The 72,089-nt window shown below is 34.5% G+C and overlaps 2 protein-coding genes across 2 annotated transcripts; both read left to right on the forward strand.

Annotated features, from left to right (window-relative positions):
- Positions 1–22,249: 22,249 nt before the first annotated feature.
- LOC127809186 (uncharacterized) lies at positions 22,250–23,838 on the forward strand. The gene is made up of 2 exons (XM_052347937.1): positions 22,250–22,433; positions 23,578–23,838. Exons 1-2 carry the CDS (start codon positions 22,329–22,331, stop codon positions 23,665–23,667), a joined length of 195 nt encoding a protein of 64 aa, XP_052203897.1. The 5' UTR covers positions 22,250–22,328; the 3' UTR covers positions 23,668–23,838.
- A 6,295-nt stretch (positions 23,839–30,133) lies between these two features.
- LOC127810122 (protein JINGUBANG-like) lies at positions 30,134–32,145 on the forward strand. The gene is made up of 2 exons (XM_052349394.1): positions 30,134–30,825; positions 31,234–32,145. The coding sequence occupies exons 1-2, from the start codon at positions 30,244–30,246 to the stop codon at positions 31,939–31,941; spliced, it is 1,290 nt and encodes a 429-aa protein (XP_052205354.1). The 5' UTR covers positions 30,134–30,243; the 3' UTR covers positions 31,942–32,145.
- The last annotated feature ends 39,944 nt before the right edge of the window (positions 32,146–72,089 follow it).

Here is a 72,089-nt window from a genome sequence, read left to right on the forward strand (position 1 = left end):
GGTCAAAAAAGTCACCGAAATAGCCCCAAACGGGCAGTTGTAGGTCTCACCTCCGGCGAGGCCTGATTTTTCGGCTAACTCCCCAAACCCCTTGAAACCTATACCAAATGCTCCCAAATTCTCTAGAAACACTCCCTAGTACTCGAGGAACAAAAGCCCCTTATTCCCAAGGCTTGATTCTTGCTAGAATATGGCCAATCTACTTCGATTTATTTTGAAACCCTCGACCATTCGAAGCCTCTTTATACCCGATTTTGACTGGTTCTTCGACCAATCAAAAGCTTTCCTACCTCCTAAGCCTCGAATATGATCATTACAAGCCTTGAAATTAAGCTAAATGGCGACCAAATTGCTTTGAGATTTTCGGCCAAATTTTGATTTCCTTTAAAAATTAATTCCCGCCGTTACACCGTTGATCTCGGCCAATGGCTTGGTTTATTCGAACCATCATAGCCTAGAGCACATCCTGGTGCCCTTTGGTAGTTCCGACGACGGCCGCCGCAAAGTTGGCCTGTGGTTTACAGATTTCACACCTAACTTTCAATAATTGCACTTCTACCCCCCAATTTTTGGTATTTCTCGATTCTACCCCTATCTCTCATGCCCTAGACTTTTCACTTATTCCATTAGACCCCACAGGTTTAGAATGTATCAATACACCCTTGAAAGTCTAGAAAAATCCTTGTTTTGACCACCCTCCGTTAATTTTTAGATTTTGTACTTTGGCCCGGATGCCCTTAATCGCGTAATTTTGACCCAAAACCTTTGTAAATTTCTTATTCTTGGCATCTAATGTCTCTTTGAACATTTTTTTTACCCTCAAAGTTTCGTCTTAGTTTGGTTGTTTGTCTTTTCATTCAAGTTTTGAATATTACACATTGGCCCAAAACTTTGATAAATTTCATTTTGACCCCATAATTCCAAAAATACCTTTGATATTAAATACTGGGTATTACATTCTCCCCCTATAAAAAGGAATTTTGTCCTCAAAATCACTCATTCTCGCAATTAAACAAATGTGGATAAGAAGTTTTCATTTCTTCCTCGCGTTCCCAGGTGGCTTCTTCTTCGTCATGGTTTCTCCATAGCACTTTTACCAACGGAATAACCTTGTTTCTTAAGACCTGATCCTTTTGATCTAAGATTTGGACTGGCTCTTTGGGATAAGTTATATCTTTTTTTATCTCTATGGTCTCGTTTCAAAGAACCTACGTAGGATCTGTCTCGTGTTTTCGCGATTGGGATACGTGGAACACGTTGTGGATATTTGCTAGTGCTACTGGAAAGGTTACTCTGTAGGCTACTGGTCTAATTTTCTCCAAAATTTCATATAGACGGATATATCTTGGGCTTAGTTTTCCTTTCTTTTTCCCTCAGATCACTGTTTTGAATGGGGAGACTTTCAAATATACCTTATCACCGATTAGAAATTCCAAATTTCATCTTCGATGGTCAGCGTACGACTTCTGACAACTTTGACTTGTTCTCATTCTTTCCTGAATTCTTTTAATCTTCTCAGTAGTGGTCTTCACTATCTTGGGTCCAATCAGTCCTATTTCCCTTGTTTATACCCAACAAATTGGAGTTTTGCATTTTTGCCCGTACAACACCTCGTAAGGGGCCATTCCAATACTACTATGGTGCCCGTTGTTGTAAGAAAATTCCACCAGTGGTAGTTGCTTCTCCCAACTTCTTGGGATATCTAAAATGCATGCCATTAACATGTCCTCAAGCATTTGAATTGTTCGCTCAGACTGTCCGTCAGTCTGAGGATGATAAGCCGTGCTAAGCTTCAACTGTGTTCCCATACACTTATGGAAATTTTCTCAAAATCTTGACGTAAATCGTGGGTCTAGATTTGACACTATGCGTGCGGGGATTCCATACAATCAAATTATTTCTTCAATATACAGTTGAGCTAAGGCATGAATCGATTGCCTTATCTTAATAGGCAAGAAATGTGCTGACTTTGTTAGTCAATCTATTATTACCCAGATAACATCATTTCCTTTGGGATTTCGGGGTAAATTGGTCACAAAGTCCATGGTGACGTGATCCCATTTCCACTCAGGAATGTCCAGAGGTTGTAACATTCCTCCTGGCCACTGATGTTCAATTTTGATGCGCTGACAAGTATCGCATTGCGTCACGTACCGTGCCACATCCTTTTTCATTCCAGGCCACCAATAACTTTCCCTAAGATCCTTATACATCTTTGTGGACCCTGGGTGGATGGTGTACTTAGCTCAATGAGCTTCTCCTAAAATAATTTATCTCAAGTTTTGACCTTTCGGCACATAGGTCCTTCCTTGGAATAGAAGTATACCATTGTGGTAACTGAATTCAGGTGCCCTCGCTTGATCATTTTCATTTATCCATTGACTTCTTCTTGCGTCTGTCTGAAGAGCTAACCTGATTTGGTTTACCACATCTGATTGGATGGTTAAATTTTCCAAATACCCTTTGGTTGGTTTCGGCTTGACACTTACTGTCAAGTGATAGAATTCCTCAATCATTCTCCATTCTTTAACCATCATGCTCGCCAAAATTTCTGAACTCCTTCGGCTAAGAGCATTTGCGACTACATTTGCCTTCCCTGGATGATAGGAGATGATACAATCATAGTCTTTCAAGTACTCCATCCGTCTTCTTTGTCACATGTTCAATTCTTTCTGGGAGAATATGTACTTTAGGCTCTTGTGGTTTGTGAAAATCTCGAACTGTTCTTCGTATAGGTAGTGTCTCCACAATTTCAAGGCATAGATTATGGCTGCTAATTCCAAATCGTGGGTTGGGTAGTTTTGCTTGTGCCTCCTTAGTTGTCGAGATCCGAAAGCAATTACCTTCTCGTCTTGCATTAGAACACATCCTAAGCCTGTTCCAGAAGCATCACTATACATCACATATTTTTCTGATTCCGTCGGCATTATTAGAATCAGTGCCTTGATTAATCGTGCCTTAAGCTCTTGAAAACCTTGCTCACACTTTTCATCCCATTCAAATTTAACTTCCTTCTGCATTAATCGAGTAAGTGGAGCAGATATCTTCGAGAATCCTTCCACGAATCTTCTGTAGTATCTAGCTAATCCAAGAAAACTCCGAATTTCCCCAATGGTCTTAGGTGCTTGCCAATTTTGAATTGCTTCAATATTTGCTAGATCAATGGCTATACCTTTCGCTGAAATTATATGTCCAAGAAATGCTACATGCGTAAGCCAAAACTCACACTTTGAGAATTTGGCATACAACTTGTGGTCTTTTAAGCTTTGGATTACTATCCTCAGATGATCCTCGTGCTCACTTTCACTTGTAGAGTATATTAGGATATTATTTATGAACACTATCATGAACTTGTCCAAAAAGGGTCTAAAAGTTCGGTTTATTAGATCCATGAATGCAGCAGGTGCATTTGTCAGTTCGAATGGCATCACTAGATATTCATAGTGCCTATACCGAGATCAGAAAGCGGTCTTAGGTACATCTTTTGGCTTGATCTTCATTTGGTAGTACCCTGACCAGAGGTCTATTTTTGAAAATACCCTAGCTCCTTGAAGTTGGTCAAATAGTTCCTCAATTCTAGGTAGTGGGTACTTATTCTTTATGGTCACCTTGTTCAATTGCCGGTAATCAGTACACATCCGCAAGGTACCATCTTTCTTCTTTATGAATAGTATCGGGGCTCCCTAAGATGATACACTTGGTCTAATGAATCATTTGTCAATCAAATCCTGTAATTGCTCTTTCAATTCTCTCATCTCAGCTGGGGCCATCTTGTACGAAGGTATAGATATAGGCTGCGTACCTGATACAAGGTCTATTGAGAATTCAATCTCTCTATAGGGAGGTAATCCTGGTAAGTCTTTGGGAAAAACCTCAGGATATTTGTTCACGACCCTCACTGATTCCAACTTGAGACTTTTCTTACTTGGTTTGAGTTTGACTAATTGCAATGCTTGCAAAGTTATGCCTTGCTTCTTCTTACTTTTGATATTCTAGCCTTGAAATATAATCCATTCTCCGCTAGGTTTGAGTAAGCTCACTGTCTTATTCTTACAATCTACCTTAGCCTCATGTACCAATAGGAAATCCATTCCTATGATCATGTCAAAATCTTGAATATCCAGTATCGTTAAGTCTATCTTCAGACTTTCCCCTCCCATATTTAAAATATATCCTTGGCATCCTACCGCAGTTTCTAGGTTTGAACCCGTAGGAGTAGCTATTACCATTTGATAACCCAATTCTCTAAGTTCTAGCTTTAGACTGTCTACTGATGCATGCGAAACAAATGAATGCGTAGCACCCGAATCTATTAATGTATGAATTGGAATATTCGAAAAGAATAGTGTACCTTCAATAACTGCAGGATTGGCCTTAGCGTCCTCATAAGTCAGATTGTACACTCGGCCTAGACGAACATTCTGGGCTCTTTCTCCCGGTTGCTCCATCTTCGGGCATTCTCGTGAGATGTGCCCTAATTGCCTACAATTGTAGCACACAATCTTTCCCTGGTACCCAACTTGGGGCGTTCCTTTTCTCCTCGGGCAATTCCTCCCGATGTGACCTTCTTCGCCGCATCCATAGCATCTTACAATGCATCTCTTCCTAGGGTGTTTCTTCTTACATCGAGGGCATTTCCCCTCATCCTTAGGTTGAGTCATTGCACTTCCAGGCTTACCACCCTTGCTCCCTTCCTCAGATTTGATTATTTTTACCCGCGTCAAGTTTCTCTCAATGGTTAGGGCTCGGTGCAATGCTTCTTTGTAGGAATCAATGTCCCACCCACTCAGAACTTGTTGGAGATTCACTCGCAACCCTAAAACGAATTTATGTGCCTTCTAACACTCATCAGTCTCGTACATGGGCAGATACTTGATCAGTTGAGTGAATCAATTATCATATTGGTTCACAGACATTTCATCAGTCTGCTTGAGCTTCATGAACTCCCAGATCCTTTCCTCCTTCCAGCTCTTAGGGAAGTACTTGTCGTTAAACTCCTTGAATCTTGCCCAAGTGTAGACTGGTGCATCCTCATCTTCATCCTTGCACTCTTGATGGGATCTTAGTATAAAACGCTCGGTAGATTGCCACCATTATCCCGCCTCTTCCCAACGTGTAGACTACACACCTTAGTTTTTCCTCCTTGCTACACTGGAGGTGTTGAAGTAATTTCTCCGTTTGCTCGAGCCAGTACTCGACTAAGCTTGGATCATCGCAAGTTCTACCCTTGAACACAAGGGGCCTTAGATGTTCGGTATCATTCCAGTGTTGTGGTTGTACGCCGAGTAGGTTCCTCCCTACTCACGTAAGTTAACATGTTCTCCAAAAATCCTTCTATTGGCCTAAATCGATCTTCACCAACGCTTGATTCCCTGACATATCTCCTATTTCCTCCCAGATGACTTCTACGGTCACCCTGACTCTCAAGATTATCTTCCTCTCTTCTCCCACAATCATTGTTGACTGCATCTCGTGGTCGTCGTGCATTCACCATCTGAAGTGAGCCACGGATATAAGTTATACTCAAGACAAGCTCGTTTCTCAAAAGAGGGACAGTCTTATTTCTTAAAAGAAAAACACGAAACACAACATCCTAACATAGCATGATAGAAAAAAAAAAAAAAAAAAAAAAAAACGTAACATCTTATTATATTATTATATATATTTTTTTCCTCCAGCTGATCCTTCGGCTTTTTTCAACTAATCATTCGGCCTCCAGATCAATGGATCTTTTGTACTGATGTCCTCGTCTGACTCGGCCGATGGTCTTTCTTTATCCTCATGGGACTCCTCGTCAGTACTGAAGTCAAAGACGTCCTCTTCTTCTTCAAGTTCCTCAGCAACAGCATCTTCCTCAGCTTCCTCCTCCATAGCTTCTTCGTATAGGTCCGCATACTGATCTTGCATCCATGTGTAGAATTTGTGTAAGGATTCAAATACCCAATCCTTCCATAACCACTGAGCAAAAGTCTTCCACTCCCCTACCAATTGGTTGATTGTTGATAAGAAAGTCGATCTGGTACTCCGCCAAATCTTCTAATTGTCAGTAGCTTGGGGGTACATCATTGATGATTTTCTCTATTGCATTTAAAAATACAACCACGTCTTTCTCTTGAGGGTTTCCTCGAGCTTCAATCCTATGCGCCCAGTGAGTCAACAACACTTGATCTACCATTATTGCTAATAACACATAAAGTTTTACTCAGAAACCTCGAACGTATGTGTCCTAGAGCTTCCATTTAAGTTTAAGTGTTTTCTTAGGATCCATAACCCTACCCTAAGTTTTCGTCCAATAGTTCTAACCAAGCTAAGTTTAACAACTTAACTAACCTAGGGCTCTGATACTAATTGTAACACCCCGCTCACCGAGCGTGCCACTATAAGGGAATTCTCGGGGATTTTTTTTTCCTGATTATCACGCGCTGTGCAGCAAGAACAACTTTCAACATGCCTGACACATACAACGGTCCAATGAACAATCTCACATGCTTACATAGGTCGACATTCGCGGTGGTTTCGAGAACAATCTTCACATGCAGATGAAATGCCGGAAACCCCAGTCTTGCCCATTTAGCTAACAAGATGCATAGTCTCAAACTAAATGAGTCATAACATACGCAACGAAAAATAATATCATAACATCAAATACCGTGGCCTATCACGAGGTTCATACATAGCAAGATACGTATTACAATGCTACAAAATGATAATAACGCTATCATGCGCCCATTCATACATATATAAAAATAAATAATAATGACCCAAAACGATACATCAGCTATCACACTAAACTCCATTAGCCCTAACTGGCCACATCCTTGCCCTTACAGTAGTCACTGGCTGGAACGTTGAATGTTCCAGGGGCATAACCCAGATTAGATGATAAAACATCTAAGTGATGGCATGATACAGTTTACTGAATGCATGAATAACTCATGAACATGACATATATAGACAAATACCACGTGGAAAACGTCTAACCTGAGAAATCTCCCTGGCATACTCAACCTCTCGTGGAAAATCCATTCCACACACCTTTGGGATTGACCTTGCTGTGACATACTTAATCCCCTAGTGCTCTACCATGTCACCCGATCACTTGGATTAACCTTGCCCTATTCTCAAGAAGACCCCACCCCGATAACAACAACACAAAATTAAGACCTCGATGATATGAGAAAAACGTGTACCATGCATCGACTTTTCATAAATAAAATAGTTGATGCAATATTCCACATAAACAATATGCATATGATGCCATAAGTACATAAGTAAAACGCTTATATGATATATCTCAAGTTCTGGAGAGTATAACTGCTCATCGGAACTGGTCCAAGCACTGCAAAAAAATCGACATTTAGCGGCGGTTTTTAAACACCGCTAAGTAATTTAGCGACGGTTTCCGTTAAGTCAGCCGTTGCAGAGCGTTTAGCGACGGTTTTCAGCAACCGCTGGAATAACCACCGCTAATTTTAAATTTTGCGGCGATTTTTGAAATCGCCGCTAAATAAGTGATTTAGCGGTGGTTTCTATAATATTTAGCAGTGGTTTTGAAATCGCCGCTAAAAATTTAAACAAAATTAAATTTTAAATTTTAGCGGCAGTTTCGAAACCGCCGCTAAAATTAATAAAAAAATAAAATTTTAATTTTAGCGGCGGTTTCAAAATCGCCTAAAAAATTAATAAAAAAATTTCGCTAAAATTAAAAATTTAATTTTTTTATTGCCATCACAGGCCAACTCGGCCCGCGCTCGGCCATCATGCCCGCCCAACCCTTGCGCGCCACATGGCGATGTTGGAAATTAAATCTTAGCGTGCTTTCCCCTCCCCAAGTTTTGAACCCAGGACCCTTTGTGCGCGCGCGCGCGCGAACTGCTTGATCTGCGAAAAACCACTTAAAATATATGCACATATCTATATTATATACTAATCTAACAACTAATTTTTAGAATTATATTATATATTTTTTAATATATATTAAAAACATTTATTAATTGATTTTTTTAAAAGAATAATAGAATAAATTAAAAATAAATTAATTGAGTTAAATTAAAAATAAATTAATTGATTAAAAATAAAAAAGAAGATTTTATATATTTTTTAAAAATTATTAAAATTTTGTTAAATTTATTTTATTTTTTAAAATTAGATTTTTAATGAATTTTTCTATTAATTTAAATGTAATTTTAAATTTATTTTTAAGATTTTATTTTTATTTTTATTAATTTAATTTTTAATTATTTTCTTAAGCAAAATTTAATTTTTTTAATGAAAATAATGAATTTTAATATTTAAGATTTTTATTTAATTTTAATTTAATTTTTTTTTGAATTTAGCGACGATTTTAAAAAACCGCCGCTAAATTTAATTTTTTAATGAATTTTGCGGCGATTTTTGAAAACTGTCGCAAATATTATTTTATTTTTAATTTTGAATTATTTAATTTTTTGAATTTAGCGACGATTTTTTAAAAACCGTAGCTAAATTTAATTTTTTTATGAATTTTGCGGCAGTTTGCAAAACCATCACAAATGTTAATTTAACTTTAATTTTAAATTATTTTTTTTAAATTTAGCGGCAGTTTTTGAAAAGCCGCCGCTAAATTTAATCTTTTTTTTGAATTTTGCAATGGTTTTCAAAACTGACGCAAATGTTAATTTAATTTTAATTTTAAATTATTTAATTTTTTTAAATTTAGTGGTAATTTTTCAAAAACCGTCGCTAAATTTTATTTTATTTTTGAATTTTTCAACGGTTTTTGAAAATAGCCATAAATGTTAATATAATTTTAATTTTAAATTATTTTTTTTGAATTTAGCGGCGATTTCTCAAAAATCGTGGCGAAATAGAATTTAATTTTTTTATTATTTAATTATTTTTTAAATTTAGTAACGGTTTTTTGGAAACCGCCGCAAAAAAACATGTTTTACTGAATTTTACGATGGTTTTATGAAGCCGCTGCAAAATTTTAAAAAAACCTGCTGCAAAAATCATATTTTGTGACAGTTTTGAAACTGCCACAAAACACCATTTTTTGTGGCGGTTTTTAGAATCGCTGCAAAAAAATCGTCGCAAAAAATTAATTTTTTTGTAGTGAAGCACATGTAATGCTACGCTTGGGGGGGTATAACCGCTCACCTGAACTCACTACACACACATCAAGACACTTTCAAAATAACAGTAAGACTAGAATCGAACCACTCATCTTAATTCAGAAAAAGTTAATTTTGCCTCAAAAAGCGTGCTATATCTCGAAAATCGTGTAATCCTTCATTGTAATAGTCAAATCGTCTCCTGATTGCCATTATGACTATAGAAATTAATATTTCTATTTTCCCGACAATTTTCTCAATTTTTCTTATTTTTCTAAACATTTCTTTCCTTCGAGAATTTATAATAAATACCTAACACCAAATTTCACCAAATATTTTTGCATGAAAATTCCTAAAATATTTTTCTAAAAATTACAAAAATAATTTTGAAGGCAAAAGGTACCTCATACGCCCTAATGCGCCACCTCCAGCCTTGGCGAGTGAAGCCTACGCGCAGTTATCTTCTCCAGCGACAGCGATTGTGTCCTTGCTCCGATGCTTGATCTAATCCTACCCGCTTGTAGCTCTCCTCAATTCAGTCCTAGGGGTACGCTTTGATGGCCAAAAACGTCACCAAAAAAGCTCCAAACAAGCGGTGGCAGGTCTTGGCTTTGGCGAGGCCCGATTTTCTGGCCAACTCCCAAAACCCCTTAAAACCTATACCAAATGCTCCCAAATTCTCTAGAAACACTCCCTAGCACTCGAGGAACAAAATCCCATTATTCCCAAGGCTCGATTCTTGCTAAAACACGGCCTATCTACTTCGATATGTTTTGAAAACCTCGACCATTCGAACCCTATTTATACCCGATTTCGACTGGTTCTTTGACCAATTAGAAGCTTTCCTACCTCCTAAGCGTCGAATATGATAATTACAAGCCTCAAAATCAAGCTAAATGGCGACCCAATTGCTTTGAAATTTCTAGCCAAATTTCGATTTCCTTTAAAAATTAATTCCCGTCGTTACACCGTTGATCTTGGCCAATGGCTTGGTTTATTCGAACCATCATTGCCTGGAGCACATCCTGGGGCCCTTTGGTAGTTCCGGTGACGGCCACCACAAAGTTGGCTGATGGTTTGCAAATTTCACACCTAACTTCTGATAATTGCACTTCCACCCCCTATTTTTTGGTATTTCTCGATTTTGTCCCTATCTCTCAAACCCTAGAACTTTCACTTACTCCATTAAACCCCACAAGTTTATAATGTATCAATACACCCTTGAAAGTCTAGAAAAACCCTCATTTTGACCACCTTCCGTTAATTTTTAGATTATGCACTTTGGCCCGGATGCCCATAATTGCGTAATTTTGACCCAAAACCTTTGTAAATTTCTTGTTCTTGGCATCCCATGTCTCTTTAAACATTTTTTTTACCCTCCAAGTTTCGTCTTGGTTTGGTCGCTTGCCTTTTCGTTCAAGTTTTGAATATTACACATTGACCTGAAACTTTGATAAATTTCATTTTGACCTTATAATTTGAAAAATACCTTTGATATTAAATACTAGGTATTACAGACTCAGTATTGAAGATGACAACAGAAAGGGAGATGAAATATCTCACAAGTTTGAAGCTAGAGCCAATATTGCTGAGGCTCCAGCTCCAAGGTCCCAACCCAAAAAGCAACAAGCTAAGAAGAAGAGTGGGCACCTGGGTCCTAAAAATAATGCTGCTAACAAACATATCCAAGGCAGCTATTGGGTGTGTGGCAAGACGGGTCATAGAGCTATTAACTATCGTCACAAGAAATGACAGAGCTCTGGTAACAACCAGCGCAAAACTAAGCCTAGTTAGGCCAATGTGATGGAAGATAACAATCTTGTTGCAATCGCTTATGATTTTTGCATGGTTACTGATAACAAAGGCTGGTGGATTAACATAAGGGCCAAGAGGCACATTTGTGGTGACAAATCTCTGTTCACCACTTATGAAAAATTAGACTGCATTGAGAAGCTGTATATAGGGAATGCTTCAGCTTCTACTGTGGAAGGAAAAGGCAAGGTCATGCTGAAATGGACCTCTGGCAAAATACTTACCCTCTCTGATGTCTGGCATGTGCCTAAAATTTGAAATAATTTAGTTTCTGGAACTATGTTAAACAAATATGGGTATAGGCTTGAATTTGAGTTAGACAAATTTACTCTGACTAAGGGGGGTTTGTATGTGGGAAAGGGCTATTTGCATAATGGCATGTTTAAACTCAATGTATTAGCCCAAGTTCCCAAGAATAAGAATAAGAATAACTCTTCTGTTTATATTGTTGAGTTGTGTGATGTTTGGCATTCAAGGTTAAGGTATGCCAATTATCATTCTTTACAGAGAATGATAACTTTAGGACTATTGCCTAACTTTAAGATTGATAAAAGACATAAATGTGAAGTTTGTGTTGAATCAAAGTTTACAAGAAAGCCATTTCCACCAGTGGAAAGAAATAGTGAATTACTTGATTTAATTCACAGTGATGTTTGTGACATGAAAAGTACTTCTACTAGAGGTGGTAAAAAATATTTTGTCACATTTATTGATGACTATAGTAAATATTGGTATGTATATTTATTACATAGTAAAGATGAGACTTTAGATGTTTTTATAATATATAAGGCAGAAGTTGAAAATCAACTTGGAAAGAAATTAAAGGTGCTAAGATCAGATAGAGGTGGTGACTATGAATCATCGTTTCTTTCTGAGTTCTGTGAAGTTCATGGTATAATCCATCAAATCACAACACCTTATACACCATAACAAAATGGTGTAGCTGAAACAAAAAATCGAACATTAAAAGACATGGTTAATTGCATGCTAAATAGTTCGGGATTACCCCATAATTTGTGGGGGGAAGCTTTGCTTAATGTAAATTTAATATTGAATAGAATTCCACATTATGAAGTGTGGAATGGGAAGCAACCCTCTTACAAAATCCTGAAAGTATGGAGGTGTTTAGCAAAGGTACAATTGCCTTTACCAAAAGGACTAAACTTGGACCTAAAACTATTGATTGTGTCTTTATAGGCTATGCTTTGCATAGTGCAGCCTCTAGATTCCTAGTTATTAAATCAGAAATTCCTAATATTAATAACAACACAATTATGGAATCTATTGAAATTGAATTCTTTGAGAATATATTTCCTTTTAAAGAAGAAAGACACAATGATAGTGGTACCAAAAGGTATTATGAGGCAAGTTCTTTGAAAGGTCAAGATGATTAGGAAACTGAATTTGAACCTAGAAGAAGCAAAAGAGTCAAGAAAACTAGCTCTTTTGGACTAGATTTTGTAACCTACATGTTACAAGATGAGCCTCAAACCTTGGATGAAGCTATGTCTTCATCTAACGCTCCATATTGGAAAGAAGTTATCAATAGTGAAATAGAATCCATTATGCAAAATAACATGTGGGTATTGGTGAACTTACCTCCGGGAAGTAAACCAATTGGATGCAAATGGATCTTCAAAAGAAAATTGAAGGCTGATGGCATTATTTATAAATATAAGGCTCGCTTAGTAGCCAAAGATATAGTCAAAAAGAGGGGTTAGATTTCTTTAATACCTACTCCCCGGTGACGAGAATCACGTCTATAAGGATGTTGATTGCTGTTGCAGCTTTACATAATTTAGAAATTCACCAAATGGATGTAAAGACTGTATTCTTAAATGGAGACTTAGAATAAGAAATCTATCTAGAACAACCTAAAGGGTTTGTTGTAAAGGGACATGAAAAGAAAGTTTATAAACTGCTAAAGTCTCTTTATGAGCTGAAACAAGCACCCAAACAATGGCATGAGAAATTTGATCACACGATGTTATCAAATGGGTTTAAGATAAATGAGTGTGATAAATGTGTTTATGTTAAAAATTTAAATCACGAATGTGTCATTGTGTGCTTGTATGTAGATGATATGTTGATAGTGGGTACTAATAGAAATATCATAGAATTTACAAAGAAGATGTTGAATTCTAATTTTGACATGAAAGACCTTGGTCTTGTCGATGTCATTCCTAGAATTCAAATAATCAGAAATTCTGAAGGATATGTGCTTTCTCAGACACACTATATAGAAAAAGTATTAAGAAAATATGGTCATTATGAGAGTAAGCCAACAGTTACTCAATTTGATCCAAATTCTAAGTTGAAGAAGAATAATGATGAAGGTGCATCTCTTCTAGAATACTCAAGAGTCATTGGAAGTCTAATGTACATAATAAATTGTACAAGACCTGATATTGCCTACTCAGTAGGTAGATTAGCAAGATACACGAGCAATCCTGGACATGATTATTGGGTTGCACTAGTCAGGGTATTCAGATATTTAAAGTACACACTTGACTTTGGATTATTCTATACAAGGTACCCACCTGTACTGGAAGGATTTAGTGATGCTAATTGGATATATGATAGCTCAGAGACTAAATCAACCAGTGGGTATGTCTTTACCTTAGGTGGTGTTGCTGTGTCATGAAAGTCTTCAAAACAGACGTGTATAGCACGATCTACAATGGAATCAGAGTTTATAACTCTTGATAAAGCAGGTGAAGAAGCAAAATGGCTTCGACATTTCCTTGAAGACATTCCATTGTGGCCAAAGCTTGTAAATGCTATATGTATATATTGTGACATTAGCTGCTTCGATGAGAGCTAAGAATATTGTCTACAATGGAAAGTCAAGACATATAAGGCATAAGCAAAATACAATAAGGCAACTGCTCAACACTTATAACAACAAAGCATAGGATGTGAATAATGAAGAATGGGTTTCCTTTTGCCCACCCACCCATTAGTGATGAGCAAGTATCAAAATATTTTTCTTGCTTGATAAAAGATATGTAATGACTTTGATGACAAAAGTTGGCTAAGAGAATTCTCTCTATTTGAAGCAAAGGTTGTTAGTTCGAGAGGTATGTAGCTACTTTTCCTTTTTTTTTTTTTTTTGTTTATAATTTTCATATTCCATTCATTTAAAATCCTCATTGCCTTGCTTAAAACATAACTTTTGCCTCATTTTATAGGTTCTGACTGATGTTTTACATTTGATATAATTTTGATGATGAAAAACAATTGTATTTTGATGATGAAATAAAGTTATGAGATTTCAATGTTAAAGAATTTTATGATTCAAAATATTCTTTTTCATGTTATCATTTATCGTTTCAGTTTTTATAAAAAGAATAGTCGACTATGTGTTTATGTTCTGTTGACTATGTTTGTGGATAGTCGACTATGCGGTTTAGTGCTGTCGACTATGTCTGAAAATAGTCGATTATGCTGATTTGATCTGTCGATTATTTAAGGCTTCTGTCGACTATTTTTGCATCTGTCGACTATCAAGTAAGGATAGTCGACTATGGCTTTTTATCTGTCGACTATTTTTGTTCATAAAATTTAAAATTTTCTTCACATTTTTGCAATAGTCGACTGTGCATATGTATCTGTCGACTATGGGATTTTTGTGTTATAAGATAGTCGACTATGCGTTTTTGTCTGTCGACTATGTTCTGTTTTATTTGTAAAAATAGTTAACTATGCATTTTTTTTTGTCGACTATATCTTTTACAAAAAGCTTCCAACGACTAGTTTTTCAACTCCAACGGTCACAAACGGCTACATTTCTCTTCAATCTTTTGGGAAGCCTATAAATACAAGTCATGGATGATCAAGAGAAGCCTAATGGATGGAAAGGAAATTATTTGAGCTTACATCGTATACACATTTGTATTTATATTGACTGTGCTTTAATTTTCTCTCTTCAAGGCTTTGATCTTCACTTGTATTATTTCATTCAAGCCTTGTATCATTTTCAAGAGACATTGTAACTAAGAGATTCATCTCTTAGATTCTCTCCAATTGTATACTTCTTGTTTTTCCTAGCTTGTGTAGCTAGAGGGCCTACTTGGTTTAAGTAAGAGGTTGTATTTCCTAGCTTGTGTAGCTAGAAGGCATACTTGTGTAAGTATGAGGTTTTAGTGAATTGGTTTAAAATCCTTAGTGGGAGCTAAGGTAGTGGATTAGGCTTGGTTTAAGCCGAACCACTACAAATCCTTTGTCTCATCTATTCTTCTTACTTTACATTTGTCATTTTATACGTTCTATGTTTTAAATCACTAAAACCTCAATTGGGTCAAAAAGTTTTCAAGTTCTATCAAGATTTTTAAAATATCCAATTCATCCCCTCTCTTGGTGTGTGCCATAGCACCTCCCGTTCTAACAATTAGTATCAGAGCCTTGTTCCCACTATTTTTCATTGGTTTAACAACCTAGGGAAAAAGATCTTGTCAAATGGCACATATTTTTGGCTCATCAATAGTTGAGGGTCAAAGTACCACTCGTCCACCTTTCTTTAATGGTACTAACTTTACTTTTTGGAAAACAAAAATGCTCATCTATCTTATGTAGGATACAAGCCTTGTGCAAGTGATTAAGAAAGGGGTTACGTTGGCCAATATGGAAAATATGGAGACTTGGACAGTAAAGGAAAGAAGAGATATGGAGATAAATGCAAGAGCCATGAACACTTTGTTTTGTGCTCTTTGTGTCGAAGAGTTTAACGGAGTCTCAGCATGCAAAACGGCCAAGGAGATTTGGGACAAATTAGAGGTCACTCATGAAGGCACCAGTCAAGTCAAGGAATCAAAGGTAAATCTACTAATTCATGAGTATGAACTTTTTTCTATGAAATCTTGGGAACCTATTAATGAGATGTTTACTAGGTTTAATAATATTGTCACAAATTTAGAGGCCTTAGGTAAAACATTTACAAATGGAGAAAGAGTTAGAAAAATTCTAAGAAGTTTACCTAGATCGTGGGAATCCAAAGTCATTGCCATAACAGAAGCTAAAGACTTAGATAACTTATCTTTTGATGATTTGCTTGGATCTCTCATGACTCACGAGATCATGTTGAAGAGAGATAATGATGGGATAAATAGAGATAAGAATCTTCTGTTCAAAGTTTCACACTCATCTAGTGATGATGATGATGATGAAGATGAAGATGATGATGATGGTGATTTGATGATAATTACTAGGAAATTCAAAAAGTTTCTTAGTAGAAAAATGTTGAAAGAATTGGAAAGAAGAAACCTAAGGAAGAAGAAAGATAAGCTTGAGGGGGAGAAATATAGAAATGCAATTAAATGTTATGGATGTCAAAAGTATGGGCATATCATATCCGAGTGTCCATCATTTAAGAGGTATGGAAAGAAGTTCAAGAAGAAAACATATGATTCATCCTCTAGTGGCAAATCTCAAGTGGAGGAAGTGGTCAACCTATGTCTTATGACCAACATAGAAGAGAATCCTTCCCATTCTAGTGATTTAATTTTAAGTTTTACTCTTGATGAATTGCATGATGCATTCAATGATTTGATGAATGAATTTGAAAATATCAGTATGAAAAACAATGTCTTAAAGAAGAAATTAAAAACTTTAGATAAAGAATTAAGCTTATTGAAAGAAGAAAAAAATTCTTGGAATAATGAGAAGAAAATGTTGAAAGCTCAAAATGATGAACTTCAAGAGAAACATAAATATTTAAAATTATCTCTTGAAAAAGCCGACAAAGAGAAAAAGGAATTGAAAAATGCTCTTGAGATTCAAAGAAAATATTTTCATAAAAGAAGAAAAAGGCAAAGTGGCTTTGTGAAAAGAAAACAAAATTTTGCCTCACATTCTAAAATCACTTGTCATTATTGTGGTCAATGTGGGCATTATGTAAACAAATACTTTATAAGAAACCATCCTACAAGATATAAACAAATATGGGTTCCAAAAGGAATTTTCAATGCTAACTATGGTGACCCCAAAGTGGTTTGGGCACCAAAAGCTTGTGGATGATTTATCTTTGCAGGTTACTTGTCATTCAAATGAAATTCAAGGAAAAATCTTTATGAATGAATCAAGCATGAAGAAAAGAGGAAGTGAACAAGAAGATCATTCCTCATTCTACCAACCAAGAGTAAGAGAGTTTGCTAAATTTAATCTTAGTGGTATATTTTCTATCCCTAAACTCTCTGTGTTTATAAGTTTTGATGATCTTGAGTTATAAGTGTGGCTTTATGATTTTGTTGAAAACTTATATTGGTTTCTAAAATTAAGGAGGAGAATAAATCTTTTTGATATGTGTTATTAAGGGGGAGTTTGTAAAAATTTATCTTTTCTCACATGTCTCTTACCCCATTGATGTTTTGCCCAATCCTCTCTTAATCTTGTGTTAAAATTCTTTCAAATATATTCTTTTTGATTTATGACAAAAAGGGGGAGACTTTTGGGTATTTCATAAAATGTTTTGTCATCATCAAAAAGGGGGAGATTGATGTTTTACATTTGATATAATTTTGATGATGAAAAACAATTGTTTTTTGATGATGAAATAAAGTTATGAGATTTCAATGTTAAAGAATTTTATGATTCAAAATATTCTTTTTCATGTTATCATTTATCGTTTCAGTTTTTATAAAAAGAATAGTCGACTATGTGTTTATGTTCTGTTGACTATGTTTGTGGATAGTCGACTATGTGGTTTAGTGCTGTCGACTATGTCTGAAAATAGTCGACTATGCTGATTTGATCTGTCGATTATTTAAGGCTTCTGTTGACTATTTTTGCATCTGTCGACTATCAAGTAAGGATAGTCGACTATGGCTTTTTATCTGTCGACTATTTTTATTTATAAAATTCAAAATTTTCTTCACGTTTTTGCAATAGTCGACTGTGCATATGTATCTGTCGACTATGGGATTTTTGTGTTATAAGATAGTCGACTATGCGTTTTTGTCTGTCGACTATGTTTTGTTTTATTTGTAAAAATAGTCAACTATGCATTTTCTTTTGTCGACTATATCTTTTACAGAAAGCTTCCAACGGCTAGTTTTTCAACTCCAACGGTCACAAACGGCTACATTTCTCTTCAATCTTTTGGGAAGCCTATAAATACAAGTCATGGATGATCAAGAGAAGCCTAATGGATGGAAAGGAAATTATTTGAGTTTACATCGTATACACATTTGTATTTATATTGACTGTGCTTTAATTTTCTCTCTTCAAGGCTTTGATCTTCACTTGTGTTATTTCATTCAAGCCTTGCATCATTTTCGAGAGACATTGTAACTAAGAGATTCATCTCTTAGATTCTCTCCAATTGTATACTTCTTGTTTTTCCTAGCTTGTGTAGCTAGAGAGCCTACTTGGTTTAAGTAGGAGGTTGTATTTCTTAGCTTGTGTAGCTAGAAGGCCTACTTGTGTAAGTATGAGATTTTAGTGAATTGGTTTAAAATCCTTAGTGGGAGTTAAGGTAGTGGATTAGGCTTGGTTTAAGCCGAACCACTATAAATCCTTTGTCTCATTTATTCTTCTTCCTTTACATTTGTCATTTTATATGTTCTATGTTTTAAATCACTAAAACCTCAATTGGGTCAAAAAATTTTCAAGTTCTATCAAAATTTTTAAAATATCCAATTCACCCCCCTCTTAGTGTGTGCCATAGCACCTCCCGTTCTAACAATGACTATATCACACTTACATTTTCCCTATTGTCTTTCCTTTCCTTTAATTCTTTCAAAAAGGATCGACCCCCTAAGAATTCATTCCATTAAACTAATAAACACAATTTCATACTTAGAGATTGAAATTTCTACTTGACCCACAGAGGACAAACTAAAGAAGCTTCACATTCAAAACAAATGAAAGACTTAAGACAAAAAGAAACAACTTCCCTGAGATTAGAAGCCAATACAAAATACACATCTTCTTCCTCAAAGCATACTAGTGCCCAATTGAAGCACAACTCAAGTGAAATTATGGACCATTTTGAGGAAAACAACACAAAAGCTAAAACAACCAAGAAAATCAAAAGAATTGACAAAAGCTTCAAAACCACTTCCTTTGTCAATGTCCATTTTTTAATGAAAAGAAATATTATGAACACTACAAGAAGTCCAATTGAAACAACAGAATTGATCCTTGGGGATCCACTTTTCCGCGAAGAAGGAACCATCATTAAAGCTAGTCCTAGTGTCTTTCTCCCGAATGTCTAAATTCTCCTAAAGTCGATGCCTGCTTAATCAAAATTTCTTGGTGAAACTATTGTGGTTGCACAAATATCGAGAAAGAAACCAAGAAGCAACCATCCGAAAAACAACTCTTTAATAGAAAAAGGATTAAAACTTAACCACCCTATCATTATCTACCATCAACCACCACTAGTTTTCCCTTCAAAAGAAAACCCTACTATTGTTGCGTGGGAATTCGTTGTTATGATATGCTTACTTCTTTTCCCCACCATGTAAATTCAATGTCTTCCTTGTTTTATAAATTTATCATAGTTTGCAAATATAATATTTGCTAAGCTACCGAGGTCAATCAAGGTTTGCTTGATATTAAAATTGGCAATGATAACAATAGCAACAATCGCATCTGTATGTAGTAAACTTTTACCTTCCAAATCTTGATTAGAGAATGCAATAGCTGAAATGGACTCATAATGAGATTTTTTCGTTGAAATTTGGTAAAGCTCTCCTCCTGCTATATCATTATGCCTACTCGTGTGAAAGTTAGGCCTAAAGTCGCTTAAAATCGTATTGATCGTTGCAGTCAAACCTTGTTGATTCGGTTTTCCCCTTATAAAAGAAAAGGAAGCCACATTTTTTTTTCTAATTTTTCTAAATCAAAATCATTCAATCAATCAGCGTGCTTTTGATTTGGATTATAAGGCTTGTAATCCAATAGTTGATGATCCTTCATGTCGTAATCTTCTAGTTATACCTCAAGGCTCCTGAATTATAAGGTTGTTTATTTTCTAGCGCATATCGCATTCTCTACCAATTGATGAATTTCCCTATTTAAATCTATGTAGTTTTCTATGATATGGCTTGTTCTTTTATGAAACTTATAGTGGAGTTGTGGGTTCATTGATTTCTTTCTCCATTCTCTCATTTCTTCAACTATTTGAATCTCAAGTAAGTCGCATGTTCTTTGATTGTCAAATCTTTGAATCAGTTTAAATTTTTGAAAATCAGGGCATCTCCTTACAACATTCTCTTTTTCATACTTCAACGAAGGATTTTGCATATTTTCTCTCCTTATGATTTCTCTCTATTTTTCTTCTCCATAAACTAATCCTTCACATCTATGTATCCTTGTATCTTGGAGTACAATTCCAGAAGGCTCTTTGGAGCTTTTTGCAAAAGGTTGGGAAGGAGCCTCAAATTTAGAATTCCATCCATCAAGGAAGCTATAGCTACATTTTCATCCACATTGTTAACTTCTATCATAGTCTTTTAAACCCATTTAACATAAGAACGAAACGACTCACCATTTTCTTGCTTCACACAGAGCAAACTGGTATACAATCTTTTCATCCTCCAATGACTCCAAACCTTCCTATAAACTTCTCGGCTTATTATTTAAAGTGTGACATACTTCCCAATTTCAAATTGTTAAACCAGTATTTAGCATTTTCACTCAAAGTTTGAGGAAATCCTTTGTAGAAGACTGCCTTCATTGACCTTTGATAATTCATTGTCAATTAGTAATATGAGCTACTAGATCATCTAACCCAAAAGAGGAAAATTGAAACTAAAGGGAAGTTGACCTCTCAAAATATTGTTAGAAAAAGACTATCATAAAATAAGAACAAAGATCTTTTGATTCCTCTTGAAACTTTTCTCCCATAGTTTTAGTCAACCTATGCAATCGCTCTTGATCAATAACAATGTCTAAATGCCTCACTTTTCCTTCCTCAAATATTTTTTTCTTCTTGATAGGATGCTTCTCTTCATTGGTGTTGAAGTTCCTTGTCAATACAATCTTTGCGACAATGATGATGTCTTTTTCAATCACAATCATCTCTAGACTTACTTCTATGTCAACACTTTTCTTTCTCTGAATCTTGTTGATGTTGCTAATTTCTCATTTTTTTGAGATTCTTCCATTAGAATCTCTTTATCTATATGGTTTCTATTTCAATCAAAGTGTCTTATTCCTTTCCTAATCTAAATTTTTAGCTTTGCTTTCTCATTGTAATATCTTAGATCAACAAGCAATTCATCTTGCATCTTCTTCATAAACTTTAGAGATATGCATTTTTGAGACTCGCTCTTGTAATGTGAGTCTCCATTGAAAGAACTAATTCTTTTTCCAACTTGTTTTTTAATTTTCTTCTTTCTTCCAATTTATCCATCATTCTCTCAATTTTGCTTGGTAACACCTAGAAAACTTAATTTCTACATTTCATTTTTAGAATTCCCCATTATTCAAGTGTTAAATTAATGGAGTATAAAATATTGAGACTCTCTTTAGAGCGAGATGGTGACAGATAAGTTGGTGACCTTTTCTCTTTATGGAGTATAAAATATTGAGACTCTCTTTAGAGCGAGATCGTGACAGATAAGTTGGTGACCTTTTCTCTTTTTACCGGTGAGTATTTAATCTTTGCATAATTTCACTATTATCCTCTACCACTTTTTTATGTGTTAGCCTAATGCTACCTTCTTCTCCTTTCCCACATCATACTTAAAATTTTATGTGTGTCAAAATTAAATATTAAAAGTTAGTGCACAAATAGTATTATTAATAAAAAAATTAAACGATAATACTAGGCTAATACTTGTTTTGGCACTCACGAAATTAACAGTACTTTTTCAAAGAATTAACAACATTTCTTCACAAATTACCAATTACTTTTTAAAAATTATAAATACTTTTGCATAATAAAAAAGGTTTTTAAAAAAATTATAAATATGTTTTACACATAGTAAAATTATTTTTAATTTTTAAAAAATAGTTAATAATTTAAAAAAAGTATTGTTAATTTCTTAAAAAATATTATTAATTAATTTTTTTTCATAAATTATTAACTACCTTTTAAAAATTATAAACACGTTTATATAATAAAAATTGTTTATTTTTTAAAATTATAAGTATTTTTTACACATAGAAAAAGATATTTTTAATTTTTTAAAAATAGTTAATAACTTAAAAAGAAGTATTGTTAAATTTTTAAATTTTTTTATTAATTTATGAATATAAAAAAAGTAAGTGAAATTTAAAACAACCTGAAAATAGCAAAAAATTATTACACACAATGATTCTAAGTAGGGAACTCACGCAAAACGTCGTCGTTCTGACCCCCTCAGCCCCTCTTTATTCGATTCAGGGGATCGAAGATCGATCGATATGTGAAGTGGTCTGTTCACGGTTGGGAATTTAGGGCAGAGTCGAGAGCTTTTCTGAAGGAGAGGAGGGAAGATGGTGAAAGTGTCAACTTTCTTCGCTATGTCGCTGGGCGCTTTCCTCTTCTGGCAGTCCATGGACAAGCTCCATGTCTGGATTGCTCTTCGCCAGGATGAAAAGGTCTCTCTCTCTCTCTCTCTCTCTCTCTCTCTCTCTCTCTATTATTATCCATAAATGCACTGTTAATGATGATGCAAATCAGATTTAGATTGTAGTGTTCGGCTGATTGGTTCATTTTGATTTCACGGATGATCGATCTGATTGCTTCTATTGACGTTTGACGACTGGACGCCCCGAAAAGCGATTGCTCAATGGTTCTCCAAATTCTGATTCACTTTGGTTTAGATATGTGTTGAGAGAGATCTCCACCATTGGAATATTGTGGTCTATGTTTGGAGCTGGGATACTTGGAAGGAACAAGGACGGCAAAGCAAAAAAAAAAAAAAAGGAAAATAAAGAAGCACGGTTTGGAAGAAAATTTTGCCCTCTTTCCATCTTGATTCCTTGATTCCTAACATGGGGATCTCTCTTACTCTCTCTCCATAAGCCAAAGGGAAATTACATTTTTTCTCTTCATTTTTCCTTTCCTTATTTTTTTCAACAAGTTTCAAACTTCCAAGGCCAAATCTATTTGCTTTTTCTGGTTGTGTCTAGAAAGATAGACGAAACAACTAGATGTTTGTCAAAAGAGACTTCACTTTAAGTTTCATTATCCATGAAAAGAGCATACATAATTGGCTATGTTTTGAACTTGGATCTGATTGATGGAAAAGGATAGCAATTTTGAAGCAAATTCAATGTCAGTTCATTTATCTTTTTAGTTGACTTAGAAAATGAGTGGATATTTCTAAGCAAATCATCATTTGGTGTAATTTCCATTAAAAAGTCACATGTAAGTTTTTGTTTTTTCTTTTTATTATACTTTCCCTTGGAGGAAGCCTAGTCCAAAAATTGGCATTAATATAGTGAGTCGGATGTCTGCATAGTATTTTGCGGTGTTAAGAACTATCATGCATGAAATTGAGCCATGTGCTCCTTTTGAGCTGACTTAGCAGTGGAATTCTGTTATCAATTGGTAAAATGATTTTACTTTATGTTTTTTTCTTTCTACTTTTTATTTAACCTTGATGCTATTTATTACTGAAGAATCAATAATCTCACACTTTTGGCCTGTTAACTTCTGAAATATACAATGAACATTTTAAGGATGCAAGGACAAGTGTTGCAAGAGTGGTGAGTGGTTTCTTATTTTGAATGTTTGCAGCAAGAAAGAATGGAAAGAGAGGCCGAGATACGGAGGGTTAGAGGAGAACTGTTGCAGCAACAAGCAAAGCAAGAAGATTCTCTAGCATAAAATTCATGTCACAATGCGAGTAGCATTTTCCTGTGAACTTTCATTATCATTGCTGTTTCTTCTTGCATTGTTTTTGTCAAGTTGACAGAGTTTTCATAACATATGACCTGTGTATTAAACTGATGAATTTGTAATATCACGGGCAAAAATCTGCATTGTTCTTCCTTTCTACGTTACTTTTCTCTGGAGACGGCAAATGGGACATGCCTTTGTGTCTAAAATACAACTTATGCATCTTGGTTGATCTCTGTCTGCGTGCGTGTGTGCACCTATTTATGCACGGAGGCATGCAGGGGCATCCACTAATTGTAGGGTTAATAGGTGTAGTTAATAGCATCAATTATAAACTGAAACTGAAAGCTTTACTTTGAACTTGCTAAATCTGATGTCAGTTTTACATACCTAGATTATTTTTGGAAATTCATTAACTCTTTTATTTGTTAGGATGGACGTGTGAGCTTTAGTGTAAAAAAAAAAAAAAAGGATAGACATATGAACACATTTAATCGCTAGTTGGTTTCATTGATTTAAAGCTGTGGAATGAGCTTGGATTTGCAAAATAGAATGAGCTTATGACCCTTCCTTGACCCCTTCAGGCATGAATTGCCAAGCCACTTTGTTTCCTTGTACTTTCTTAGTTGTATGACTGTCTAACTATTGTTGGGAGTATGTTACATTGGCCTTTTCTTGATCTTCAACATGTTCATTTTGCGTGTACTAAAAATTACACCATCTTCTTTGTATTTCTTTTCTGAATTGGGAATGTTCAGTTTTTTGTTCCTCTGGATCACCATGCCTCAGTTGGGAGTATGGTAGACAAGTCATTTTCCAGACCGTAAGTTGCTAATTTCATCTAGTTGTTTTCTTTGGCATTACCTGGTTGAGGAAAAAGAAAGATAAGAAATGTGTTGTAGGACCTCTCAAGGATGTGGAAAACATTCTATTAGATCGAAGACTAAGATTTCTATCCTTTTTGTATAATTTATAATTGGTTCTTGTGGGGCCTTGAGTTATCACTGAACTGTTGTAGAGATTTTGGGTAATCATAAGGAGGGATATGGTTTAAGACCCCCAAATCCCTCCCCCCGGCGGATGGGTGCTCTACTTAACCATTTAGTATGTAAAATGTGTTTGCACGTACTAACAACAATATATCAAGCTTTAATTTGATTATGTAGAGTTGGTAACATGAATTTTGGCTTGCCATTCGGCAATCATTTTGGTATTTTAACTTTTTGATGCTAGATTTATGTCTCGAGGTTAGCTTAGCTCCTTTTCTTGAATTTTAGGCAAAGGAAAAACTTCAAATCATGGCCTGAAAGTGGTTCTGGGAGTTAATTGGCGTGACAGGACAGGGCTGCTTATGGGTCCAGATGGGCTTGGGAATTGATTCAAGCCAATATAATCGAGTCAGTTTGCTTTTCCTTCTTCTTCTTCTTCCCCCCTTTTTAATGTGGTTTGATCCCGGTTTTAGTTTCTGGACTTGGGGTTAGGGTTAGACTTCCAAGTTTATGAACCCAATTCAACCCAAGTTATATAAGTAATATTACAACGCGACAATTTATTGACATATGCTTGAGTGATCCTTGGTTTTGCTTGTGCTTGCTGTTCTTTTTCAAGATTTATCTCAAAACGAGTTTTATAAATTCTAATGCTTCGATGTGTCACGGGTTTTGGATTATAAAATTGTGATATGATCGTCTAGATTTTGAAATGAAAATTGAATTTAATCACCCGACTTTAATTGGGGTATGTTGATTTGTGATTGAATCGATATTGAACTAAAATTTTAGGCTTGATAATGATTAACTTGTCTTTGAATTTATATAAAAACCAAAATCTATTTGCCAAGAACTCAATGATGCACTACACTGCAAGGACGAGTTTTTATTATGTGCAGCGAGTTTGCTACCCCTCTTGCCATATTCCCCCCACTTGACATTTTCAATTGGATTACAGATTAAGACAAAAATAACCTAAAACGGTAAACACATTGTTCATCTTCGATTAAAGCTACGGACATCCTCTTGCTTTCTTCATGTGTTCTGTTGAGAATGAATCTTCTGTTTTGATCTTACTGTTATTACTTGCTTATGTCTGCTGGAACTCCATCTTTTGTCTGTATCCTTTCGCCATTGCTTGCTTCATGGCTGTTCAATTTCTCTGCTTAAATAAATCCAACAATATCTATCTTGTAGACTTAACAATAGTTTTAAGTTGGTTCTGATATTATTTATGATATTACAAATCTTCAATCAAAAATATTAATTCACAGATTTAAGATTTTTTGAGTAGGCTGATAGCATAGGATTTGCCATACCATAGTTGCAAAAAATTAATTACATCCTTATCTAAAGGGTAATGCAAATTAGTATGTGACATATTAAGATTTTAGAGTTATTTTAGCGTATCTTAATATATATTAAAATAGCAAAGTTTATGCTCACAGTTTCTCGTCAAAAACTTGCTTCTAAAATTTACATTAAATTTGCATGGGTTTTTTAATGCTATTAATTAATTAAAGATAAATATTTTCTGTTATATCTTTTCATTAATTAATCTTTTAATTAATCAAAAATAAATATTATTTTTGAGAAATATGAATAGATAACTTAAATTATTAATTAAGTCACAAAAAATCGTTTATTTGTATAAAATCTTATCTTTTCTTTATATATAATATAATAAATGATTTTACTTTAATAATTAATTAATCACTACATTTAATTTAATGTAAATATTTAATGATTTGTTGTTTCAATGTAATAGCTTTTTGTGTATAAATAAGAAATTTATGTAAATATTTTTCATTTTATATAATGTTGTGCAATTTAGTAAAAATATTTTTAAAGTAATTTTTTAAAATATGAACGTTAAAGGTTTAAGTCGTGAGACTTTGAGAGATTTCATGCTTTGAAGATAAGTCAAAAACTTATAACATTGTCATTGATATGATTTTCATGGATGGATATGTTTTTTTTTCTTATAAATTTATTGTTAATTATTTATATAGATTTTGCCATCAAATTTATAAGGTGGAAGGATTCACGTAACAATCAAGCATTAGTTGGTTTGGTTTTTCAAAATATTGATTTGTTAATGACTATTATATTTTATGTCTAATTTTATACTTATATATAACAAAATAAAATATAAGACTACAAGTCACAAGTATAAGTTAAATTTAATATTAAATACTACTGTTGTAGATGCTATGGATGAAAATTTTCTAATACAAAATTTTATCTTTAAGTCATTTGTTAATATTTTGAGTGTAGTTGAACTTGACGAATAGGAATTATTTGGTAAGTATAAAGTTAATTATGAAATTATTTATGCCTTTATAACTAATATTTTTTTTTTTAATTTTATTAAAGATATAATTGAAGAGGTCATTGGCAAAAACAATGCTAAATGCCAAGAATCTTGTGGAAGGACGAGCGAGAAAATGTGACAACTTACTTAATATGTTAATTATTTTTTAGCATGTTAAATGGCGGCACATTGAATTAAAGGTGTTCTTTATTAGCATATTGAAAAAAATTATATTTATCGATTATGCTATTATTTAAAATAATGAATTTAATTTTTTATTTTAAATTTTTAAATCTATTTTAATTACACATTTCGTACATTGCACGGGTTTAACGCTAGTATATAAAAAGAATAATTGACTACTATTTGTCACAATTTAAGAATTAATTGTGTTTAGTTCATTATATTGTTTTTAGAGAAGTACTAAAAAATCTAGGAATTTTTTATAACATATTTTTTGAGGTAGTGTTCGATAAAATGAGTAAGGTAAACTTGTATAAAATTAGAATGTTTTCAGGATCAAGATATGGAATGATTAAAATAAGGTTGAAAAATATTTTAATTTTTTTATTAAATTATTTATTAAATTTTTTGAAATATATATATTAGAGAATATATGTGCCATTTTTTTTTTTATCTGTAAAATTCAACATATGCTTATGGAGAGGGAAAGAGATAAGTATATTTAGAAAATACTAGATTCAAATTTACATGATTTTTTTAAATTTATTAAATAAATTTAACAAATACATTGAAAATAAGAAATTTGAAATGCCTTTCCTACCTTACCTTTTTCAATTTATATATCTTGGTTAACAATCATTACTTTATAAAAAAAAATTTGAGAAATGCATTGTCTAGTTAGGGTTTAGTAAATTTTAGTTATGTTGTAGTAAATTTTAATATTTAGTAGTTAATTTTTTATTTTTAATATTTAATATTTATTAGATTAATTAAATGTAGCACTTAAATTGTCAAGTTGTTCCTAATTTAAGGGTGTTCAAGACTAGACTGGATTGACCCTAATTTAAAGTGGATCAAAATTGGAATTGATAAAAGTTTTAGACGGAGGAAGACCGAACCGAGTGATAGCGGTTTTAGATAGGACCAAACCAAGCCCTACTAAATCTATATGTATATACAACATGCTGTATTGTTGTATGATGTATGCAAATACAATACTATATGCTATTGCAACATATTATTTTTACAATGTACAACAATACATATTGTTATATTTATACATATTGCTGCATTTTTATGTACTGCATTTGTATAGATATAACAGTATATATCATTGAGTAGTAATGCTAGATGTATACAGTGATGAATTCAATTTTCAGTTTAAGGCAAGAACTAAATCAAATTTTTAAGGCATAATCTGATAGTCCTAACGAGTCTGCTCCGTCATTATCAGAGTGTTATTTTGTTATCAAAACTTAGGACCATCAAATATCTCGATTTAACTCCTTCATCGTATTCTGGAGTTAGTAGGTGTCGACGTTCAGAATTAGTTGACCGTGATTCGTAAGTCCACTGTGAGAAAATTAGCACATAAATGTCAAGAGGAGGAACAAATGCAAAGACAAAATGACAAATAAGATAATACGCATGTGAGTTTTTACGTGGTTCAGTCAGAACGATACCTACTCCATGACTGTTCTCTGGTTATTCTGACAGAGTAATAGTATTGTATTTCTTCTCTCCCCCTCCAATGATATTTTGGCTTTCTATTTATAGTGAGGGGTGTTTACCATTATATAAAATTCGTGAAATGGAAGAATAATAACAAGAGGGACAAAGGGTTCTCATCAATCCTATAAAAATGGGAGTGGGGCTTCGTGTTATTGGGAATTTGGTTTGCTTTAGATAAATTTGATGGGTCCCAGCCTTCGATTATTCTGTGATTTTGTTGTTATGCGAGTTGAAGGGTTATGCAAGCGAGTTGGAAGTATCGCTGGGAGCTCTTGATTTCGTGGTTTGAGATTGTGTTTTAGCGAGGTATGATTTTACTCTAGTGAATTTGACCTTGAGCCTATTGGGTTTTGAGCGATTGAGCCGGTCTGTTCGGTCATGTCTAGCCTATAAAAAGTAATGCGAGAAATATTCATAACAATATGTGAGAGTACTTGTGATGGGACGTTACTTAAAAAAAAAAAAATTAATTTTTTCAAACTGGAGTTATACAATCTTAAATCACATCAGATTTTTCGATCTGTAATCTAATTTTGTAATCTAAATTAAAATTTAAACACCTTTACTTGCGCGTTTAACAATGAGGTGACTTTTCCAAGGTGACATTTACCATAGTGTGTATATGGTGTGCAAAAATAATAGAATAATATTATAATTGAACACATATGATATGCTAATGAAACTTTTTAATTATTTAATTTATAGATTTTTTTGGGGAAGAACAACCACTACTTGAATCTTATTATGCCCACGTGGCTTCGCTCTAAAACGAGGATGTCCAGAAATGAAGCTAATAAAATTAGAATAACCATAATATATAATTATATCTTAATGATATATAATTTTGACGATGCTGTTTTCACAAGAAAATCTAAAGAGTTTGGGATCGGACTGAACTTTGTTCATATTATTATTTTATTTGAAAAGGGTGATTATCCTTCTTCACCCAGTTAAATGAGGCCATATCCCTAATTTTTCACCTAAAATGATGAAATGAGTGATGCTTAATTAGTACGTTGAAATATCATATTATTTGTATTGAATAAAATAATTTTTTCTCAATACAGATAAATTAAAAAGGGATATGAATTCTTTTCGTATTAGATAAGATAACGTTTGCTCGATATAGATAAACTCAAAGGGGGGCCTGAATCTTCCTCCCTCACTCTTATATGTTTGAGTCGGACACGGATAACAAATCATCTCTATAATTAATATATGTATATTTAATTTTATTTTTTAATTAATATCTATAGATAATATATTTTCTCTCAAAAAGATTATTTGTAAGAAAGACAAGTTATCGTACAAATTAACTTGTAATTGTAATTTAAAAATAAAAAGAATATAAAAAAGTAATTTACAATCATAATTTATACAAGCATTATTATAATTTTATATGAACATTAAAAAAAAAAAAATCATTTTCTCATTGCTAGCTAGTCACTATATTCTCTTTCTCGTCCTCTTGTAACCTCAAAGCGCCTCTATCTCTCTCCCTCTGGCATCGAAACTTCTGCCGTCTGGACATAAGTTTCATATTCTCCTTACTTGCCGGGCCGGGAAATGAAGGTCCCGTCGTGGCTGTCAACGTGCTCCGCCACCATCTGCGTCTCTACAGCCGACACAGCCACCCCACCACCACTGGGAACTCCGCCGCCGAAACACCTCTTTTCCGATACGAGCAGCGGCTCAGATTTCCCGCCCAGCTCGGGAGACACCAGCTACAGCAGCCTACAAAGCAACCTCTCCCTCCAAACACTCCCTTCCGTCCCTTCCCTCCAAAAAGTCTCGCCCGAAACCTTCACCTCAGCAATCCACCGCCGCCTCGCCGCCCTCAAGCCCCGCCCTCTCCCGGTCGGCTGTCTCGCCGTCCACAACCTCCTCCTTTATGCGGCCTCCGGCAACGAAATCAACGTCTTCGATACAAACAACTATACGTTGCTCGATTCGTTTAACGGCAAGGATTCTTCTTCTGGGTCCGTCAAGTCGATCAGTTTCTGTAAAGGAAGAGTATTCACTGCGCATCAGGACTGTAAAATCCGGGTCTGGGAAAAAACAGCTGCTAAAAGGCACAAACTCGTCGCTACTCTTCCCACGGCGGCCGACATTCTCCGACGCTTTATTTTTCCGAAGAACTATGTTCAGGTAATGTAACATAACTCCTTATTATTATTTTTTTAAATTTCTACATTAATTAACTCCTTAAATTTATATTTGATCGATATAAACCTTTTAAATAAAATCCAATTTAATTGTAAATAGGGGAAATGATTCCATTAGACTTGTAGTCAAATATATAGACACCCTGATTGAGTTGTTTCAAGACACAGACGATTTTCAATTTTGCCCATGTAAAAACTGTTTAGTTAGTAGGAAGTGTTTGTAGTTTTTAAGGTATAAAATTATGAATTTTATGGATTATTTTCTTGTATGAGATGCCAAATAGCATCAACATCAAACCATGTTAAATTTTCATATTCTATTTTGGTTTAGTTTTTGTGCATGATTTGTGTGATTTTATGCCAACGAGGGGTATAAGAATTACCTTTACAGGTAAGACGACACAAAAAACAGCTTTGGATCGAACACCAAGACACTGTTTCTGGGCTCGCCGTGAATGACAATTTGGTTTGTTCAATTTCATGGGACAAGAGCTTGAAGATCTGGAAAGTGTCCGACTTTCATTGTACACAGTCGCTAAAAGCTCATGACGATGCGATAAATGCGGTTGTTGTGTCGGCCGACGGGACAATCTACACAGGCTCGGCAGATCGTCGGATTAAAATCTGGGGACTAAACAGCGACGGAAAGCACGGGTTGATAGCTACGTTGGAGAAGCATAAATCCGCCGTTAATGCTCTGGCGCTAAACAACGACGGATCTATTTTGTTTTCCGGTGCTTGCGATCGGTCCATACTGGTGTGGGAGAGAGAGGACAGTGCGGCTTACATGGCAGTCGCCGGCGCCCTGAGGGGCCACTCCAAGGCTATACTCTGCTTAATCAACGTCTCCGACTTGTTATTCAGTGGGTCGGCGGACCGGACGGTCAGGATTTGGCAGCGAAGCCTTGACGGACGGTATAGTTGTTTGAGTGTTCTAGACGGACACGAAAACCCAGTGAAGTCCTTAGCGGCGATTGGTGAATCCGCCCGTGAAGGTTTGAAGGTGTTCAGTGGAAGCTTTGATGGCGAGATTAAAGCGTGGCAGATCGTTCTTTCGAATCTCAATAGCCCATTATGTTCTAGTCTACAATTGGATTAATGAACCAAGAACAAATTAAGAGCAAAATTTTGTATTATATTTATACACACATATATCTTCTTTTTTTTTTTCGTTGGAAGCATGAACAAAGAAGAGAAGAAGCCTCACAGATTTGTTTTTTGGTTACAGATTTATACTAATTATTGTGTTCTTTTTTCTGAACTTAATATATATAGCCACTGGATTTTTGTGATTCAAATTTACTTAGAAAGCCTTTGTTGATGGTATAGTAGTGTTGCTTTGTAGTAGTTAATGATAAATAATGTTGGTAAATCTTAAATATCTAATTTAATTCTTGTGTAAGCCTCAATGACTCCTCCAATAGATCTCGTGTAATCTTATCTTATGGAAAAAAAAGATATACTATTCTATCAACATTTTTTTCATCTACTTTCTAATTTTACAACCAACCTTTGTTGAAAGGGCGTGTCTTCTCTTTTTAAATAACATTTGTTAAAATAAGTAAGATAAGATTGTATTAAAATATTTTATCCATAAGGTCTAAAATAATATATCTAAAGAGGGAGAGATAAATTTATTTGAAGAATTTAAAATAAGAAGTCACATAATTTTTTTTAAGATAAATTTAATAAATACAATAGAAAGTACTTTTGTTCGTAATACTTTCTATATCTCACTTTTTTCGATCTATATATTAATTAACAAACACTATCTTAATACAAAAAGAGTTAAAAAGAACAAATTTCTAGAGACATTTGTATGCTGAAAGGGTATGCCAAGTCTCCTTGTTGGCTCGGTAAAGTTAGTAGCTAGTGGCAACATTATTAACTTTTATTACCTTTAAACCAAACTTAGTTTTGAATGAATATTTTCTTATTAAGGGTGACAATATCATTAGTCTTTTACCTCTACATTCAGAATAATCTTGTGACAAATAATCAACTGAACCCTAAACTCAAAGAAAAATTGGTCACATGAAATTCGAACACAAGAACTATCTATCCCCAATTGGCACTTAAAATTTAATGCCACATAAGTCAGCACCCTGAGGATAGATTGAGTCCCCTTTTACAAATTAATTAGGTCTTGTGTGATCAGATACAACTTGCACAATGCCAGTGGTAAACTGGGTCGCTGTTTCAGCTGGAGTTATCGATCGGGCCATGTGCTCGATAGTCAATTCCAAGACGACTCGAAAAAAGAAAGAAATTAAAGAAAGGAATCATGGACGAAAACATCGAATCCGGCCGGCAACCAAATTATCTATAAAATTAAAATAGGTGGCGAATGAGCCCCTAACTTGTCCCTTTTTGAAGACACAATTACTAGACTGAAACTATAACCTGCTATTAGTTAATATCATTAATTTACTGCCATTCCTTTTAACTTGTACTCCTATTAAGAGTTTAATATTGATTAATTAATGTCAACCCAATCAGAAACAAAGATCAACAGATAATTAATTACCATATATAGTTGTTCCTTTCTTTTGCTTTTGAAAGTTCTAAAAATCAATGATATAAATACATAAGACCCAAGGGCATGAAGACAAAGAAAAGCTTTATCTATATCTATCCCCTCAGATTGGCTCGTAATTAATCCGCTTTTCAGTTTAAGTTAAATATTCTAATTAAACCATATCTTGCGCCAGTGTAAATTTTGTAATAATCAACGTACAGACAAATATTGTTCATCGTATATTAAGCCAGGATTACAGATATCCCTTTGAATTTATCATTCAAGCGAAAGCAATGGCGGGCACACTTTCCCTTCGTCTAAATGACAAGGGCAAACTAGCAAAGCAGTGATTGAATTAATTTATATTATTTAATCCAGCTATATCTGAAAGAGAACCACCTAAACCTTGATATCCGGCCTCTTTAATTAAGTCTCATGAGCATGAGGGAAAGCTTTCCAACAGGCAACAGCTTTGTGATTCATGTGTAGGAAAATTATATTCCAAAAGCATGAACCGGGGCTAGTGATGACTGATGATGAGTTGGTTTGTTTCTTTTGAAAGAAAAAAACAAAAGCAGAATGAATATTATTACACAGATAAGGTGTGAGAAGACAGCAAGGAGGATAGAACTTGGAAAAGGCACAAACTCTGAGGTCCTCCACCCTTATCTGAGACAGGAGGAGAACACTTTTTGGAAGCAACTTGGCAAGTAGTTCCCCTTGAAAAGGAAAGAAAATGAAAATTTATATATATTTATAATAAGAATGTTGGGCCAGGTGAGGAAGATAATGTAATTTTAATCAGCAGTTGCAGCCACAGCTTATGCAACAAATCGGCCAACTGCTCTCCATCTCTTCCAATTCCACAATGACTTGTCATAATTGATGATAAAAGAGAGGGTTACTTATTCTTACTTAGTCAGGCTCTTCTTAAGATGTTGATTTGCTTTTGAATCGACGTGTTATTATGTTGTTCGTGTTAAATAATATAACATTTACTTAATGCGGGCAAATTGAGAGGGGGACGTGTTCCCATGGGAGTGGGGGTGGGACCCACACACCCACTCTTGCAAGCCCGCATCACGTGGATAACATAACATAGCTATTTTGGGGGTGATGTGAGTTAAAAATTGTAACACCCCAATTCTCGGGAGCGTTAACGTAACGTAAGATTCCGGGGATAAATTTTTTTCAAACAAAAATCCAACACAAAAACCATTCCCCGAAGATCCCGTTACACCTTCTCAGTATATCAACTATGAACCATTAATAAACCAAGACAGGTTCACCAACACAAATGCGGAAGCTAGATCGAAACCTCAACATGTCATAACCAAAACCACTTTATTTATATATAAAGTTGCACCAACGTTTACATGACGTTTTCAAAAGTAAATAACATAACAGAAAAGACATAATGTAAACTATCCGCTAATCGCCGTCACTCCTCGACGATTCCTTTCCCTTTTGCACCGCTGCCTTCACCTGGAACGTTTGAATATTCTAGGGACAAAGTCCAAATTAGATGATGAATCATCTAAGTGAGAGTTCAAAACACATTTTTCATGAATAATGCAAGACATGAAATAAACCAATATACCCGGTAAGCCCTAGCTCAAGAGAATTCCCACGCGCTTAACCCTACCATGGGGAAAGAGCAATCTCTCTAAAAGCTATGCCACCACACCGACTCGACGACACGACGACGCGACGCGATTCTAGCTTAAATGGGGCTGCCAACGCATCTCACCAGAATACGTTCCCACCTTAAGCATCCAGGAACCACCATACAATCCCAACTCCAAAATTTCACATGGACCACCTAGTCGTCCTAGTGCAACTTCCCTGGCCAAACGGCCTGGCACGGAAATCAAGGCGGCTATCCTGACATGCACACCTAGCATCAGATACCCCTATTATTCCGTCACGCCCTTGGAGAATTACGGCTACACTATCCAGACAACATCCTAGGCTGACATCCCACATGAACAACACAGTATGGACCACCTAGTCGTCCTAGTGCAACTTCCCTGACCAAACGGTCTGGCACGGAAACCAAGGCGGCTATCCTGACATGCACACCAGCATCAGATACCCCTATTATTCCGTCACGCCCTTGGAGAATTATGGCTACACTATCCAGACAACATCCGAGGCTGACATTCCATACGTACACATAAAACTCAAGACAATGCCACAATTCACAATTCAATGCATCGTATAAACAACATTTATAAAATGCAATGCACAGTTCAAAACGTTTAGGGACAAACCTCCTTCATAAATCCAACCGTCACCGGTTACCATTTTAATGCACAAAATCATTTTGCATGAAATCACCATATGTTCAGATAGAACAAGCACAATAAATCAAGTTTTGGAGGAGAACCACTCACAAGAAAGCCAAATTTTGGTAGCGAACAACTCACCTTGAACGAAACTCAGAACACCTCGAATCTTGTGCCCAACCTCAATTTTCGTGCAACTCCTCAAGTCTTTTAACCAAACCACCTCCTTATAGGTCCTCACGCGCTGCCTAAGTGCTCTACGCGTGTGATGCCTCGCGTATGCTTTAAAAACCCTCTATCCACTAAACCCGAAGCACTCTCGTCTAGCACAAATGTATCACAACTTCGAATGAGAGAATCCTTAGCCTTGAGCCCCTATTTATATGTTTAGGAAACTTAGCCACCAAGAAATATATATTCTGCAATCATTTCAAATCTTTCAAAATCTTTTCCAATCATTCCAAATCTTCTAATATTTTCTATAATCATTCCAAATCTTCTGATATCTTTTGCAAATCATTCCAAAATCTTCTAAGATTCTCTGCAATCATTGTAAATCTTCTATAATCATTCAAAATCTTCTAATATCTTTTGTAATCATTCCAAAATCTTCTAAGATTCTCTGCAATCATTGTAAATCTTCTATAATCATTCCAAATCTTCTAATATCTTTTGTAATCATTCCAAAATCTTCTAAGATTCTCTGCAATCATTGCTATCCAAATCAAATCTTTTCTTATTCAATCAAATCTTATACAAATCTTATCCTCAAAGTCATCATGAGCCTTCATCTTATCTCTAACGTCATCATGAGACTTCATCCTTATCTCTAAAGTCATTTATGAAGCTTTTTTCCTGAATCTCCCAAATGCCCATAGTAAAAAGATTTCAAGAATTACACTTTGGCCCGAACTTTTGGATAATTGCACTTAGACCCTTTTCAACATGGTCCCCGGGATAATTTTTAATTGCATTTTAGTCCCTGAAAAATGGACTAATTGCGCTAATGCCCCTAATTTTTCGGTAAATTACACTTTTACCCCCAACCTCAAAAATTACGATTTTGCCCCCGGCTCAAAAACTGAACTTCTCTTTAAAGACCTTTATAACCCTTTGAAATATCCCAAAACACTCTCTTTAAAATTCCGAAAAAATATCGTTTCGATCTCCCTCCGTCAATTTCGAAAAAACTGCACTTAGGCCCGAATCTTCGTTTTAGCTACAAACCCTTTTGTTTCTTCCAAAAACTACTGAAAGGTTACTCTATATGCCAAATATGAACTTCCTTGGGGTTCCATTGACTTCCCGGATGCCCCGTACGATAATTCGGTATTTCAGCCTAAATCACAATTGCCTTTTTTTTAGCTGTACCGGGAACCGTTCCCGATCCAACTTCTTTTGATGCCTAAAATCATAACTCGTATTACTTGTCGATACTATACCATTTTCGTTGGCTATCTAGGGTCCAGGGTATTCCCTCTGACTAATTCGATCGTCCAAAGTTGCGTTAGTGTAACCTATAGTCTTATTTTCCACAAAGTCCATTTATGCCCTTCATCAAATATTATTTATGACCTCAAATCATTCTCGGGTATTACAAAAGTGGGTGTAATGAGATGGGGTCATTGAGTTTATTACCTAAACATATTTGGTAAAAAAAAAAAAAATTGAATTAAGTTAAAATGTTAAATGAATAAAAGTGACGTAAAAATTATAATTATATAAATATGTAAAAACTAATTATATATAAATTTTATTATTACATATAAAGTGTATTTTAATAAATTTTTATATAATTTGATCAAGTTGAGTTGAATTAAGATGCCAAATAACTAAAAGAATATAACCAAGTATGGGCATTTTACAAAAATGATTAGTTATGGAAAATATATTATTTAAAAAATATATTTTAGTAAAATTTTATGTAATTGATAATTACAAAATATGTGATTAATATGAAATATGACTATTTTAATGAATGAAAGAAAGAAAAGAAAGAAATTTTGTTAAGGTATAGGGATAGAGGAGATTAAAATTTATATTAGTTCTCATAAATGGATAAAATGAATATATTAAAAGAAAATTTTAAAACTCATCCAAATTTCACTATTTTGATAGCTTGAGTTCAAATATCTCACCCCAACCCAAATGAGTTGAGATGAGAAATTTAACCAAATAATTATTTTTAAACCAAGACTCAACCTTTTCACTCACCCCATCACTCACCTCAATGACAAAACACCCCCTAAGCGCCGTTTACATATGTTCAGAGCAAGCAGCCAATGTACAGTTAATTGGCTTTAATGTCGATTCCTAAAATATTTGCATCGAAGAATTAATTAGTAATGTTTTAAAGTCCCCAGAAACAGCAATTAAACTGCTCATCAATGACTTCACAGACTAAAAGATGAAGGAACAATACCTTTTAGACTATTTTTTACAGTTAAAAAATAAATTCAAACTAGTCAAATAAATCATCTTAGCTGTGATAGAAACTGAAAAGATTATGCTGTATTTAGTCAAAAATTAAGAATTCTGCCAGCCAACAAGGGCTCTTGCATAAAATTATGCTCTATTTGCCATTGCAATGTGAAAGTATTGACTTCCTTGATTATCCAAAAATGTTGATTTTTTTTTTTTTTTGTGTAGAATTTTCATGTAAAAAGAAATATCATCAAAATGAACATACAAATATGTAAAAGATCACTAATTACTTCTTGCGCCGTTGGATTTATATCTACAGTTTGGATCCAGGCAAGTTACAAGTTGGCTTATTGCTTTGACAGGCAACATCTAGAACAAAATGAAAGAGGCGAGAATACAAGAAAGTGAGCCATTGTGTAATAATAGAAGGCACGATGAGTGAAAGAAAACAAAGATAAAACACCAAAAGCTAGGTTGGTCGATCCTCTCCTCTCTGGACACCATTGTTTTAGGTAAAAAGAATGTTGGCAAGTTGAGGATGGATGGATTATATAAATTGCAGAAGATATTGTAAATTTTCATATTTATATGCTGCATGCGCGCGGTTGCATTCAACTAATTAACTACTAATATTCATTTCTTGATTTCAGCATCAATGAGCTCACACTAACACAATAAACAGGCTCCATTTTGATATGGAGTAACATTGTAGAAAGCGACGACTACAACCGATGTATAAAGGGAAAGAACTGTTGAACAATAATAGATCAGTTGCTATTTAGATGGATTGTATATTATTATTGGGTACTGCGATAGTGCTTGCCAACTTATTATGAAGAAAGAGTAGCCGGCTAGCGAAAATTCATAGTGCTAAAGTTCACAGCACATAGAGTGGTGAAGCTATCCCTCGTTGGATATTGGACTCTCAAGTGTTAGGGATTTTAATTAGCATGGAGTATTTGCACAATTTAATGAGCAGATCATCTGCCAAAATAATTATCATAGTAATAGTAATAGTAAGGGTTTTTGATTTGTTAAGGTGGATTTAATTTACTTGTTTTTAATATTTTTATTAGTTAATTATAAATATATCGTATTTTAAAATATTTTACTAACTAATAAAAATATTTAAATGTTAAAAATTAAGTGTATTAAATAGAGTCTCCTAATAGTAATAGTAATAAATGAACAAACCATGCATTAATGCTCAAGCAAATCACTACAAATTAATCCTGTCTTGGATAATTGATAATATATGTGTCGGCATAAAACTCATTTTAACATATTTATAACATGGACTAAGGATTAAAGGCATTGTTTTATATTTCATTTGATGGGATATATAAATTATATGTCATTGACGGGTAAGTAGATATATGAGTAAAAGAACACTTTAATATTCCAATAATATCTAGGCAGAGTCATAATTTGATGAAACACAAGACTTTTTTTTAATATCATGACGTTCATTTCAATATATCAATATGTTACAGAATATTAGATAATTACAAAAATGACAACATTTAAATAATTGCTAATAATACAAACATCACCTCAATCGCGAACATCTTACCTCTCTACTAAGCACACAAACTAGGAGAATACATGGCCCTAGAAAAATTAAAATTATAAGGTTTGAAAAGATTGAATCTTTTGTTTCCCTTCAATCTATCATCCTAAAAATTTCTTGTGTCTTAATCATTAAAAAACTTTTTTGGGTACTTCTTGTTTAGTTTTTCTGTAACTATAAATCATTATTAAAGACAATAACTTTCAACCATCAACAACCCAATATATCATTATTACATGTCAAATATAATATTATATACTTTTAAGTAGAATCACCATTGTTTTAACTGCCAGGATTTTGCTGGACACAATCTAAACTTAGTTTCCAATTCTGATCATATTCAATAAATAGTAAAACATTTTTCGTAGGCTCTTCAATATATCTCGAGCCTATGGCAGAACGGCCTGGCTCTTCCATGTTTTGGTTGCTAGCTATAAAATTTCTTTACTAAAAGAAAAAAAAAAAAAAAGAAAATCATGCAGAAACAATTGTCGTTAGTGGCCATTACATAGATATTAATTAGCTGATAAAAACCATTTCAAGTCACGAGCTTCTCTGCAAAACTATCGTTTTTGGCAATTGACATTGAATTTTACTGAGGAGAGCTGTTTACTAATTTAAAAAATCATGCACGACCACATGATTGGACATTAACTAATATCAGTCGTTACCTTCTACTACCAGCGTTAATCACGGATCTCAGATAATTTAATTATATCTGGAACTTTCCAAAGGAGTGAGAGAGAGTCGATTATTGGATATTTGCATCTAGATTAACTTGGAATATAGTACTATAGATATAAAACTCAAAGCTATCTTATCGGGCAACACAACATCTATCTATATGAGGACCTTAAGATTATGATAATGCAAGCTGTCTTACTTATTGTTTTTGGGGTTAATAGTACTATAGTGTACTTCGTTCAAAATTATAAGGGCTAAAATATGATTGATGAAGAGGCTATCTACATACAGAGGGCTGGTAGTAAAATATTAGTGTATTTTCTCCTACATTTACAGTTTAAACTTTTTTAAGAGCATAGTCCTGTGAACTTGCCTTGAGATGGCGATTTGCATAATAATTATCTTATATATATATATATTCTATAGACATTTATCACCGTGTTAACCACACACACACACACACATATAAAATATAATCGTATGAATTCATAAATAAAATTGCAGTTCAATTTCCTATGTAGCCACTTGCTATTTCAAAAGCTACCAACTTGCGGAAGCCAGGCTCCTTAAAATAAAGCCGTTTCAACGAAAGAGAGAGGACAGATCCAGATTGAGATAATGGAAAAGGAAAAACGAAAGAAAGAGGGAGAAGATCTGCATGCAATCACTCCTGTTTAGTATTAATATTCTATAAGGAGTACTGATTGAATTTTTAATATATAGATAGTATGGAAGCGTGGACCTGGACACGATTAAAACCAGCATAAATGCAGATACATACACACACACACACACACACACACACACACACACATATATATATATATAAAGAGAGAGAGAGAGAGAGAGAGAGAGAGAGAGAGAAAGAGAGAGAGAAATTAAGGCTAAAAATAAGACCTGGGTTAGTCCTTTACAATCAAGATATATATGCAATCAATCCTCTCCTTGAGCCTCTTATTTGTCCAACAATTGATGCACGTGCTCCTTTATCACTTGTGTTTCTAAGCATAGATAGATAGATATACCCATTTGCATTTGTTTTATGAAACTATGTGCTGTCTTCAATAACCTGCCCTTTAATGGGGGAAAGCGCAAGATGAAGAAGAAACCAGATTTTATTGCGTTCTGCTCTCTGTTTTCCTTTAATGTTATTTTTTCATGTCAAAAGATGAGATGCCTAGGAGTGTCAATATATATATTTTTGTAATATGGGGTATCCGAACCTTTAGCTTGACTAATCCCATGAATACATGCAAATGGCTTTGCTCACTAGGAGTGGCAACATTGGAATTAGTGTACACTATATGAATACTTTTTATATAATACCTATACCATTATTCTAACATCCCCATCTCTAGTCCAGAGTTTATAGAACATTATGGGGATGACACTCGATCAGAAGCTATCATCTAAGGTTAAACTGGTTATGTGTTAGTGTAATTACTATTTCATCATAATGGTAGTTTAGTCTTTTCCTCTTTTATCTATCGTTGTATATAAATATTCTATTGTTCTATTACTAAACCCTAATTTAGTGTGTGGCTCATTGTAGCCTTGTTCATCTTCCTCATTGTTCTTCTGCTTCGTTTTGTTTTGTTTTCTTCTCTTTGTTTGAGTTATGCATTGAACTTGGTTTGCTTTAGATTATTCACATGGTATCATAGCTTGATTGGATCACATATCACAATAGTTAGATCTGCAATTGTTCTTCATCACCTTAGCTAAGTTTTTCAAGTTGCCCAACCCCCACGACCGCCGACTGACGCCATTGCTGTCACCATCAGACCACCGTTGCAGCCATTGTCAGACGTGATCTCCGCCATGCCGTCGTCGTCCAACCATCGTCGTCGCCACTTGCCTGTCATCGCCTCTTCTCACATCTTTGCGGGTCATTCGCCTCCTCATCGATTGGCCTTGCCGGTCGTTCGCCTCTGTTCGACCTTCATTGCTAATGCCGTCTACCACCGATCAATCGGCCTCGCTGTCATTTACCGCCACTTCTGACCGCCTTGTCCTTCCTTCCAACGATGGGCTTTCCCTGTCCACCATTAACAAGCCTCCCTCCCAAGTTGCTACCCAGACTTGATAGATTCGGTTTAGGCCCAGATCTAACCGATCCGACTATCCAACAGATTAAGATTTGTCTGCTTGTTCCATTGCATTAGATCTGGTATTTGGTTTGATCCCATTTGAGATTTTGTTTATTTGATTTTTATATTGGCAATATTTGGGATTATTTGAAATTTGGGGCATTGAGTGGATTATTCTGGTTGACAATAGTTATTTCTCGTTGACTCTAGAATGGTAATTGATAGGGATTGTAACACCTTGTCTTTCTAGGGCGTTAGGTAATGTAAGATTCTGAGGATATATTTTTTTTCTTCCAACGGAAACTCAACACAAAAACTGTACCTCAAAAATCCCGTTACGCCTTCTCAGTATATCAACTTAGAATCGTTAATAAACTAAGACAGGTAAATCACCTCAAATACGGAAGTTAGATCGAAATCTCAATAGAACATAACCAGAACAACTTTATTCATAACATAAAGTCGAACCAACGTTTTACATGACGTCGTCAAAAGGTAAAACATAACTGAAAGCGACATACAATAAACTATCTACCAGTTGCCGTCACTTCTCGGCAATCATTTTTCCTTTCGCACTGTTGTTTTTACCTGGAACGTTTGAATATTCTAGGGACAAAGTCTATATTAGACGATGAATCCTCTAAATGAGAGTTCAAAACACGTTTCCATGAATATATGTAAGACATGAACAAACCGACATAGCTCGGAAAACCCTAGCTTAAGAGAATCCCTCATGACACTTAATCCTACCACGAGGAAAAAGCAATCTCTCTAAAGGCCACGCCACCACACTTACACGACACGGTTCTAGCTTAAGAGGGACAAGGTCAATGCATCTCTCCAACATCTCGGGAATAATCGTTACCACTCTCGGTCTAGGAGAGTCATATCAACGCAAGAACCCGGCTCATCACAATTACGTCAGGGATTACGTTCCCACTCAAAAGCATTTAGGAACCACTACCCAATTCCCAACTCAAATCCTATATGGACCACCTAGTCATCCTAGTGCAACTTCCTTGACCATACGGCCCGGCATAGAAATCAAGGCGGCTATCCCAGCATGCACACCAACACAAGAGACCCCTATATATTATTCCGGCAACACCTTTGGAGAATTATGACCACACTATCCAGATAACATTCCAAGCTGACATTCCATATGAACAATACAAAACGCATGGCAATGCCACATTTCACAACTTAATGTATCATTTAAACAACATTTTATAAAATACAATGTACATATACCAAAACATTTAGGGACGAACCTCTCTCATGAAACCAACCGCGACTAGTTACCGTTTGCATGCAACAAAATCATTTTGCATGAAATCATAACACATTTGAGTAGCACAAATACCAAGTTTGTAGGGTAGATACACCCACAGTAAATCAAGTTTTGGGGGAAAACACTCACCTCGAATGTATTCGAAATCCCTCGATCCTCGTGCACTACCTCGATTTGCGTGCCACACTTCTAACACCTGTACTTATACTCAACCTTGAACCACGACACTCCCTAATCACCATATTTAATTAAAGGAGCATCAAAATCCATTTTCCTTAATTTTTCATAATTTTCTCTATTTTTCTCCTAGTTTTCACTTCGATAATTCCAAAATAATTATCTTCTCAAACATTTTTCAAAATTTTTCAACATGATAATTTCTAAAATAATTTAAGAAAAATACTAAAGCAAAGTTCCAAAAATACCCCTATCCCACGCACCCTCTCGTACCCTGCGAGTGAAAGATGACGCGTGTAGCCACGTGCCGATCTTCTTCCTCGCTTCTAGCCGCTTGCGACTGATTTGATGGCCAAACCAAGCATACCGTCTTGAAGCCCTTCCTCAGTCGATCACAACAACATAACTTGCCAGTCGAAAAGCCATAGGAAAAGCCCCTGAACGGGCAATTGTAGGTCGGCCTTAGGCGTCCGCCTCACGCCTCCGGCCAAGTGTTGAACAGCCTCCAAACGTGCTCCAAAACGCACAAATTTCTCTAAAATTTCTCCCCTTGATGCAAGGATCAAAAGCCCTTTATCAACTCTCTCAAAAACATCCAAAATCAAGGACGATTTGATGCCAACAATCCAAAACCCTCGACCCCATTTTATAGCAAAATTTGGCGACCATTCGGCCAATCATCGGCCAAGGCTTGGCCCCCAAGCAACCCTATGCCGTATACTACCTCTCCCACTCCTTCTTCGGCTGTCCCATTGTTAGAAATGGTCTCCACGTGCGGCGGCCAATTTTTGGCTGCATTTACACCTAAGTTTAATTAAGTTTATTACACTTTGGCCCGCTTATTTCTTCAAATGCCATTTTGACCATTTCCATAACATCGCTGATCTTTTCAACAATACCACTAAGACCCACAAGTTTTGTACTCTTCATTTCATCCTCAAAATTCCCAAAAAACTATTTTTTTGACCTTCATCGGGCAAAATTAGAAAATTACACTTAGACCCGATTGATCGATTTAACCCTAAGTCTTTTTGTTTTAACCCGAAATCACTCAAGGGTTATTCTACATATAAAATATAGGTCCTCAAAACACTCCGTTGACTTTTTGGAAGTTTCGTACATTGATTCGGTTTTCTCAGTCTGTTCCGTTGCTATATCAAAAACTGTTCCCGATCCAACTTCTTTTGATAACTAAAATCATGTCTCGAATCACTCGTTGGTACTATTCCATTCTCCTTAAGTATCTAGGGTCTGAGGTACTCCCTCTAGTCGATTCGGTCGCTTAATACTGTGTTAGTGTACCCTACAGTCTCTTTCTTTCGAGAATTCCATTTATACCCTTCGTAAATGGAAAGAATTTTTCATATTGAAGCACTATGATGAAAATTTTTCTTAAGGGTAAAAAACGAATGGGACTATGTCAATGGAATAGTTGTGCAACCTACGAGTACTGTTAATAATTATGTGATAGAGTTAGATGTTTGGGAGTCCAACAATGCAAAAACCCTTACTTGGATTCACGATTCTATTGAGCATTCCATTGGTATACAGTTGGCGAAGTATGAAACAACAAAGAAGGTTTGGGATCACTTGCAAAAGTTATTCACAAAGTCTAGCTTTACTAAGCGGTATCAGTTGGAGAATGATATATGGGAATTACAATAGAAGAATATGAGTATCTTGGAGTTTTATAATGTTATGACTTTAATTTAGGATGAATTGGAACTTATAGAATTGATAAGATTGAAAGCATGCAAAGATTATATTACTTACAGAGAAGAACAACAATTGCTTCAGTTTTTTATGGCAATTCGTAGTAATTTTGAGGGATTTAGAGGCTCCATCTTGTATCGCACCCCACTTCCCTCAGTTGACTCAGTGGTTAGTGAACTTGTGGCTGAGGAAACATGTTTAAAATATCTAGTAGGAGAGATATTTCTTCCCATTTAGCACATTAATATTGGTTGTACTTTTTCAATCACATATGCAAAATTAAAATAAAGGTTATATGTGGGTTGCTAGTGATGAGTGTAGCTTTTGCAAACAAAAGGGACATTGGAAGTTTCAATGTTCTAAATTATTGAAGAAACAACAATATTCACAGAGCCAGTAGCAGTCACAACAATGATTCTATCATCCCAATGCTAACACAGTAACTGTAGTGCCACCTTCTGACTCTTCTATACTCGGAGCACCAACCTTTTCTGGTCCTTTGTTGATTGATCCAACAGAGTAGTTTCAAAAGTTCCTAGCCACACAACCACATGCTATGCTTGCCTTTACTCATACAAATTTGTCATCCCAATCTCCTTCAGGTATTTCTTCCTCATGGATCTTTGACTCAGGTGCTTTCAAGCACATGTCATCTCACTTAACATCTTTGGATTCCTTGTGTCCCTCTAACTCATCTCTGTATGTTATGACTACCGATGGCACCCCATTGCCCTTGGCAAGCATTGGTTCTGTTAATATACATAATTTATCGCTTTTAGATGTCTATTGTGTTCTAGCTCTTACCTTGAATCTTATCTCTCTGTTGGTCAATTATGTGATTCTGGTTACTTGGTTCAATTTTCTTCTATTGCTTATTGTGTTCAAGATCCTCAATCTTAGAAGTTTATTGGGATAGGCCATAGACAAAGAGGGCTATATGTTTTAGACAATCTGAGACCACTGCATGTTGTAGCCTTTGGTGTTGATTTGTCATCTTTCTCTTTTAATTCCTCTTCTTCTAATTTTTATTTTTGGCATTCTCGCCTTGGACATGTTTCCGTTAGTTGTTTAAAATTTTTAGCTTCTAAGGGTCATTTGGGAGATTTGAAAACTCATGACATTTCTAATTTTAATGGTTGCAAATTAGCTAATTTTGTTGCTTTTCCTTTTGCTCGCAGTGTCTCTCGTTCAGTTACACCATTTGATCTTGTTCATTTTGATATATGGGGATCTACTCCAATTGTTACAAAAGGGGGGTCTCGATATTATGTCTCTTTTATTGATGATTATAGTTATTATTATTGGGTTTATCTTATGAAAAGATGTAGTGATTTTCTTCATATTTATCGTTCGTTTAAAGCACTTGTTAAAACTTAACATTCTTTTGTAATTAAGTGCTTTCGGTGTGACTTGGGTGGAGAGTATACTTCTATTGATTTTTCTACATTGCTTGCTTCTGATAAGACAATTAACCAAACTTCTTGTATTGATCACCCTGTAACAAAATGGTGTTGTTAAACGAAAACATAGGCACTGTAACGGCTGGGGTCCACATAGTAACGTATTGTCTGGTTTAGGTCGCAACGAATCCCCGATTTTATCGCTCTGGGATTTAATCTCAAAATACGCGTCACTATGTAGAACACCCTTCGCACTTATATGCCCAGTTCTCCTCATTTGCATGGCCGATGTGGGATTCGCCTAAGGTGCTTACACACACCCCCCCTTGGGACTCAGCGTCTTTGCTAAGGTTTGCCCCACCACCGTGCTCAAAGGCTCGGGGGTTAGCTCTAATACCACTTTATAACGGCCGGGGTCCACATAGCAACGTATTGTCTGGTTTAGGTCGCAACCAATTCCTAATTTTATCGCTTTAGGATTTAATCCCAAAACGCGCGTCACAATGTAGAACACCCTCCGCACTTATATGCCCAATTCCCCCCTCCTTTGCATGGCCGATGTGAGATTCGCCTAAGGTGCCTACACACCCCCCCTAGGGACTCAGCATCGTCATTGAGGTTTGCCCCACCACCGCTCTCAGAGGCTCGGGGGTCGGCTCTGATACCATTTTGTAACGGTCGGGGTCCACATAGTAACGTATTGTCCGGTTCAGGTCGCAACCAATTCCCGATTTTATCACTCTGGGATTTAATCTCAAAACGCGCGTCACTATGTAGAACACCCTCTGCACTTATATACCTAGTTCTCCCCCTTTGCATGGCCGATGTGGGATTCTCTTAAGGAGCTTACAAGCACATTGTAGAAACTGCCCGTTCTCTTCTCTTGTCTGCCAATGTTCCTAGTGAATTTTAGGGAGAAACAGTTCTCATTGTTGTTTGTTTAATTAATAAGGTTCCATCTTCTCACACTTCGGGTCTGTCTCCCTTTGAAACATTGTTTGGACATCCTCCTAATTATTCCTTATTGAAAGTTTTTGGTTGTACTTGTTTTGTCCTTTATCCTAAAGTAGAACGTAGTAAGTTGACTTCATGTTCTGTTATTTGTGTCTTTTTAGGTTATGAGGATGGCCAAAAGTGTTATCGTTGTTTTGATCCCATCAATAAAAAATTATGTGTTTCTTGTCATGTTGTGTTTCTTGAGCATATCCCATTCTTCTCAATTTTTGATAATACTCATGACGTGACAAAGTCTGAACTCATTCGTATTGACCCATTCTCTGATGATATTGATAGCACTTGTCGTTTTGAAATGAAGGACTTGGGTCCTTTATCTTATTTTTGGGGATCGAAGTTGCTTCTTCTCCTAGTTGTTATCTTTTTTCTTAGTCGAAGTATGCTACTGATGCTATTGAGCCTGCTCGTCTTACTGATACAAAAATTGCTAACACTCCTCTTGAGGCCAGTGCTCGATACTCACATTCTGATGGTGTACACATGACAGATCTCACTTTGTATCGCACTATTGTTGGATGTCTTATTTATCTCACCATTATATGTCTTGATATTGCTTATGTTGTTCATATTGTTAGTCAATTTGTTTTCGCTCTTACTACAGTTCATTGGGAAGCTATTGTTCGTATTTTGCGCTATTTTCGTGGTACTTGCTTTCAGAGTCTTCTGTTCCCATCAACATCCTCTTTAGAGCTCCATGCATACTTTGATACTGATTGGGCCAGTAACCCCATTAATCGTAAGTCCACTACTAGCTTTTGCATATTTTTGGGTGATTCTCTTATCTCTTAGAAAAGTAAGAAACAGATCGTTGTTTCTCTTTCTTCTACTGAAGCAGAGTATTGTGCTATGACATCCACTACTACTGAGATTGTGTGGTTGCGTTGGTTACTTGCAGATATGGGTGTTCCTCTTTCCTCTCCAACCCCTATGCATTGTGAAAATAAAAATGCTATTCAGATATCTCACAACTCTATGTTCCATGAGCGCACGAAATATATTCATATTATTCGCCATCATCTATAGCATGACACTATTTCTTTACCCTTTATGTCTTCGTCATTGCATCTTGTTAACTTTTTTACGAAGTCTCATCCAATTCATTGTTTTCGTTTCTTGCTTGACAAACTCTCGCTTCTTCTTGTTGTAGCATCGTCAGTTTGAGAGGGGGATGTTAGCGTAATTAGTATTTCATCATAAGGGTAGTTTAGTCTTTTCCTCTTTAATCTATTGTTGTATATATATATATATTATGTTGCTTTATTACTAAACCCTAATTTAATGTGTGGCTCATTGTAGCCTTGTTCATCTTCCTCGTTGTTCTTCTTCTTCATTTTGTTTTATCTTATTCTCTTTGTTTGAGTCATACATTGAACTTGGTTTGGTTTAGATTATTCATAATATGTAACTGAATTGTCCTCCTATTTACTAGGAAGGGGAAAAGTCTACAGAAACACAATACCCATTCCCTGTGAGTACTTCCTTCACATTTGTAGCTCAAGTGAAAGTGAGTCTTTTCCAGTTCTATATATACCTATAGAAAAATTTATAATCAACAAACTAGGCATGGATCATCTCACTTACTTGGACCTGTCTGTCGACCAAGTCATTGGGAACCCATTAGAATTGCAATTTAAATAGGAAAAAATCTATTTCTAGCCACCATTTTACTCTCCGTAGCCATTTTTGAATATACCTAAAACACCCTCAAATGAAAACCCATTTTTACCATCAATTCAATTCTTTAATACTCAACCACCCACCATTACTTAACCACCTACCGTTGCACATGCACTTTCTTCTCACCATAGCAGCCAGCTTTGTAACTCATTCCTTATTATTTCACGCCCACCATCGCTCAACCATTTTCTCCTCAGCATAGCAGTCATGTTACTCATTCCTATTCTTTCACGCCCACCATTGCTTAGCTATTTTCTCCTTAGCATAATAGTCAATCCAAGTTGAGCCATGGATGATTACTACACTCAAATGTTGAACAATGGACAGAGTTTGACGAGGAAGAGAACTACTCAGAAAAACAACACTACAAATCGCTCGACAGACAAGTAAGTATGTGAATTGTAATACACGATTTGTTTCTCTCGAATTCTTGGGTTGGGTGAACTTGTAGGGCTCATGGAAGTCGAGGAACTCCAAGTTCCCCAAACTCTAGGGTTCGGGAAACTCCCAAGCCCTATTCCCCAACCCTACTAGTATTATTTTTTAATTTCTGTTTTATTGGCTTGTTTTTCTTTTTATACCAAGATGAGAATGAAACCACTTTTGGATTTGAGTATTCATTTGCTGTTATTCAACCATTTACTACTAATGAGATATGAGACATTCTTATTAAACTTTTAGATACTATTATTTTAATAAGAGGAACACTACAAAAAATTGTAATTTAGTGATGGAAAAATTCCGTCGCTAATTAGAGACAAAAATTTTGTAGTAAAATTGTAACACCCCATCTCCTAGAACTACCCGAGAAGAGGTGCTACGGGAAAAATAAGATAAACTAACTGATAATCTGAAATTTGATACCATGACTGAACATCTCAATCAACTGGGATAAAAACTGAGTCAATACAAACTGAAAAGCATAAACTCTGTCAAAGGGATAATCCCTCAACCGAAATGTAAAATAGATCTAAACTGAGAAAACACTATAAACTCAACAGACTCCCAGACATCTTTTATCTTGAGCGGCTCCACGTACAAACACTATAAACCACTGCTGCTAGGCCTCACATCTGGTACTCCCCTGTTAGAACCTAGAGGGGTGAAGAGTACAAGGTGAGCTACAAAAGCTCAGCAAGTAATAAGCTGGAAAGAATACTGAAGCTGAATCGAAGAATGTCGATACTGATAAATAACTCACTGAACTTGTACTGAATAATCACTGTCTGATTGCATTTATAAAAATGTAATGCACATAAACTGTAAACTAAATGCAAGTATGCAACTTTGGCTCACAGGCCCACATAATCTGATAATACATACCTGTCTGATCTGAAACCTGCATACATAAAAACTGTAAGCACATACTGTGGGCAAAGCCCCTAGCCTCCTGGTTGCCACCAGGCGAGCAACTCATAAACTAAGCTGAAACTGAAACTGATGGGATCCCCGCGGACAAGTCGCCTAGCGCGCATAATGTAATGCAATGCTCACATAAATGCTAGCACACGATATGTAGTGCTCCATATAAAGTCATGCTCAATACTCATACCAAAATGTATGCACATAATCTCACAAAATAATGCTAATCATGTTATAATAAAATAATGCTGAACATGATATGATCTTCATCTATATATTGGAATACAAAGATTCTATGAATTATGAATTAGGGTATGGATATGATTAACTTGTCATGTTCTAGCTTATGAATTCAATGTTGGAAGGTATTGAATACATTAATTGAATTAAACTTGAATTAGGACTCATTGGAAGCTAAATTGGATTTCTAGAAAAGTCATCCGAATATCAGGAAGGATATCCATATATGATGAAAGAACATTTGGATATGAAGAAGGCCCATCCGGATACATTGACATTCAAAGGAAAAGCTATTCGGATATGCTGGGATGTATTTGGATATGAACTAGGACATCCGGATATGATTCTGGTCATTCGGATATCTCACTGATGCATTCGGATATAACTGGGGACTATTCGAATGAAAATTTCAACTTTTGAGGGAGGCATCCGGATATCAGGCGAGACATCCAGATATTATCTTGACATTTTTAAATGTGTAAACAAACCATCCGGATATCATACTTGAAGAACTTTAGATACATCCGGATACGATACAAGGTATCCGGATATTAGAACTTAGAGTAATAGAACTTGCAATCCAAAATGGATAAGGATTAATGGAACTTGCAATCCAAAATGGATGAGGATTAATAGAACTTGCAATCCAAAATAGATAAGGATTTATAGAACTTGGAATCCAAAATGGATAGGGATTGATAGAACTTGTAATCCAAAATGGATGAGGATTAATAGAACTTCCAATCCAAAATGAATAAGGATTAATGGAACTTGCAATCCAAAATGGATAAGGATTAATGGAACTTACAATTCAAAATGGATGAGGATTAATAGAACTTGCAATCCAAAATAGATAAGGATTTATAGAACTTGTAATCCAAAATGGATAGGGATTAATAGAACTTGCAATCTAAAATGGATGAGGATTAATAGAACTTCCAATCCAAAATGGATAAGTATTAATAAAACTTGCAATCCAAAATGGATGAGGATTAATAGAACTTACAATCCAAAATGGATAAGGATTAATAGAACTTGCAATCCAAAATGGATAAAAATTAATAAAACTTGCTCATAACTTCACTGTTATACGCATATATATATATATATACGTCGTTGCTTACTGATATAAATCTGAAAACTACAACGAAGAACTGGAATAATCTAAAATCAAAACTGATATAAACCTGTAATGGAAGGGATTACAGGAAGAATACTTACCTGATAGAACTCTTTGATCGAACCCTGAAGCGATCCTGAAGACTCTAGCAAGCCTCTACTATCTCTTGGCCTTTCTATTCTTCACACGGCGTGAAGAAAAACTAAGCTTAATGGGCTCTATATATAGACATAAAGCCCTAGATCACACTTCTTTTATAACTTGGATTCCTTCTCCAAATCTAATTAGGAGACTCTCAATCCAAATCCATCTCATACATGGATTCTCATTCTCCTTTAAATACATAATCTCACTTAATTAATAATAATACAAAAATTATTATTAAAACTTCTCAAATAATAATAAAACTTCAAAATTACCTTCATGCCTTTGCATTTAATCCATAAAATAAATGCCATTTAAATGCTATTTAAATACTGTTATCTCAATTAAAAATCACTAGTTTGCCACCTTGGCAAATTCTTTAACTCCAAAATTAGAAAGAAATAAATGCTATTCTTTTCCTTCAAAATCTCTAAATTGCCACATTAAATAATTAATTGGCAAAATTGCTTAATCAAATACTTCAATAATTAATTAAATCATTCTTGAATAAATACTGGACCCTCTAACGGGTCGTTACAATTTCTCCCCTCCTTAAAAGAATTTAGTCGTCAAAATTTGTATCTGGTTACTCAAACAACGAGGGGTAAAGATGCCTTAGCTCTTCTTTTAATTCTCACATCGCCTCTACTGACGAGTGTCACTGCCATTTAACCTTAACAAGAGGAATTGATCGGTTCCTCAAAATCTTTTCTTTCATTCTAGAATACTGGTAGGCATCCCTTCATAAGACACATCTTCTCTAACTTCAAGAGTCTAAAAATCAATCACATGCTGAGGATCTGACATATACTTTCTCAACATCGAAACATGAAACATGTAGGACAACTTAGATGGCAAAACTAACTCATATGCCAAAGTCCCTATCCGTCTCAAAATCTCAAACGGACCAATGTAAAGGGGACTAAGCTTCCCTGTTATGCCAAATCTTCGCACACCTTTAATAAGCATGACTCTCAACCAAACATGGTCACCTACCTCAAACTTGAGGTCTCGTCGTTTCTTATCTGCATAGCTCTTCTGTCTGTCTTGGGCTATTTTCATTCTAGCTTTGATAACTCGAATCTTTTCTGACGTCTGCTTGACAATTTTTAGGACCTAATAAAGCCTATCACCAATCTCTTCCCAACATATCGGCGATTGACATGGTCACCCATACAAAGTCTCATACGGTGACATTCCAATACTTGAATGAAAACTATTATTGTAGGCAAATTCTACTAAAGGTAGATGCTAATCCCAACTACCTTGAAAGTCTAAAACAAAAGCTCTCAACATGTCCTCAAGAGTCCTAATAGTCCTCTCTGACTGGCTATTTGTCTATGGATGAAATACTGTATAAACTTCAACTGAGATCCCAATGCCTCATGCAAAGCTTCCCAAAAATGAGAACTAAAATGAGGATCTTGATCTGATACAATGCTGGATGGAACACCGTGTCACTTCACGATCTCCTCAATATAAATTCTTGCAAATCTATTCAATGGATAAGTCTTCTTGATAGGCAGAAAATGGGCTAATTTAGTCAAACGATCAACAATCACCCATATAGCATCATAGCCTCTAGTCATCCTGGGTAACCCATCACAAAATCCATAGCAACATTATCCCACTTCCACTCTGGAATAGGTAATGGAACTAATAAACCTATAGGTTTCTGATGTTCTGCTTTAATTTGTTGGCATACTGAACACTGTGAAACATATTTAGCTACATCTTTCTTCATACCACTCCACCAATATTGTCGCTTAAGGTCGTGGTACATCTTTGCAACACTTGGATGAATAGTATAACGACTCTTGTGCACTTCATTCAAAATTTCTTGCTTAAGATTCCCATCATCGGGTATACAAATACATCTCTAAAACAAGAGTATACCATCATTTTGTAAAGTATATCTCAAAGGAGAAAATTTCTCAATATCTGCTAAAATCTGAAACAACTTCTTATCTTTTGATTGTTGGTCCTTGATTAAATCAAACAACTCGAGTTGCACCCTCATATAAGCGCAACTCATCACTGTACTATCATCTGGGACTGAGATAGATAGAGCACTCAATTTCTCCATTAACTTTCATTCTTAAACTATCATCATAGCCATAGAAGCTCCTCGCCGACTCAAAGCATCAGCTACTACATTAGCCTTTCTTGGGTGGTAGAGAATCTCACAGTCGAAGTCTTTAAATAACTCGACCCAACGTCTCTGCCTCATGTTTAATTCTTTCTGGGATAAAAGATAATGTAAGCTCTTATAATCTATATAAATCTTAACCTTCTCACCATATTAATAGTATCTCCATATCTTTAATGCAAATACTATCGCTGTCAACTCTAAATCATGAGTAGGGTAGTTCACCTCGTGTTTCTTCAATTATCTGGAAGCATAAGCATTAACTCAACCTTCTTACATCAATATGCATCCCAATCCTAAATGGGAGGCATCACTGTAAATGGAATATTTCTCTCAACTTCTTGATATAGCTAAGACTGGTACGGTGGTCAACTTCTGCTTTAATTCTTGGAAAGCACGTTCACACTCGTCATTCCATTCCAACTTCTCTCATTTCCTTGTTAGCTTAGTCATAGGGGAAGATAAACGAACAAATCCCTTAATGAATCACCTATAATAGCCTGCAAGACCTAGAAAACTACATATCTCTATCATTGTCGTCGGCCTCGGCTAATCCATAACTACTTTAGTCTTGTCTAGATCTACTGAAATACCGTCTCCAGATACCACATGACCTAGAAATCCAATCTAAGTGAGCTAAAACTCACACTTGCTGAACTTAGCGTATAATTGCTCTTCACTGAGCCTCTACAGTATTGAAGTAGAATGCTCTGTATGCTCCTCTACATTGGGTGAGTAACTAGAATATCATCTATGGAGACAATAATGAAGCAATCTAGGTACTCACGTAGAACTAGATTAATCAAATCCATGAAAACAGCTGGAGCATTCGTTAACCAAAATGGCATCACCACAAACTCATAGTGTCCATAGCGAGTCCTAAAAGCAGTCTTCTAAATATCATCATCTCTAACTCGCACCTGGTGATATCCTAATCTCAAATCTATCTTCGAGAATACCTTAACTCCTCGCAACTGGTCTAATAAATCATCCACTCAAGGTGAAGGATACCTATTCTTTACTGTCACCTAATTCAACTGGCAATAATCTATGCACAGCCTTAAAGATCCATCTTTCTTCCTAAAAAATAATACTGGTGCGCCCCACGGGGATGAATTGGGTCGGATGAAACCCTTCTCTATTAATTCTTCTAACTGATCCTTCAACTCCTTTAACTCATTGGGTGCCATTCGATATGGAGCCTTAGAGATAGGCTATGTACCAAGCAATAACTCAATAGTAAACCCTGCTCCTCTCCGATAAGGTAATCCTGGTAACTCATCAAGGAAAACATCTGAGAAATCTCGTACTACTGGCACCTCAAACAACTACCTCTTGCTTCCCTTATCAATGGTTACAAAGGCTAGATAAGCCTCGCATCCATCACGCATCAGCTTCTCAACTTTCATCACCGAGATCATAGGAATCGTAGAGATAGGCTTGACTCCTTTATACATCTAAACCGGCTATTGGGGTAGTTCGAATTCAATAATCTTTTGCAAACAGTCGACCCTTGCATAATGTCGTGACAATCAATCCATGCCAAGGATCAAATCAAAATTCCTAACATCAAGAATTTATAAGTCTCCAAATAACTTCTTATCATGTACCTCAATCTCGCAATTCTCAAACATGTCTCTTCATATGCTTGTTGATCTATCGTGGTATAATCCACACTCTGAGCTCCTCCAAAAGCGTGGCAAATATCAACACGCAATCCTCTCTGAAATTTAACAACCTTCTTAGCTTCAGTGGACACCAACTCTAAGGCCTATATAGTCAAGGCTGTAAACTCTGCCTCATATTGGGCCACTGTCTTGGTACCTTACACCAACTCAAAGAACTCAAAAACTTGTTGGTCCTTGACCCATGCTGGGCAATAAGCATTGTTGAATACTTGTTGAAACTCGACCCATGTGGGTTCTTGATTAGCAAACCTTTGGCGGACAGTTTTCCACCATCTCTCGGCATCACCTCTATATAAAAATGTGCTAAGTCGCACTCGGCAAATGTCTGTACAATCGATAGCATCCAATTCTCAACTGCTGCTGCATCTGTGCCTCCATGGAATGCTGATGGTCAAAAGACCATGAAATCCTTTAATAGCTGACTCCCTATATCTGTCTCCACAATTGGATCTATTTGAGCAACTAGCTTATCGCCTCTACTATCTCTTACTTCTTGGGGAACTTGTGATTCGCTTACCTGATTAGTAACTAAGGTATCTACCACCCTCATCAATCCTGCTAACATACCTCGCATCTAGACCATTCCCTGTCATAGATCGCGGCTAGACTCTCCTAGTGAGCCTGGTGTGGACACTAGACCATCGTCTTGCATAGAAGCAGTCTGATTGCAAGTATGGGGTCATCCACCTCTATTACTCATCTTTCTGCATCACCACTTAGGATTAGAATACTGCTAATTGGGCTAACTTATCTAACTGATGGACACAAGTCCTAACTCTACCCAACATCTTATGTGTGTACGGGAGACTCCTCAAAACCCTACTCTGATACCAATACTGTAACACCCCCTCTCCTAGAACTGCCCGAGAAGAGGTGCTACGGGAAAAATAAGATAAACTAACTGATAATCTGAAATCTGATACCATGACTGAACATCTCAATCAACTGGGATAAAAACTTTGAGTCAATACAGACTGAAAAGCATAAACTCTGTCAAATGGACAATCCCTCAATTGAAATGTAAAATAGATCTAAACTGAGAAAACACTATAAACTCAACAGACTCTCAGACATCTTTTATCTTGAGCGGCTCCACGTACACACACTATAAATCACTGCTGCTAGGCCCCATATCTAGTACTCCCCTGTTAGAACCTGGAGGGGTGAAGAGTACAAGGTGAGCTACAAAAGTTCAGCAAGTAATAAGCTGGAAAGAATACTGAAGCTGAATCGAAGAATATCGATACTGATAAATAACTCACTGAACTTGTATTGAATAATCACTGTCTGATTGCATTTATAAAAATGTAATGCACATAAACTATAAACTAAATGCAGGTATGCAACTTTGTCTTATAGGCCCACATAATCTGATAATACATACTTGTCTGATCTGAAACCTGCATACATAAAAACTGTAAGCACATACTGTCGGCAAAGCCCCTAGCCCCCTGGTTGCCACCAGGCGAGCAACTCATAAACTAAGCTGAAACTCACTACAAGAAAAATCAGTTTTAGTGACGGGTTTTGTGATGGGGATGCTCCCGTCACTAATTTGTGACAGATTTAGTGATGGAAAGCCGTCACTAAAGAGGTTTAGTGACGGTTTGAAATTACCGTCACAAAATTGTAACGAGATAGCTATTTCCGTCTCAAATCAGTGACGGGATGGCGTATCCTGTCGCAAATCAGCGACGGGATACATTGTCCTGTCGCATTTCTACGACGGGACCGAGCTGTCTCGTCACAGAACTGCGACGGGACTGACGGCCCGTCACAGAACTGCGACAGGACTAACATGTCCCGCCGTAGTTCTGCGATGGGACTGACGCCCCGTCGCAGAACTGCGATGGGGTTGACAGTCCGGTCGCAGTTTTGCGACGGGACTGTCAGTCCAGTCACAAAACTGCGACGAGGCTGACATGTCCCGTTGCAAAACTGCGACAGGACATGTCATCCCCGTCATAGATTTTTCTTTAAAATGCCCCCCTTCTTCCCCACTCCGAACGAGCCCTCTCTCTCATTTCACCCCCTCTCTCTCACTCTCTCAGTTTTCTCTCTTTGCGATGCTCATCAGTGAAGGTAAGTAATTATTTTGTAGTTTTTAGTTTGTTTTAGTTTTAATTATTTTATGTTAGTTTAGTTGTAGTTATTTGTATTAGTTTAGTTTAATAGTATAATTTATCGTGAAAAATATATTAGTTTTTATAATAATAAATTTAACCATAATATTTTTAATAACTTAATGAAAATAAAATAAAAAATGTAACAAATCAAAATTTGAATAATTGTTTTAGTAAAGGAAATAAAAGTTTAAATTGCGTTAGTTTAGTTTAATAATTAATTTATTTTTGTGTTTAGTATGTATGTTGAGTTTAATGATTATTATTTTTTAATTAGTTTAGGTGTATTTTAATTGCTTATATTATTTGTAATGTTTAGAAATTAAAATGCGAACTTTATTAATTGTTTATAAATTATTTCTTTAGTTATTTTATTTTGTAATTGTATTAAAAACATTTATTTTTTTGTTTTTAATTTAAAACAGATTTATAATTTAAAATACTGTAATTTTAAATAAAATGCGTAAAAAATAAAATACTAAAAGTAAATACAATATTTATGAAAACATATATTTTGTTTCCATAAGATTAAATATAGACATTAAAAATTAAAAAATTCCTATTTAAAACATTAAAAATAGTAAATTTGTAAAATTAGAATATTTAAAATAATGTATGAAATAAATTAGATAATTATTTTAAAAATTAAAATAGAATTTAAAAAGGTATGAATTTTAATTTTTTTATTTAAAATAAAACACTAAAAATTAAAAATTACATGAGAAATAAATTAGATAAATATTTAAATTCAAATATTTAAGAAATACAATATTCAAAATAAAATACTATTAATGAGTAATATAATTTATTGTTATAAAATAAAATAAGTACACTAATGGATTTTAATATTTTTATTTAAAATTTCACATAAGTATATTAATGAGTAATATTTTTTATGTAAACGTGGGTAATATTAATATTAATTTTTTTAATGTTAAATTTATTTTATTTTTAATGTGAATGTGGGTAATATTATTTTTTTTTAATATTTTATTTAAATTTTAAAAAAAATTTCTTGTTAGTTTAAATTTTTTTATTCTTATAAAAGAAAATATTAATTTTAATTTTAATTTTAATAAATATTAATTTTTTAAAAATATTTTAATATAAATTTTAATTTTATAAATTTCAAAATTAAAAATATATTTTTTGAAATTAAAAATATATTAATTTCATAAAAATTATTGATTTAAAATATTAATATTAATTTTAATATTTTTTTTTCAAAATTATTTTTTTTATTTAAAAATATCTGCGACGTGATAGCAGATTGGCCGTAGTAATTTTATTTTTTTAAATAAAATTATTTATTTAATATTTTTTTTAATATTGAAAATTATTTATTTAATATTTTTTTTTATTTAAGAAAATTTGTGACGGGGTACTGCCCGTCACAAATCTGTGACGGGGTACTGCCCATCACAGAGCTCGTCGCAGATTGTTCGTTTTAGTTTTATTATTTTTAAATAAAATTATTTATTTAATATTATTTTAAATAAAATTATTTTTTTAATATTAATTTTTTTTATTTAAGAATATTTGTGACAGGGGTGTTAGCCGTCGCAGATCTATGACCGGAATTACCCCATCACAGATTTGTGACGGGCTAATTCCCGTCACAGATCTGTGACGGACAGTACTATTCGTCACAAATTTGTGACACCCCGTCACAGATCTGTGACGGACAGTACTACCCGTCACAAATCTGTGACGGAATTGCTCTCCCGTCACAGATATGCGACGGGTTACTCTCACCCCGTCACTAAAATTCTGTCACGCTCCCTTTGGTGACGGTTCGTTACCCCGTCACTAAATCCGTCACAGAAAAATTTTGTGATGGATTTTATGTTTTTAGTGACGGATTTTTCCGTCACTAAAACTGATTTTTCTTGTAGTGACTGAAACTGATGGGATCCCCGCGGACAAGCCGCTTAGCTCGCATAATGCAATGCAATGCTCACATAAATGCTAGCACACGATATGTAGTGCTCCATATAAAGTCATGCTCAATGCTCATACCAAAATATATGCACATAATCTCACAAAATAATGCTGATCATGTTATAATAATGCTGGGATGTATTTGGATATGAACTAGAACATCCGGATATGATTCTGGTCATCCGGATATCTCACTGATGCATTCGGATATAACTAGGGACTATTCGAATGAAAATTTCAACTTTTGAGGGAGGCATCCGGATATCAGGCGAGACATCCGGATATTATCTTGACCTTTCCGAATGTATAAACAAACCATCCGGATATCATACTTGAAGAACTTTAGATACATCCGGATACGATACAAGGTATCCGGATATTAGAACTTAGAGTAATAGAACTTGCAATCCAAAATGGATAAGGATTAATGGAACTTGCAATCCAAAATGGATAAGGATTAATGGAACTTGCAATCTAAAATGGATGAGGATTAATAGAATTTGCAATCTAAAATAGATAAGAATTTATAGAACTTGTAATCCAAAATGGATAGGGATTAATAGAACTTGCAATTCAAAATGGATGAGGATTAATAGAACTTCCAATCCAAAATGGATAAGGATTAATGGAACTTGCAATCTAAAATGGATAAGGATTAATGGAATTTGTAATCCAAAATGGATAAGGATTAATAGAACTTGCAATCCAAAATAGATAAAGATTTATAGAACTTGTAATCCAAAATGGATAGGGATTAATAGAACTTGCAATCCAAAATGGATGAGGATTAATAGAACTTCCAATCCAAAATTGATAAGGATTAATAAAACTTGCAATCCAAAATGGATGAGAATTAATAGAACTTACAATCCAAAATGAATAAGGATTAATATAACTTGCAATCCAAAATGGATAAAGATTAATAAAACTTGCTCATAACTTCACTGTTATACGCATATATATATATATACGTCTCTGTTTACTGATATAAATCTGAAAACTACAACGAAGAACTGGAATAATCTGAAATCAAAATTGATATGAACCTGTAATGGAAGGGATTATAGGAAGAATACTTACCTGATAGAACTCTTTGATCGAACCCTGGAGCGATCCTGAAGACTCTAGCAAGCCTCTACTATCTCTTGGCCTTTCTATTCTTCACACGGCGTGAAAAAAAACTAAGCTTAATGGGCTCTATATATAGACATAAAGCCCTAGATCACACTTCTTTTACAACTTGGATTCCTTCTCCAAATTTAATTAGGAGACTCTCAATCCAAATCCATCTCATACATGGATTCTCATTCTCCTTTAAATACATAATCTCACTTAATTAATAATAATACAAAAATTATTATTAAAACTTCTCAAATAATAATAAAACTCCAAAATTACCTTCATGCCTTGCATTTAATCCATAAAATAAATGCCATTTAAATTCTATTTAAATACTATTATCTCAATTAAAAATCACTAGTTTGCCACCTTGACAAATTCTTTAACTCCAAAATTAAAAAGAAATAAATGCTATTATTTTCCTTCAAAATCTCTAAATTGCCATATTAAATAATTAATTGACAAAATTGCTTAATCAAATACTTCAACAATTAATTAAATCATTCTTTAATAAATACTGGACCCTCTAACGGGTCGTTACAAAAATTTATTATTTTTTTTAAATTTAGCGACGGAATATTCCGTCGCTAAATAATTAAAAAATTTTAATTTAGTTTTTAGTTTTTAGTTTTTAGCGACGAGATGACCCTGTCACTAAATTTTGCATTTTATATTTATTTTATTTTTATTTTTTAGCGATGAGGGTTGTCCCGTTGCTAAATTTTTTATTTTTATTTATTTTATTTTTTATTTTTTATTTTTTAGCGACGTAGGTTGCCCCGTCGCTAAATTTTGCATTTTTATTTGTTTATTTTTTAGCGACGGGTGTGACCTCGTCGCTAAATTTTGTATTTTTGTATTTTTATTTTTTAGCAATGGGGGACCCTATCGCTAAATTTTGTATTTTTATTTATTTATTTATTTTTTAGCAACGAGTGTGACCTCGTTGCTAAATTTTAATTTTTTATTTAATTAAATTAATATTATTTAGCGATGAAATATTCTATCACTAAATAATAAAATTATTAAATAAATAATAAAAAATTAAAATTAAATTAAATATATAATTAAAAATTAAATTTTATTCACAACGGAAGTACCTTGTTACTAAATAATTAAAAAAATTAAATAAAAATTAAATTTTTTTAGTATTAAATGCATATTTTATGTGTAAGCACCCCCGCCCGGATATCCCAACCACCCGGTCTATCCGAACGAGAGCGCCTACCTAAGAGAAGAGAAACAAACACAAGACAAAAATACCCTAGCATGCATACATACGAAAAATACAACAGCGGAAGCAAAACAATATACATGCACGCCTACAAGTACCCTGCTGGAACAGCAGTCAAGGAGTATATAAAAATATACAGACACATGTGCCAACGATAAAAGATACAAGGAACAACCGGGCATAGTCAAAAATGAGAGTCAGAACTCTTAACAAAACATCAGAGAAAACGGGGGCAGCTAACTGTACATCCCACCGACACAGATGGCTATTAGGTGACGCGGTCCTCGCCCTCAACTTTAGCTTTACCCTTACCTGGAATGATGGAAAGCAAGGTGAGTCGCAAGACTCAGCAAGTTTATATGAAAAGGAAGGCTGTAAACGAAACAGAAGAGAAGATCACCCCAAATATAAACCCACATGTACACACAAGTTATGTGACGCAACAACGCAACAGTGCCGCATAATAAAACATATACCGGTCCTTAGGGCCCACATAAAACACCTGGCACCCAAGTCCCATACCAACCTGCCGCTGCCCTGAAAGGCAACATAAATCACCACAAACCTGTGCGCACTGTCCCGGGTCGGTACTCCCATCACCCGTATCCCTGCCGGTACTCCCGACAGCCGAGCCAAAGGCTCCCTCGAAACGGTACTCCCGTCCGATAACTAATAACTACCAGTAACCATGCAATGCATATAAAATGCAAGGCGTAATGAGCATCAACATGATACAAGGTGCCCATACATCCAGGCATCAGGCCATGTTCCGCCCACGTAGTAAATCACACGCGATGCATATGCCCATGCTGGATGCAACCTGACCAATCTAAAATGTCCGTGATCAAGCATAATCAAATCATGATGATCTCATCATGCAGCCCGTACCCATGTGCATACCAAACCATGCAACAAAAATAAAATAATCAGGCATGCCATAATCACATAACGGTAGAGTAGGTCAGCAGTGCCTGACACCGGTCAGCGGTCAATGACCAAGAGAGACCATCTAACGGTCTAAAATAGACCGTATAACAGTCACACCGTTACCGTACAGCTAACCCTTGCCCCCACTGCCTAACCACTCTAGCCAATAAATAACCGAAAATTCATATTAATACCCGACAGCTAAGAACCTAGCCCGGGTGAGTACGACATCATTCCCATAGGCTTGGGGGTGATACAAACCCCTGTAGGCAACCAACGAATAATACCCTCGAAACCAAGATAATAAATTAAATTATTAAACACACCGTTTTAAATTCCATAATTTAAATTCCAACGAAAGGAGGTCAAATAAATTGATAACGAAAGAATCGACAATGAGGGTATAGAGAACTTGCCTTTCCGAAGATAGCCTTAAGCTCAATTTGACCAAACGCAGTCAAAGTTATACAAACTGCAATATTTCAATTATTGACAAAATTAATAAAATTGGGCCCCAAATAAAATTTCAACCGCAGAGAATATTAATTACTAACTGCTCTACGTACCTGGATAATTAAATCAGGAATTAAACGGGATTTAATCCAATTTTTGGCCTCAAAATTTCTCAAATTTACATCGCGAGCTCGCTGCCATTTTCTGCAATTTTCCTTACTGCTTGCTGTTCAAATTCACGCCCGAAATCGGGCTAAATTGCGGCAAAAAACGAGTGGGGAGGGAGGCGCCACATGGCAGCACGCAACAGCCGCTGGGGGAGGCCACCGCCTCCTTCGAAACGACGCCGTTTTGACGCCTATGGCTGAGTTAAATCAGCCAAAATTTCCCCTCCTCGTGCGCAGCCCCCGCGATTCGATCCCTCATCCGCTGCCTGGCCGCCTCACGCGCGAACCGCCCGCGCCCACGCTCGCATCTAACCTATATATGTTTTAAGTTATATTTAATGTGACTTTTGGCCTCTTCCGCGTTTCACGTCAGCACCCCTAAACTTTCATTATATACACAAACATCCACTATAATAATTACAGAAACGCCCAAAACTTTCTAACAATCACACAAATTAATTTATTTTAATTTTTTTCTCTTTCCAGAAATTCCCAAATAACAAAATTAATTATCTTAATTTCTTATTTCCTTAAAATCACCTAATTTAATTTTATTTAACCACCATAAATTATTTTGATATTTCTCTTAAATCCAATTACCCCCAAAATTAAATTAATAGCTATTTACGGGCGTTACATTATGTATTTTATTTACAAACCAAAATATGTAAATTGATATGATATTGTAAAATTTATAATAACAAAAATGTATTAAACTAATTTTTAATCAAATAAAATTTAAATATTTAAGAGATTAATTAATTACAACATTTAAGTGGTACATTAGTTGAATTAAAATTTAAGAGATTTATTTTTTTAAGTTTTAATTTATGAATTTAAAATATTTAAAATTTAAAATCTTAATTTAAAATAAAATTAAAATGGCTAGCAGCTAAATGTAGTATATATTTAATATGTGTAGGGTATATATCAAGGAGGCTCACAGCTCGAACGATCGCACGTGCGCATGCTTGCATAGGGGACCTAGGATCGAAACTGAGGGAAGAAAGAAATGTGCTGGGATTAATTTCCCAACGCTACACATGGCGCCTCAAGGGAGAGCCACTTGGCGTGTAACGGCCGCACCACTTGACTCTCAGAAGTCAAGGGAGCGCGTGCGTCCGTCGACTTGCTATAATTATTATTATTTTTTAAATAAAAGTCAGCAACGAAAACGGTTCCATCACCGATTAGCGACGAAATTGTTTCCATCGCTAATTCTAATTTATTTTAATATTTTTAATATTCTATTTTTTAATGTGTATTCAGCGATGAAAAGTTTTCCATCTCTAATAATATTTATTTTTTAATTATTTTTTGTTTTTTATTTTTTTAATCAGCGCAAAAAATTTTCGTCGTTGATTTATCCCATCGCTAAAATTTAGCGATGCCATTTTTAGCAACGGGAAGCTGCCCGTCACTAAAAAATTTAGCGATGGATTTTGATGTTTTAGCGACGGATATTTCCGTCGCCAAATTTCATTTTTCTTGTAGTGGAAAAATGTATCTAAGTCTTTTTTTTTTTATCATCTTTCTTGTTGTACTGAAGAACTTATTGGATGAGCTAAGAAAATTGAGAAAGAAAATGGAATTGTTATTGTGAATGTGGGGGTCTCGAGAAGAAACCTAGAGTTCGTCTTGCTTGTGAACGAAGTTAGAAGTATAAACCATCAAAAAAGGGAAAATAAGCAATAGGAGAATTAAAACGTAAGTCCACAGGTTCAAAAAAGCGTGGTTGTCCATTTAAATTACTTAGCATGAAATTTTTAAATAAGCAGTTAAAGTTGAATGTCGTATGTGGACTACACAATTATACACTAGCAGCTCAACTTGAGGGTCATTCATATGCGGGGCGGCTTACAGAGAAAGAGAAAGAAACATTGAAAACATTGTTTAAAAATCTTGTGAAGTCTAAAAATATTTTGATAACCCTAAAGGTAAATGATGAGGATAACGTGACTACCATCAAAACTATATATAATGCACGCCAAAGATACAGACTTATAGAGAAAGGTGGTCCATCACAAATGCAATAGTTGATGAAGAAATTGGGGGAGTGTAATTATGTGGAGTGACATAGAAGCGATGGATTAACAGATTGTATTACAGACTTATTTTTGGCTCATCCAATATCTATAGAATTATTAAAAAATTTCCTCATGTGTTAATAATGGACTGTATATACAAAACTACAGGTACATGTATCTACTGATTGAGATCGTTAGTGTGACATCGATTGAGCTAATTTTTTCTGTTGCATTTGTATTTATGGATCATGACTATGAGGATAACTACACATGCGAAATAGAGAGATTAAAGTGTCTAATGGGACATAATACATTTCTAGGAGTAGTTGTCACTAATAGAGAATTAGCATTGATGAATGCAATAAATAAAGTATTTTCAGCCACAATCATCTTATTATGTAGGTGGCATATATAAAAAACTGTGTTTGTTAATTGTAAGAAGTTATTTAATAAAAAGGAGATATGGGAGAAGTTTATGTTAGGTTGGAGCCTTTTTATTTTTGCCTCGACTAAGATTGAGTATGATTTCGACTTCATGACTTAACAGTTAAGTACCATGTATATGAGGACGCACTTGATTATGTGAAATAGGCATGGTTAAATGATTTTAAGAAAAAATTCGTTGTAATGTGGACAAATAGAATAATGCATTTTGGCAATGTTACTACTAACATGTATTTTTTATGAAACTTAAATGTAATCCTTACTTATTTTTATTGTAATATCTTCAATCAATCTAATATATCAATATGTTTTTGTTCAATGGTTGAGAGTGTGCATGTGAAGTTGAAGAGACATCTTGGATCATTTGAAGGTGACTTTGAGTCATCATGAACAATTATCAACTCTCTTATTGAGCTGCAACATACAGAGATCAAGAGGTCTTTGGAGAAGAGCTTAACGTTGGTATAACATTAAGTTCTAGGAAGAGTGTGTTCTCACTACAGCTTTTCTGATTAACAGAACTCCAGCTTCCATTTTGCACAATCAATCTCTTTATCAACTACTACATCATACTCCCGTGGATTATGCTTCCTTTAGGGTATTTGGTTGCTTGTGTTTTGCATCTACATTACTTTCTCACAAGAATAAATTTCATCCTCGAGCCACAACTTGTGTTTTTATTAGGTATCCACTAGGTATGAAAGGGTACAAGCTATATGATATTACCAATAAGACTATGTTAATTTCTCGAGATGTTTTCCATGAGCATATCTTCCTTTTCCATTGTGTTACCACTTTTGATGAGGTGTTGGACTTATTTCTTGACTTTGTTTTGCCTAGACCAATCCTTGATTTGCTAGTTTTTTCCTTATATTCTAATGATTCTATGATCCCTTCTGATAAACATGAAGTTTCGCCCGATAACCCTGCATCTGTGCCTCATTATAATCTACCTAAAGTTCCTTCTAATCTTAACCCTTCTCATGTGACATATAAACCTATATGTAGGTTAGTTAGAGTCACAAAACCACATTCATACCTTTAAGACTTCCATTGTAATCTTTTAGCCAATAGGCCACCACTTCTTGCTAGTACACCCTACCCTTTGGATCACTATCTTTCCTATGCTAAGCTTGCTACTTACCTATAGATCTTTACTTCTAGTAGTATCCTCTACATTCAAGGCCCAACATTATCATCAGGTTGTCCAATACCCTTATTGGAGGCTGCTATGGATGTTGAATTAGAGGCTATGTAGTAAAATCAAACTTGGTCGGTCACTAATCTTCCTCCTTCCAAACATTCAATTGGTTGTAAGTGGGTATATAAAATTAAATACAAATTTGATGGGATTATAGAACGTTACAAAGCTTGTTTAGTAGCTAAATGATACACTCAACAAGAGAGCTTAGATTTCTTTGACACTTTTTTCTCAGTTGTAAAATTGGTTCCTGTCAAAGTTTTACTTGTCGTATGATAGGTCTTAATTATATATATATATATATATATTTATTTATTTTAACTTTGTGCTATTTTTTTTACAGAAATTGTGGATTTATATAGATTTTACATAATTTGAATCTCTTTTTTTGTAAGAAGCAAGCAAAGGAATTAAAATAAAAGAATTAGGTTTAAAGAAGATATTATAAATTAATTTATGATGTTAATTTTATAATTAATATTATAATACAATAAGAGAATTAAAAATTAATAAACTGATAGCGACAATTGAAGGCAATTAGGAGCAGAGAAGAAGTGCAATGCGAGTTGAAATCATATTGGAGGAGGACTAGGGAACGTGCACCTATATATTAAATATTATAAAGATGGAATAAAGATTGAAGGGATTGGAATTGAAGGTCGCAGAGGAAGACATTGAGAGGCCGCACAATAGGAAGAAAAAAAATTGAAGAATCTAATCAAAGAAATTGAGAGGCTGCACACCATTCAACTTAGGTGTATTAGAAGGCCATTCAACTTAGGTGTATTAGAAGGAGTAAGTGTGAAATTATTCCACAAATTTTAAGATAATCAATAAACTTAGTATTCAAGTATTCACTTCGTCAATTTGATCAAAGAATTTTGAAGTGATCAGAATAAAAATGGTCAAATATACAGCTTGGACTCTCAAACTAATCTGCTATATCCAACTATATCTGCCAATCACTATAGCTAATAATTTTCAAATATGTCAAATGAGTTCGAACAAATGAGACTCGGAGTCACTCAATTAACCAAGAACTGCTTCAATTCTAGGTTAAGAATCAACAACTATGACAGTGACAAGAACAAATGACGGCATGACAGTTAGAAATAAATACAATAGTACAATGATTGACAAAACAATCTATTACATATGCTGAATTATCGACTATTTCGGATGGATCTGACCCGATAGCCGATCAAGACGAGAGTGACGATAAGAAAGATGTAAATGAGAATAATAATGATAATTGATTGTAATTGAATGTTGTACACATTGAAAGTATTAAATTTTCAAATGAAATTTTCATTACTTATTAATATTAATTTTCTTTTTAATGTTAATTTTGTATTATATTTAATGGAAACATTGATAATATTAATATTTTCTTTCTAATATTAATTTTTAATATTTTATTTAAATTTTTTTAAAAAAGTTTCTTATTGTTTTAAATTTTTTTATTTTATATTTTTAATTTTAAAATTAATTTTAATATTTTATTTATTATTTTTTATTATTTTAAAACAAAATTTTAATTTTAAAAAATATTTTAATAAATATTAATTTTTAATTTTAATAAATATTTTAAATTTTAATTTTTTAAAATTTAAAATTAAAAACATATTTTAATTTCAAAAAAATATTTTAATAAATAATATTATTTATTTAAAATATTAACATTAATTTTAATATTTTTTATATTATTTTATTTTAAAATTAATTTTAATATTTTATTTTTTATTTTTTATTATTTAAAAACATATGTAATGGACAAGCTATCCCGTCGTAGGTCGGAATTGTCCAACCTTGTCACTGAAATTCAGTTATGCCATTTTTTGAGACGAATTTTTATTTCGTCACTAAACCTTTAATTGCGGATTTTCAGTTTTTAGTGATTGGATTTTGCCGCCACTAAAATTGATTTTCCTTGTAGTGATAGTCTTAACTTAGGTTATATGGAAACGAAAATAGAAAACGTTCTCGGTATGAAACTATTAAGTCAACTTGTTCATATTAATTAAGTTTTGATGATTAACAAAAATATTTTTATAATATAAATATATTTCTTTCTCATATTAAAAAATAAATTTATTTTGAATTAAAAGTGAGTATAAAGAGTAAATTTATTTTGAATTAAAGGTGGATTATCTTTAAATATGTTTCTTTCTTTTAATAATTTATGTATCAAAAGTTTATGTTTGAATTTTCATTTATTGATAAATGTTTTTATTACTTTTGCAAAAAATATATTTATTTTGAATTAAAGGAGAATTACTTTCAGATATGTTTTCTTCCTCATACAAAAAGTAAATTTATTTTAAATTAAATAGAATTGGTTTTAAACATGTTTTCTTTTACTCATGCAAAAAGTAAATTTATTTTGAATCAAAAGAGATTGCTTTTAGACATGTTTTCTTGTTTTAATCATTTATGTCTCAAAAGCTTATAATTGAATTTTTAAATCTTGATTTCTCATGCAAAAAGTAAATTTATTTTGAATTAAATGTGAGAAATTTTCTTATTGTTTGAGAAAGTCTAAATATTTTTTGAATTTCAAACTTCATATTAATCTTTTCTTTAGTGGCTAAAATGCTTATAAATATTCCTAGACTCATTTTTTAAGTATCCATTGCACATATTTCACATCCAAATCTCCCAAAAGCTCTCAAGCTAATTTTCAAGTATTTTAAAGTTCTCAAAGATTCATTATTTATCCACCGAAGAGTCACAAGACAAGAGGAAAAATTTTTTTCAAGTCTTCTACAATAAATCTGAATTTCACCATTTGAGATTACAAATTTATTTATTTATTTAAATATTATTACCTTGTATAATTTGTTCTTAATTGTTTATTTGTGTCCAAGTGTGGACAAATTATTTGCAAACATTTAAATTATTATTGAGAATTGTATAGATTTCCTAGATCCGTTAAAATTTAGGTGAATCTAGTTTTTAAGATAAGTTAGAGAGAAAACCTTGGTATAGTGGTTACCTATAACCAATTATAATCTAGGTGTGTATTTAGTTTTTAAGGTGAGGTAGTGTTTAAACCTTGGTGAAATTATTTTAATGGAACCCCAAGGGTAATTAGATCTTGGGAGAGTGGACTAGGTGTATGTGAAGACACCGGACCACTATAAATTATATTGTGCCTCATTGTATTTATTTTTGTTATATCTTGTGATTTACATTTATTATTAATCTCAAATAAAATTATTATATTAATCAAATATATATTTTTCAATAAAATTATTAATTTATAATATTTATTAAAATTAAGAAAAATTTTAATCACTCAATTCACCCCCTTTTGAGTGGTCATACCCTAAGGGATCAAAAGAAACAAAAATGGAGAAACGAGTATTTTTTTAAAAAAAATAGCTATAAATAGTTTCGTAATAGGAAACGTTTTCTAATACATCGAAACGATGTCTCAGAATTATTTTGATACTTCACTGGTCATAACAAGAGAGAGATCATAAAAGAGAGAAGAGGAAGAAAGATAAAAGGGCAACTAGTGAATAATTTATTGATAATACAAATTTATAAATGAAAATACTGATAAGGTATTTATATTTATAGATATGTAGAGTTTGAATAGTCAAGAAATGTGTCTTTCATGTACAATTTTTATTAATATCTAGAAATGCTATACAAGTATAATATTCTAATAATTAGTGTTCAAATGACATCAAATGAGTGGATCAAAGATGCGTATTATGTGTTCTCAGGATATGAGTTAAGTGGTTGAATCATGATAAGTTGAGATTTGTATTAGTAGATCGTGATTCGATTTCTTATCTTGCGCAGTTAGATAAAGTCTTCACATGTGATTTATCTTTTCTATCGAAATTAAGAATATTAGCGTTGAGGGACCGCATAATTAAGGACCGTAATCCAATGTATGAAGAGTATTCTGATTTCTGAAAGCAAGAAGAATAATAGAGAGGAAAGAGGGTTCAAATCATTAATTCAGGCCACTAAAGCAATAACTTTCTTTTGAAAGAAAATTCATTGAAGAAAGAACTAATCTCTAACCCGGCCGGGGCCAAACAGCAT

Source organism: Diospyros lotus, chromosome 9 (genome assembly GCF_014633365.1).
Source record: "Diospyros lotus cultivar Yz01 chromosome 9, ASM1463336v1, whole genome shotgun sequence".
NCBI lineage: Eukaryota > Viridiplantae > Streptophyta > Magnoliopsida > Ericales > Ebenaceae > Diospyros > Diospyros lotus.

Excerpts from the sequence above, each read along its gene's own strand:
- LOC127809186 (XM_052347937.1), top strand. The coding sequence starts at position 22,329 with ATGGTGAAAGTGTCAACTTTCTTCGCTATGTCGCTGGGCGCTTTCCTC. Across the intron at positions 22,434-23,577 it reads CTCTTCGCCAGGATGAAAAG|CAAGAAAGAATGGAAAGAGA; the intron begins GTCTCTCTCTCT and ends GAATGTTTGCAG.
- LOC127810122 (XM_052349394.1), top strand. The coding sequence starts at position 30,244 with ATGAAGGTCCCGTCGTGGCTGTCAACGTGCTCCGCCACCATCTGCGTC. Across the intron at positions 30,826-31,233 it reads TTCCGAAGAACTATGTTCAG|GTAAGACGACACAAAAAACA; the intron begins GTAATGTAACAT and ends TTACCTTTACAG.